At 36.2% G+C, this 60,948-nt stretch overlaps 10 protein-coding genes and 1 long non-coding RNA gene across 11 annotated transcripts; 6 read left to right on the forward strand and 5 right to left on the reverse strand.

Moving 5' to 3' along the window:
- Positions 1 to 7,490: 7,490 nt before the first annotated feature.
- Positions 7,491 to 8,526, forward strand: LOC117626708. Its single transcript, XM_034358523.1, has 2 exons — positions 7,491 to 7,741; positions 8,046 to 8,526. Exons 1-2 carry the CDS (start codon positions 7,493 to 7,495, stop codon positions 8,316 to 8,318), a joined length of 522 nt encoding a protein of 173 aa, XP_034214414.1. The 5' UTR covers positions 7,491 to 7,492; the 3' UTR covers positions 8,319 to 8,526.
- Positions 8,527 to 9,403: 877 nt separating this feature from the next.
- Positions 9,404 to 11,792, reverse strand: LOC117625445 (endoglucanase 11-like). Its single transcript, XM_034356998.1, has 5 exons — positions 11,577 to 11,792; positions 11,240 to 11,452; positions 10,911 to 11,111; positions 10,448 to 10,702; positions 9,404 to 10,113 (listed from the first exon to the last, which is right to left on the reverse strand). The coding sequence occupies exons 1-5, from the start codon at positions 11,790 to 11,792 to the stop codon at positions 9,457 to 9,459; spliced, it is 1,542 nt and encodes a 513-aa protein (XP_034212889.1). The 3' UTR covers positions 9,404 to 9,456.
- Positions 11,793 to 19,508: 7,716 nt separating this feature from the next.
- LOC117625049 (small ubiquitin-related modifier 1) lies at positions 19,509 to 20,974 on the reverse strand. Its single transcript, XM_034356615.1, has 3 exons — positions 20,723 to 20,974; positions 19,953 to 20,102; positions 19,509 to 19,796 (listed from the first exon to the last, which is right to left on the reverse strand). Exons 1-3 carry the CDS (start codon positions 20,801 to 20,803, stop codon positions 19,731 to 19,733), a joined length of 297 nt encoding a protein of 98 aa, XP_034212506.1. The 5' UTR covers positions 20,804 to 20,974; the 3' UTR covers positions 19,509 to 19,730.
- A 1,221-nt stretch (positions 20,975 to 22,195) lies between these two features.
- Positions 22,196 to 23,443, reverse strand: LOC117624934 (small ubiquitin-related modifier 1-like). The gene is made up of 3 exons (XM_034356467.1): positions 23,268 to 23,443; positions 22,619 to 22,768; positions 22,196 to 22,457 (listed from the first exon to the last, which is right to left on the reverse strand). The coding sequence occupies exons 1-3, from the start codon at positions 23,367 to 23,369 to the stop codon at positions 22,392 to 22,394; spliced, it is 318 nt and encodes a 105-aa protein (XP_034212358.1). The 5' UTR covers positions 23,370 to 23,443; the 3' UTR covers positions 22,196 to 22,391.
- A 1,186-nt stretch (positions 23,444 to 24,629) lies between these two features.
- LOC117624935 (small ubiquitin-related modifier 2-like) lies at positions 24,630 to 25,727 on the reverse strand. The gene is made up of 3 exons (XM_034356468.1): positions 25,541 to 25,727; positions 25,030 to 25,179; positions 24,630 to 24,878 (listed from the first exon to the last, which is right to left on the reverse strand). The coding sequence occupies exons 1-3, from the start codon at positions 25,634 to 25,636 to the stop codon at positions 24,825 to 24,827; spliced, it is 300 nt and encodes a 99-aa protein (XP_034212359.1). The 5' UTR covers positions 25,637 to 25,727; the 3' UTR covers positions 24,630 to 24,824.
- Positions 25,728 to 30,269: 4,542 nt separating this feature from the next.
- Positions 30,270 to 32,518, forward strand: LOC117626484 (glucan endo-1,3-beta-glucosidase 14-like). The gene is made up of 3 exons (XM_034358199.1): positions 30,270 to 30,441; positions 30,568 to 31,869; positions 32,230 to 32,518. Exons 1-3 carry the CDS (start codon positions 30,366 to 30,368, stop codon positions 32,262 to 32,264), a joined length of 1,413 nt encoding a protein of 470 aa, XP_034214090.1. The 5' UTR covers positions 30,270 to 30,365; the 3' UTR covers positions 32,265 to 32,518.
- Positions 32,519 to 33,364: 846 nt separating this feature from the next.
- Positions 33,365 to 33,947, reverse strand: LOC117626356. The gene is made up of 2 exons (XR_004585547.1): positions 33,590 to 33,947; positions 33,365 to 33,446 (listed from the first exon to the last, which is right to left on the reverse strand). It is a non-coding gene; the product is annotated as an uncharacterized LOC117626356 (long non-coding RNA).
- A 1,700-nt stretch (positions 33,948 to 35,647) lies between these two features.
- On the forward strand, positions 35,648 to 37,072 carry LOC117626296 (F-box/kelch-repeat protein At3g06240-like). Its single transcript, XM_034357968.1, has one exon. It carries the CDS (start codon positions 35,707 to 35,709, stop codon positions 36,979 to 36,981), a length of 1,275 nt encoding a protein of 424 aa, XP_034213859.1. The 5' UTR covers positions 35,648 to 35,706; the 3' UTR covers positions 36,982 to 37,072.
- Positions 37,073 to 42,943: 5,871 nt separating this feature from the next.
- LOC117626146 (ethylene-responsive transcription factor 3-like) lies at positions 42,944 to 44,453 on the forward strand. Its single transcript, XM_034357794.1, has one exon. It carries the CDS (start codon positions 43,331 to 43,333, stop codon positions 44,024 to 44,026), a length of 696 nt encoding a protein of 231 aa, XP_034213685.1. The 5' UTR covers positions 42,944 to 43,330; the 3' UTR covers positions 44,027 to 44,453.
- Positions 44,454 to 51,876: 7,423 nt separating this feature from the next.
- LOC117625446 lies at positions 51,877 to 53,910 on the forward strand. The gene is made up of 4 exons (XM_034356999.1): positions 51,877 to 52,290; positions 52,730 to 53,185; positions 53,256 to 53,562; positions 53,774 to 53,910. The coding sequence occupies exons 1-4, from the start codon at positions 51,877 to 51,879 to the stop codon at positions 53,908 to 53,910; spliced, it is 1,314 nt and encodes a 437-aa protein (XP_034212890.1).
- A 598-nt stretch (positions 53,911 to 54,508) lies between these two features.
- LOC117625919 lies at positions 54,509 to 57,330 on the forward strand. The gene is made up of 4 exons (XM_034357510.1): positions 54,509 to 55,016; positions 55,097 to 55,552; positions 56,347 to 56,665; positions 57,056 to 57,330. The coding sequence occupies exons 1-4, from the start codon at positions 54,615 to 54,617 to the stop codon at positions 57,187 to 57,189; spliced, it is 1,311 nt and encodes a 436-aa protein (XP_034213401.1). The 5' UTR covers positions 54,509 to 54,614; the 3' UTR covers positions 57,190 to 57,330.
- The last annotated feature ends 3,618 nt before the right edge of the window (positions 57,331 to 60,948 follow it).

Raw genomic sequence — 60,948 nt, forward strand, 5'->3', positions numbered from 1 at the left:
CATTAGACCTAAAAACCCTTCACAACAATAATGCTAGCCATACCACATTTTTAAACCACCTTGTGTGGCAGTCACATCTGTTCATGTAACAATGTCTTCTTAAATTGGTTATTAATTTTTCCTGGGGTTAATCGTTTTATTAGTCCATGAATTTAGATTCGATTTGCATTTGAGTCCCTCAATTTTCAAAATCATTCCCGCAGCCCTTTAACTTCACTTTCGTTAGGACAAATGGTCATGCCGTCAATTTTGTTAACTTTTTCTGTTAAATTCAAGGACAAAATGGTATTTTTATATTAAAACAAAAAAAAAATTAATAAAAAAATCATATCTTTAAAATAACAATAAAAGAAAATCAAATAAAAAATCAACCAAAAAAAAAAATATTTTTGGGGGAGTAGAAATTGGGATAGAGGGGGAGAGAGAGTTTAATTTTAATTTGGATTATTCATTTCATTAGTCCCTGAACTTAGACCCAATTTGTATTTGAGTCCCTCAATTTCCAAAATTGTTTCCGTGGTCTTTCAACTTCAGTTTCGTCAGGACAAATGGTTATACCGTCAATTTTGTTAATTTTTCTGTTAAATGCAGGGGTAAATGGTATTTTTATATATTTTTTAATTTTAAATTGATTTAAATATGAATAAAATGTTAAAACAAAAAAATAAAGAAAAAAAATTCAAGTTTTTAGGAATAAGAACTAATTTTTAATTTTTAGTTTGACTGAGGATAGGTATAAGATTTTTTAATTTTTAGTTTATAATTTATAATTTTATTTTTTGGGTTAAAGGAATATCTATAAATTGGAATTTAAAAATAATACAAAAATATCATTTTGCCCCTGCATTTAACAGAAAAAGTTAACAAAATTGACGGAAAGACCATTTGTCCTAATGAAACTAAAGTTGAAGAACTACGGGAACGTTTTGGAAATTGAGGGACTCAAATGCAAATCGGGTCAAAGTTTAGGGACTAATAAAACGACTAACACTTCTTTTATACATGCATCTTGTAAGGGTTTTTTTTAATTCTAGAAGCTACAAATGGGCATGGGCTACAGTAAATAGCAAATGGTTGGAGTTTCCCCTGTGTCTGAGTTCAAGAATCAAGCCCAAAAAGTGCTTCGAAAGGTTCGTGGAGCCTTATGAAGCACCTTGGTTTCACCAACGAAACCAACAATTGCTTTTAGATAAACATTTTTGCTGAGCTTGAGAAGCTTGTGGCATGAGAGCTGAGTATTCATGAGTTTAGTATTAGAGAGAGAAGACTTGGATTTACTATGAGAAACAGGGTTTCAAAGCAAGGGGAGATGGAATTTTGAGAGGATTTGTTGAGGGAAGAGAGGAAAAGATAAGGGTGGAAGAATAGGTGGCTTGAGAAAATCTTCCAGCGGCTTGACGAAAGCTTCGTCACTTTCTTGGGTGTTTTGCCAGAAGAGAAAAAGGAAAGAAATGGAAGAGCAGAGCTCAAAATTGAAGGGGTTCTAGTAGCGAGGGGGGATGCTTGCTCTATCTGAATATGGTTATGGGAGAGAGAGAGGAAGAAAATTAAAGAACATAGCAGGAAATTGAAGGGTTCCAGTTGTGAGCATGGATGCTTGCTCTCTCTGGATATGGTTATGGGAGAGAGAGGAAGAAGATGAAATAATAGAGCATGAAATTGATGCTTCCAGCAATGAGTAAGGATGTTACTCGCTCCAGAAGAGTTTTTTTGCTGGGTAGAAGGTGCCTCCTTTTATAGGCGCTGGAAGCCCTCAATTTTATCAAGTCTTCTTCTATATTTTTCTTCACTTTCTTCCATTCAATCCTTTTTGGTGAAATCTCCCCAACCCAAGCACATAGAAGCAGAGCTTTTTAGGGTTCCAAGACTTTCCTGCAACTGGACTCCTCCATCTGGGTGAGGCACCCCTTGCTTTTCCTTCTTGTTTTCCCACCAGAGCTTGCAGAGAAAAGAATGGGTAAGGGTGTTGGTCAAAAGGTTATTTACTTCCAGCAACCTGTGCATATGGGTTTGCCTTGGTTTTGACAAGGTGCTAGGAACAGCTTGTGTTCACTCAGGTTTGCCTTGGTTTTGACAAGGTGCTGGATATTTTGACTGATGTGGGATATTTCTAAGTGTTGTGGGCTATGGCTATTGGATATTTTCTAAGATGTTTGGGCCTTTTCTTAAGGTGATGGGCTATTGGGTTTTCTCTCTCAGGCTTACCTATATGTTTGGGCTCAAGAAAGGGGCTTGAGTTTTGGTGCTCTCAAACAGCCCAAAACTTCCACTCCTTGGACCATTAATGGGCCTCGTGAATACTCATAACCATCCATACAACAACCCGCTCAACAAGCCCTAAGCATTCGTGTGGCTTGGGCCTACTTAAGCTTGTAGTGTGGCTTGGTGCAAAAATAAGAATTTTTTGCTTGACATGGCGTGTTATTTGGCGTGCTTGTGCTCGAGCTTTGCCGTTTTGTAAGGGATGGCCGGGCCAAAATGGCTCTTGATGGGATAATAAGTATGGGTTTATAGAACCAGTGCATCTTATGGGCTTGTTACGACCTTTCTGCATGGCATGTTGCATATTTGCTTGGCGTGGCATGTATGCAAGCGCATATGATGAACTCTTGGGTACTCAAGTCGGGTTTCTTCCCAAGTTAGGTGTCGTACTTGGCTATAAATATATTTTGGCTCACCCTTGGATTTTTTTGGCCTCAACACATCTTTATTTGCTTGGTTATTGACCGAAATGGTCCCCCAACTTTTGCTCCAATCTCATGTTGGTCCACCAACTAAAATTTTCATTTCAATAGCCCTCCAACTCTCCATTTAGTATCAAATTGGTCATACCATGAAACTCTGTCAATTTTACTGTTAAGTTTAAGGGTAAAATCGTCTATCCAAAATAAACACTAATAAACATTTGAAAAATAACACGAATACTTCCCTAAAATAAATTTTTTTAATTCCAAATAACTTTTATAATAAAACCATTAATAATGATAGAGTTTTAAAAAAAAAAATACGGATAAATATATTTCATGATTAATGGACATTACACCATCCTAGCTGTGATCACCAACGCATAGTATAGCCACATGGCCATAGTCAGTTTTTCATTTTTAAAAACGTATAGCCGCACGGCTATACTATTTTGCATGTGAACGCCTAGGCGTTGTGCAGCTGCTCCTTATTTTTTTCTCTAGTAAATAGTAGCCGGGCGCGGTACAGGTTTTTTATTTATAAATTGTCTTTAATAAATAGTATAGGCGAGGGCTATAGTCTTTTACATATATATATATATATACACGTATTTTTCACTAATACATTCATGTTCTATACACATCTCATGTTTTTGAAAAAGCAAACATACAATAGTCGCATTGTACATGTACATATGTATTTCTAATGTTTTATACACGTATTTTTTACAAAATTTTCAATAAGACACAAAATTCACGTATTATACAAATAATTCTCACATATGATTGAATAAGAATAACATATGTTATAAAAATTATATTAAAATATCATATAGTGGAGGATTAATATATACTGTGGATGTGTTGAAACTAGCAAATTAATATTTATAAGGTAAAAACTAATGCAACTAGGAGGGTGTCCTTTTTTTTTTTCTTTTTTTTTCCCTAATTTTTTCCTAAAAATGGTATAGACACTTAGCTTTACTTTTTTGACACGTGGCGCCTAGGCGCAGTGCAGGTGCCCTTTTTTTAAATATATATAAATAATATAACCGGCCGGCTATACCCGGTTTTTAAAATTTTCCTTTAAAAAAAAATAGTATAGCCGCACGGCTTGACTTGTTTGACACGTGCGTGGCACCTAGGCGTTGGGAGGTCCTTTTGTGTATTATATAAAGTATAGCCGGGCGACTATATCCGGTTTTTAATTTTTTAAAAAAAGAAATAGTATAGCCGAGGCTATACTCTGCTAATCAGCAAAATTTGCTGGCATAGATCTGCTAATCAGCAAAACTCGTCGGGAGAGGTTTTTGTTTATTTGGTACTAATTTTGAATAAAATAAAATAAATTTGTTTCTTTACTTTTGTTTTTGGGGCCAACTTCTTTTATTTAATATATGTAATTAAATAATATCTTAGCCTTTTCTTTAGTGAATATTTAAATATGTTACTGATTTCACAAATGACTTAATAAATAGTAAGTACTTGAAGTTCAATGGACGTCAAAAAAATAAATTACTTATTTTGTTTGGTTGTCTTAATTAAATTTCCCTATAGCTCAAGAGTCCCAAAGCCTAAGGCCCAAGGCCCAAGTCTTTGATTAATATAATTATTATTAATAAAAGCCAAATCCAAAGCCGAGGCCATAGCCCAACTCTCAAATATTAACCACACTTACCAAACTATTATAGTGCTTTGTTTATAAACACCTTTATATGAGTGTGGATTTTCGATATGGGTTAATCCTATCACGCCCTTCAAGATCATCGACATAGTGTGAGGCAACATTCCCCTTGTTCATAAGTTTCCACCAAAACAGCAGGATGAACATGTGGATACAAATGGGCAGCTTCCCTTGCTCAAATGGGCAACATGATAAAAACTGCAAACTGCTATACGCTCTCATCCAATCTCCACCACTTTAAAGCAGGAATGAAGTTTGAAAGTTTTGCTACCAGATTGATTATAACAAACTCTTTCCTAATCGATTCACCAACACCAGGATGCCTGACCTTTACGGCAACTACTATGGGGTTTCGCATGTTGACCAGGGTAACTAAATCTTAAAGTAGCTCTCGATCGATGCATTTGAGCAATACTTCCAGATGCTACAGGTTTATCTTCAAAATTATCAAAAATCTCAAGGAGCTTGCGGCCAAACGCTGGTTCGATAGTTTTCTTGGTGTAGGCAAAGCTATGTTCAGGAGCTGTGGTTTGAAGCTCCGAGAGCTTGGTGCATGCATAAATATAATCTCTCGGGAAGAGATTTATGAAAATTTGATAATTCAATGGTTGAAAGATATGGAAATTTGATTCCATGGTTTTCAATGTGGGATTTTATAGTCCTAAGTTCTGACTGAAGGAGGAAGCACTGCGAAGCTGGTGGCTAAGTACCGATCAGGCATGCCAATTTTGTCTGTGCTAACTGGTGCCTGAGAAAACAACAGACTCTTTTGACTGGTCATGCAGTGATGCAGCTCCAGCAAGGCATAGCCTTATATACAAGGGTGTTTTCCCTCTTCCCAAAATCTCAGCTCTGGCTCCATAAGAGCTTCTCATGTTGAGTCCACATAAGAGATCATACACTTTGCCATTGAATTTGCAAAGTCCCTTTACTTTAAACATTATTAATTAATGTGGTTCTATTAACCATTATTAATTATGTCACTTGAAAATCAGGACAGCAGAGTCCCACATTGAAAAGCGATTAAATGATGCAAATACTTGTAAATACTTATATCATATCTTGTAATTACCAAGTCTTGTAACGTGGGCTTGTAACTAAGTAGAGTATTAAAGCGATTGTAATGTAACAAAGACTAAGTAAGTTGGACAACCCACCCACTATGAGTGGGTAGCAAATAATAACGAATCTTAGTGTTTAATAATTAATCTCAGTTTATTGTAGAAAACCAAAAAAAAAAAAAAAAAAAATCAGAGAGGAAACAAAAACAAAAAGAAAAATCCAGAAAGGTAAAAAAAGGAAACACGCCCTCAGTCCAGGCAATGGCTCAACTCCTCATCTCCCAATCACTTTTTTGTAATTTTTTTAAAAAAAAAAAATAAGCCAACTCAATATCAAAATAGCTTTTCTTTTTTAATTTCCACATCTTGAATATTCTTTTCACCCAAAAAATAAATAAATAACCTAAAAACTAAAAATCTTCTTCTTATTCTGGCCACAGTAGCCATAACCCCTTGACCATGTTTGACTGAGGATAGGAAGAAAGTGTTTTAGTTTTTAGTTTTTTTATTTTTTGGGTGAAAGGAATATTCAAAAGGTGGAAATTAAAAATAATACAAAAATGTCATTTTGCCCCAGCATTAAACAGAAGAAGTAAACAAAATTGACGGCAAAACCATTATTCCTAACGAAACTGAAATTGATGGACCATAGGAATGATTTTGGAAATTGAGGAACCAAAATGTGAATCGAATCAAAATTCAGATACCATTAGATCTGAAAACCCTTGTGGTGAAATAGGTACGAGAGAGAATATCTTAAGGGAAAAGTTGTTCAACCACGGAACAAACTCAAGGTATTATGATATTGTATTTTCATCTTCATTTTTTTTATTATAAATGTTTGTGAATGTAACACTTTGCTCTCACATATTGCATTTTTCGCAAAACACAATCAACATCTTTATATAGAGGAGATTTTCAACTTAAGAATAAGAAATCTTATCAAGTAAGTACGATTGGAAATCAAGAAAGCAACAAATAAAGTAAAGTTGGGAGTTTTAAGCCACTCCATATCCATCTTTGTCCTCGTCACAAGACAATGCAAGATGGTCTAAAGAATGAGTTAGTTCTCTATGTTTTTTTTAAAGGCTTATTATCACAAAACATCCCTGAGGTTTACGAAACTATCAGATTGCATCCTTAATGTTTTTTTGTGTCACTTATGGTCCTCAAGGTTAGTATGTGCAATCACAAATGGTCCCTGACGTTAGGGTCTGTCAAAAACTCTGTTAGTTTGCTATCGTGGCATACATATATATCACAAAACATCCCTTAGGTTTACACACTTATCACAAATGGTCCTTACGAATTTTTTTTAAAAAAATTTAAAATTCATAAAATTTTGGTTTTCTTTTTAAAATTATTTATAAATGAAAAAACAATTTATAGAAGGATTTTAATCTTGAGGACCATTTATGAACCCTAAACCTTTAGTTTTTTTTTTCATTTTTAAATTTTATGAATTTTAAATTATTTTTTAAAAACTTCATTAGTTTGTTGATGTGGCATATATATGGAGTCCACATCTACAATAATATAGTGTCACATGTATTTAAAATTTAATATATATTTTAAAATAATTATAATTCATAAAATTTTAAAAAGAAAACAAAAATTTTATGAATTTTAAATTAAAAAAATTTCGTAAGGACCATTTGTGATAGGTGTGTGAACCTTAAGGATGTTTTGTGATATACATATATGCCACGTCAACAAACTAACGGAGTTTTTGACGGAACCTAACGGCAGGGACCATTTGTGATCATACATGCTAACTTTGAGGACCACGAATGACAAAAAAAAACATTAAGGATGCAATCTGATAGTTTCGTAAACCTTAGGGACGTTTTGTGATAATAAGCCTTTTTTAAAATACGAATGATAGACAAAAACTACACGGAAACATAGGATATGTTTTTTTATTTTTTTTTTTTAAATAAATATTTTTTTTTAGACCAACTGTTGTTAATGATCTGCTCACTTTCCAGAAGATGGATATATACCACCAAAATAGTACACATTCCAAGAAAGAAAAGATGTACACACAAAAGCCATGCTCCAGAATGAAATGGCTTATCCACACAGTACCATGTTTGTGTAGCAGGAGACACGTGTACGCCAACATCTCAGCATTGTCATTTCTTCTGCTCTTCTTCATAATCCATATGCCTTGGAAACTTCCTTCATTTGTCTGTGTCTTAATGCAATCTGAGAGCTGGTGTTCGGCCATGAGAGGCCATCTTTTTCCTCTGCACACCTTCTCATCAAGGTCGTCCTCACTTTTGAGGTCCTTAACAGCATGCCACAACCAGGTAAGTTTCAAATCACCAATTAATTTACATCATAATCATGTTCATGATCATACCCTTCCTTAATCTGTAACTAATTAAGGTACCCTTAAGTCAAAATAGGATATATAACATTGATTTCTAACATGATTGGGTGAATCAATTGGGGCTTAATTGCTATAACATGAGGATATTTTTTTTATACAAGTGAAACTATTCTAAATTAGTCTAATTTGCGGGGAGAGGGACTTGAAATTGGTGCAAGGACGAGCTCATTATCCTGACCAACTGGCCTAATCCACGTTTGCTATTTGGAACTTTAATTCAGAGGTACCATAGCAGTCAAGTTAGCAAGGGAGAGCACAGCAGCCACATGAATATGGAAGAGAGAGCACCTTCAACAGCTGAGGAGTTCAAAAGAGTTGCTGAGGAGAAGCTGAAGAAGACAGAGCAAGGTGTAGCCAGTCAAACTGCTGACAAGACATGTGATGTGACAGAGGAGACTACCTTGGGTGACTCTAGCGTTGACTCTGTCAAGAACAGGTACAAGCAACATGAACCTGGTGCTGCTGATTACAGAAGGAGGTCACATGATGACTGAATAATTTTGATTCCCTAATCAATACTTTAGTTTTGATTTTCTGAGCAATAAAAGAAAATCTGGATATCATAAAGATTAAGAGCCAAGGGAAGCCAGATTGTGTAAATTATATATCCAAGAACTCAACTTCAACTTGGTTGAGGAGTGTTAATATAAACCTTCAATCTTTGAGCTCATTTATATGGTAGCAAGCAATTGCACTTGTGTACTTGGTAGCTTTAATTGAAAACTTGAAATATATGTACATAAAGCTGCTGCTGCTGCTGCTGCTGCTGCTGCTGCTGCTTATTTGGATCATGGTCTGCAACTGCAATTCATTAATAGGGCTGATACATGATCACGTTGTTTTCACCTTTGCAATATAATCATAAGTTACATCCTGCGTTGTAACTGATAGCATTCAAAGGTTGATGCATCAACGTACGTTTGCTCCAAGCAATTTGAATTTGACAACCATTTTTGGATGCTCTGCAAACTCATCGGCTGGGTCATATAATTCCATCATCAATAAAAATTAAATAAATAATCCCCAAAATGTCCGTGAATGTCATAACTCCTTCCTTCAGCATATTGGGTTTGTGTTTGTCTTATGCCAGATATGCACCTAATAGAAATATAAGCTATAACTTTTGTGTTGGTTGTAAAGCAGCAGACTCTGTGATTCAAATATATTATTATTATCAACCGCGGAATTCAGTTGCATTGACTTGCAGATCAGTGGTCTCAGATTTGAATCTCTATGGTACTATGGTAGTGAGAAATCTCTCTCTCTCTTCCATTGTAGTTTTATACTATCAGATCAGTGGTCTCAGATTTGAATCTCTATGGTACTATGGTAGTGAGAAATCTCTCTCTCTCTTCCATTGTAGTTTTATACTATCGCTTATATTCCACACAAAAAATTATATTACCAACCAATCAACAAGAACCATTCATCTTGCTAGAAGTCAAGTGCCAATAATAACAACTGCAAAATGAAAATTGGTAAACTTATTTATCTCTTTCTTTCAAATAATTAAACTTCCTTTATTCCCCCTTTGCATTTCTTTCTTTGTACATTGGGTTAGTAATGTATGGTGCTTTGCTTCACAAAATTATCAGACCCTTCAAAGACACTTTCATACATACATCCTATTAGCTAGCTAGAAGCTATTAATGGTTGATTATGAGACAGATAATCACCTTCTAATCTATCCAATTTAGCAAGAACCCCAATTAATGTTGCTGTATTGTAAGTACATGCCTCAGTCTGCATGTAATTCCACCTTTCATCCCTGAATCCATCATTGCCATCTGGCCCACCAACTAGGGCTCCAACAAGCACATTTGGGTTTGGACCACGCATCCGATACCAGCTATCATACCCCTGAGTGCACCCAATAAATCCCTTGTTCCGCTTGTAGGACTCTATAGATGCTCCTCTGTGGTGCAGCCTTTGGGGGTATTTTGGACCATAACCCACCAAGTAACTCATGGCCGTTGGATTAGACCCCAAAATGTAATCAACCTGTGACTTGGCAAAAGATAGGAGTTCTTGTGGGCCCACCTGCCCTTTATCACAAGTTAGATTCTGATGAGTGGCTTGGAGATAATCAGAGTATGTCGTGAGTAGAAATGCTGCGTTGGAAACATACTGCATGTTGTTCCACTGGCGGATGTACAATAAGCCTCCTGGGGTGCGTTGCACATTAGTGACATTGTTTTTGTCAAGGCAAGCACAAATGTAAAACTCTGCTTTTGAACGGTACTGTTCCAGTATGTGCATGTGTTGCTTATGCTTCTCCTCTTTTAGCAACTGAAAAAGAAAACGTATATGAGAGTTAAGGAATTAAAACCAATTAATTATATATTTGTTCAGTCATCACATGGTAAGTCAAATCCCCTATTATATATTAAAACCAATTAATTATATATTTGTTTAGTAATCACATGGTAAGCCACATCCCTATTATATATAGAGTTGTGAAAGGGCTTGATTTGCAGTCTCAGGTTCGAGCTCGCATTGCGCATTGATAGTGTATGCGCTGAGAAAACCACCCTCCGTCTTATAGTTTAGATTATCGTTTGTATTGTTAAAAAATGGGGATAAAAATAGAAGTGGAAAAGTGGTCAAGATTGAGTTTATGTACCATTGATGCAATGATCTGAACACCAGCATACTTAACATCCCAGCTAAACTCTTTGATGGCCCAAGTGGTGCCTCCAAAAGCCTGAGCATTGTTCAAAGCATACTTCAAATAATCTTCATTGTTTGTGGCCTTGTACAACCACAAAGCTGCCCACAGCAACTCATCCATGTACCCACTCCAAGATGTGTAGTGCCCCTTGACCACTTCAATGCTCTCATCATACTTCCCCCTATACTTGTCACCAAGCTCAAACAACTGCCAACAAATCCAAATCCCAAATTAATTATTATATGAATTTCATAATATAAGACCTTATAGTAAAATATCCGAGACTGCATATTGACCAAAGGTCCAAAAACCATTACATTTTGGTAACCAGTACACCCACTTTGCATATTTGTATATCAACCTTTTATATTTCTATACATGACAACATCACATTAATTAACTATAACTATGATACCTGTTGTGCATGGTGCAAAAGTAGGCCAGAGTAATGTGGGTTGGTTTTCCTAAACACAATGGCAGCTGCCGCCATTGCCGCCGCTGTCTCGCCGGCAATATCTGATCCGGGGTTGTTCTCATCGACCTTGTAGGCTTGACGAGACGTGGTCATGTCCTCAGGCCTTTGCCAACAGTAGTGATCCGTAAATCCATCACCCACCTAAAATCACAAACTTATAATGAATCAATTGAACCGACTCAACTTTTTAACAGTATGATATGTTATGTTACAAAACTACGAATATATATAGGGTAAAAATTCATCTGACATTATTATTGAATTATTACCTCACCCCACAAAACATTTGGGTGAGTATGGGCCTTGATGAAATAATCAGTCCCCCATTTGATGGCTTCCAAAGCATGCTTATACTCTCCAGCATCCTCCATTTCTCCGCCGTATTCAATCACACCCCAAGACAGCATTGTTATGGTAAATGCCATTGGCAGACCAAATTTCACATTGTCACCAGCATCATAGTACCCTCCCACCAAGTCCACCTGAAAATACACATGAAGGCCAAACAGAACAGCACAGCATTAAACACAAAAAGCACATTTATCATAGGAGTGGGCACGGTCCGGTTCGGTAAATTGAAGATTTGTAATGGAAAAATGGACTGACCCCTTGTTCAAGGCCATCGGTGAGGCCAGAATGGTGACGCCAAGTGATCCTTTGGTTGTAGGGTAGGCGCCCGGAACGCTGGGACTCAAAGTAGAGGAGGCTCTTGGAGAGGGCGTCGCCGTAGTCGAAGGACTGAGATGAGGAAATGAGAGCAAAGATGGAGAGTAGAGCACACCATTGTTGGAGGACAATACCTTGCTTCTTATTGTCCTCCATAATATGATTAAGATTTTTTGGTTTCTTCTCTCTTTTCTTCCTCCCACTAGGGGCCTCTATCTATTTATATTCCTGGTGTGATTTGTGTGAGGTCAAGACCACGTGAGCTTCATTGGGGGCGCCCATTTGATTGGCCAATCCCAGGAGTCTTTTGCTCTGCATTTTGACTTTGGCGAGTATGAATGCCACGTGATAGGAAAATATTGATATAATTCTTTCCCCAATTCTTGTACAAGTTATTTACACTAACACCCTCTCGATTTTCATTTTTTTTTATACAAAATTCCCTAAATTTTTGGAAATTACATGAATATCTCATGAGATTTTAAAATGCTTTCACAAAACCCTTTTTTGTTGATTTTTCATCAAAGATAGATGATTTTATAATTTTATATAAAAAAATAATTCTCCAAATGACAAAGCTAGCCTTTGATATTAGACAACACATACATTCACTGAGGTTGATTTTGCCATTTGCACAACTTTTTTTTATAATGAAATCATCAAATTTTAGACAAGCAATCAAAGAAAAGGGATTTTGTGAAAACTACAAAGTCTCAGGAAGTGTTTATGTCATTTCTAAAACCCCATGGAATTTTGTAAAGAAACCAAAAATATGAGAGTGTTAGTGCAAATAACTCTTCTTGTAGCCCCAAAAAGGATACATAATTTCATATTTTTAGAGTTAAAAAAAATTGGACACGGGGAATATCTGCGCAATAAGAATACTAATTACATAAATTTTAATTTAAAAGGGACACTATCACGCTAGAATTTTCTAATTGGGCGCATCACATTTGACCACACACACATAGGACGATTCTGAATCATATATTGGAACACGTGTAATACGCATTCATTAATGATTCACAATCGTGTCGTCCATTATATGCCTGGGTTTTTTTTGTTTTTTTTAATTTATTTATTTATAATTTACACGATTTTTGCTATATATATTCTTATTAGTAATTTTTAGTTTGAAAAAATTGGTGCTTTTTACTCGTCATTATGGGCTTGAAATTGGCTAGATACGGATATGAAGTGCTGTCCTTGAAATGAGATTGATCTAATTAAGGTTTTGATCAAAATCAGGGAATATTATCTGGACTAATTTAGCCCCCAATCATGTTAATTATGTTGAGCATGAAAAATAAGGTTGATTTGATGACTTGGAAAGAATAGACAACCCGTCGGATCAACCTTTGCAACTAATTAGTTACATGAGTTTCTTCGTATAGAATATTATCTGATAGCACCGCTGATTTATAAACATGTTGGTTGGGCATTCAAAATTTGAAAGCCGTCGAATCCAACAAATTTAATTAAGGTGGGAGTTATGCTAACTCATCATGTTTATCAACATTTTTAAGAGGGTTGTTGAAATTGATGCTTAGGTGACGAGGGGTAAAATTATACGATACTCAAATAAAATATAACAATCTTCACACACTTTTGACCTTGACCAAATATACTTATGACTAGTCAACTGCTAGTCATGAATAAACATAACCACACACAGAGCATACCAATCTGTACCTGTAAGTTTAAAAGATTTTTAGTGACAACCAAGGCACTCAGAATGACCCGTTAATTTAGGCATTTCATGTGCTAGCAACAACTATGGTGAAAATGTGTGAAGGCATCATAATCAAGTAAACACCAAACAACATACAATGATGACTAGTCAATCGCAAGAACACAAACCCAAAAATACATGAACATTATGCGATAACTAGTCAACGATTAAGAACACAAACCCAGAAAATTACAGATATGCAAACTAGAAATTGTTCACCCAGAAACCCATCACTGGGAAAAACTGGGGGTCATCAACTAACCAGGCAATCCACAAAGCAAAAAAGATTCTTACAAAGAAACACAAGCAAGCTCAAGAAATCCTAGATCTATTTAGGAAGATGAGCTATATCTCCTTTGTGCAATCTTCTTCTCTAACTTAGCAAAACCATCAGCTTAGTCATTCATGGCAATGGTAGCTCCTTCTGCAACTCTTTCATCCCATGGCACCAGCTAGCCAGAACTCAGACAGAAACCAAAATTTGGATTCAAAGGAAAAATGACCAATATCTTCAAGAAACCATACACTTGAAGAAATGAATCTTGAATCTGACCTAGAGATATATAAGAGAGTGTTTGACCTAGCTAAATGCAAATTTCATATTTTCAAAAGCAGTTTTCGAAATAATCAATTTGGAAGAAGAGGAGAAAGTTAGCAAGAAACTTTACAAAAACTTACATCTAAAAGAGATGGATGCCAAATGAGGAATTCTTTGGCTTTTACCCAAAAATTCCTAGATTAGAATAATACACATGGCAGCTTAGAAAATTCGCATAATAGGACAAAAACGTTTGTTAGGATCCAACTGGAAATCCTACTGATGCAAAAGTTGACTAGTCATACGAAAGCAGCTGAGAAAATGCGCAAAAGAGGACAAAAAATTTGGTTAGGATCCGGCTAGAAATCCTACTGATGCAAAGGTTGACTAGTCATACGAAAGCAGCTGAGAAAATTTGCAAAATATGACAAAAAAGTTCCAGTGAGCTGGAAATCCTACTGATCCAAAGGTTAACTAGTCATACGAAAGCAGCTGAGAAAATTTGCATAATATGACAAATGTTATAAAATGAACTGGAATATGTACGAATATTGAGCTGCACCTAAAGTAGATGAGACACAGTATTTAACGAGGTTCGGCTATGCCTACGTCCTCAGAGAGCAGCAGCAGTAACTTTTCACTATATAAAATAATAGGGCTACAACTTTAGTGTTTACAATATGTGTGGCTCACTGAATTTTCTTTCTAGGAGAATTTCTCTCTGCTCTCTTTTGTAATAACCCAAACCAAAATATCTAAAAGGAAAGAAAATATCTAAAAAGTAAGGAAAATATCTTTTAGCGAAAAGACAATTTTGCCCTTGCATTATTTAATGGGGAAAAATTTGACTTTTAAATCAAGAAAGAATTTGAGAATTTCGCTTGCGCTATTACGTAGAGCACGGCGAAAGGAGTCCGTAGACACGGAGTGAGCCCGAATCGGAGTTGTAACGAAAGAGTTATGGTCAAAAGAGTCTCAGTGGCATAACCGTAAATATTTCAAAGTTGCATCTATATAAACCCAGCAGCTCTTTCTCTCTCTCCGCGAAACGGGCCGCTGCCTTCCAGAGGCTGCTGGCGCCGCCTCCGAGCACCAATGGCCACGGGACCGGTGGCGTTGGAACCGCCATCGAGTCCCCTACCTTTTCCAACCGATCTCCACCCTTGGGCCGCCCTGAGTTGGCCGGAAAACCATGTTTTCCGACGAAGGTTCCTTCGAAGCCACCCGAACTTTCAGCTCAAAATTCTCCTTCGTTTCTCCACCAAATCGATCGAGTAAGGCACCAGGAGCCCGACAGGATTGCAAAAGAGACCTCCGAATGGTCAAAGTAGCTCGGACCATCTGTGAGTGGACTTTCTTTCATGAATTATTTTATATAAATGAGTTATATAGAGGTTTTCCATAAATAAGATTTTATAAGTGATTTTATATTGATTTTATATAAAATAGTTTTTATAAACGAGTTTATTTGACTAAATTCCTTATTTGATCTTGAGTAAGCTTTATTGTGTTTCCGAGCATGATTAATACAGAAATAGTTCTATAAGTTGTGTGCTGCTTACTTTTACATGCTTAAGAGTTATAGAAAACAGATTTTGAGGCTTATGACAGAAGAAATAGCAGCACAACTTGAGATTTCAGTTGTTATTCAGATTTTTCTAAAGGATTTTATTTTAAAACCACCTCGTACCCATTAATTTTTGGTGATTACCCAGAGTTGGATCGATGTTTACGGACATCCAGTCCGATTTCAGTTATGTCAGTGCACTTGACTTTGCCTCACGAGTTTCGGGGACGCTCGGACCGTGAGTGCCAGGATTTGTGGCTCGGCAGACTTGGTGTCCCAAGACCTGCCAGGATTGCGGCTCGGCTGACTCTGTGTCCCCGAGACCTGCCAGGATTGCGGATCAGGCTGACTACGGTCCCCTGCATCCTGCCAGAGCGACTCGAGATGACTTGGTGTCATCGAGGAATCTGCCGGCGGGACAGGCTGATCATAGTCCCCTGATTTCGCTAGTTTGCGGCTTGGGTAGCCTGCGTGACGCCCGAGACCTGCCAGGGAATTGACGGATAAGACAAGGGTACAATTATGTGGTAATTTTTAAAGAATTTTAAGCTCTTTTATACAGTTATGACTTTCAGCTATTTTATACTAGTTTCTCTGATTTTTCAGGCATTGATACATTTATATAGTTTTGTTCAGTTATACAAGGTTTGAGTACAGTACTTTTAGACAAGTTTGGGTTCAGTGTTTTATACAAGCTTTGATTTCAGTGCTTTTGAATAAAATTTATCAAGCTTGAATATGATTTACATAGAATACTTTGAGTTTAGTATGCTTTAAATGAAGAGTACGTATTCAGCTTATTTAACGATTTTTATAGTGGGGGTTATTATGATTGTTAAACTGTTTTCAAGAACTCTTATGTTTGGTCCACTCACATTTTCAAACTGTTCACCCCCAGGCCGTAGAAGCACGCGGGATCCACCACCGGGCCAATTATAGCTTCCGCACCAAGGTAGAGTTTGTAGAAGATCCTTGAAACCTTGAAAACTTTAAAGTATGCTCTGATATCTAGTATTAGTGGAAAAATGGAGTTGAGATCTGTTTCTTGAGATGTTCTGGCTCTTAGGATGATTTTACTGATTGTTTAACAGGTGAAAAATTTTGGGATTGGTCAAAATACATGGGAGACTCTGCCGAAATTTCGGCAGAAGTCTAAGGGAATTTTAAAGAAAATTTGAAGCAAGAAGGGTAAAAAGGTCTTTTGTGCCCGACATTCGCCAGGTGTCGGACATGCACCGGACTTGGCTCGAATTCCAAAGCCAAAATTGGGTCGGGTTCTGTCATCTTTCCTCTCCACTCACTCACCCTCTTTCTTCCTTCTCTTCCTCTTCTCTAAGCGCCCTCTTCTCCTGATGGAGGTATCTATTTATAGGCCAAAGACATTGGCTATTCACTTCACAAGTATTTGGCTTCACTCGAATAATTGGCAGACGAGCATCATTAATATTCTTCAATCAATTGGGTAGTGGGGCTTGCCATTTTGGGATCCACATTGTTGACTTTACAACAACAAAAAAGTTCCAATGAGCTAAAAATCCTGCTTTTGCAAAGGTTGACTAGTCATACAAAAGAAAGATGACTAGTCATGATCTTAAGAAATTTAGTGAATGCAATATGATGCAATGTAGAAATTACCTTTGTTAAACACATTGATTATCCATCAGATTGTAACCAGATAAGAACACCTAGAGAAATCATTCTTAATCTAAACTAGAGCTTGGGAAATTACAATGATTGTCCTATTACAATATTGTCAAGGGAAACCAAAAGAAAAACACAAAATGCATACACTTACAGTTGTTGACCCGCTTGACTAGGTGGGTCAACGTAACACTTTAACTATTTCATTTGGTAAAGATTAATATAATAAGCATCTCCAATAGTAGTAGTAAATTAAACTCTTCAAATTAAAGTTTGTTGATATATGTAGCAATTTTAAAATGTTTGTTTGCTACTTTAATAATTTGTGCTCTACCAGAACCGTCAAAGCACCTAGAAGAAAACAACCACCAATTAGCGAGCAATCATGAGACATAACCCAAAGCTAATTGAACGAACACCGAGAAACTTGAATGAGGTAGTGCAAGCACCCAAGCTATATCTCTATGCATATTACGATATGTATGCTAGAGATCACGTTTAGGATTTGTCGATGTAACCCAAGGGAGAAGGAGAATCTAAGTGATAGACAGACAAGTAATAGTCTGAACCAATTTGATCCAACGATTAACTAATTTGATCCAACGATTAAGAGATAATACATCACTTAATGGCCATATATAAGGCCTTCACTTAACTAATTCTTGTATAAAGCTAATTAAGCTTATTGAAGTTGCGGGCCTCCAGGGCACCATTCTATATAGCCCGCGCCGTACCACACATCCTCGTCGATGGTCATTGATTTCACCACATTGGCAATTTTGTAGTTTTTTGCAGCTAAAGCAACCAAACATGTTGCTGCTCGCCCCCCGAATTCCTATATGTGCAGCAAAATCAGCATTGTCTCCCTCCTCTTGTCCAATGCATCAAGGAAAATATGGATGATGCCTAGTCTCCTCTTTCTAGACACGGTGTCTTCGGGGCTTGAAGCTTTGCGTCTTCGCTATTGAGCAGGACTTCAGAAATGTCCAATTTGAAATTGTAGAGAGGAGATTCATGGGCTCTATGACAATATATCAAGAGGCAGGTGGGTACTCTACCCGAATTTGAGCAGAATTTGGGATAAGCTTGCACACCCCAATCTTATTAATGCTAACTGGTCTTTCTCCATTTTGGTCCCTTGTTCCACAATGGGTCAACTTCTCCTAACGGGTCTTGGATGTTGCATTTTCAATCCTTCAATTTCCTGGATGGTGGTTGACTGGCAAGTGCGCTAGAGACGTTTGCAAAGGCGGAGTTTGTGGAATATTCTTATAAGTTAATGCCAAACTCAAATCAACTATGCAAATGCAACAAATACGGGCAAAGCAAGAGAAATTATCAATGAAAACAACTTAGGAACAACAACTCACCTACTAGTAAGTAGGTGCTGCTGCTGACCCCAAAAATCATAAAAATATAAAAACAAGGAAGCATGTGAAAAGTACTATGATGACAACTGAAAAGGGAAGTTAACTAAAAAATACAATTAAAACATCCGAATAAAAATTATTCGAACTGACCACTAGAGGAGTGTAGGAAATACAGATGGATTCCTGAAGCACAGGTGCCAAAGATTTAATCTAGGGGCTGAGGGCAAATGTAAAGCAGCTGCCAAACACTGGCTCTAATCTAATGCAACATGCAAAGCCAAAAAAATAATAATGTTAGTGAAAACATATAAGAAGATTTCCCCTTAACATTCATAACAATAGGTAGGTGTTGGCTCCAAGTATCGTACTACAATCGAAGGGTACAGAATCATGCAAATAGTCCTATCACTGTTATTTGATAGGTGAAACAATTGGTTCAGTAACTTGACCAAAATAACTATTAAAACACTCAAATTTAAATTATCCTAAGCTAATCTGACAAAAACTCATAAATGCTAATGGCACTTGATCAATGTCAATGATGTCAAGGCTTCTTGTCAAAATGTCTTAATGTTTAATGTGATACATGCTCTTGTACGCAAAGTAACATGCAGATTTATCACCTAAACATTGGCTCCAATGACAGACAAGGCCCTTTAAACCAAACCTACTTGCCAGCAAGGATCATCCTCAAGATTCTCCTAAAGTATTTATTCTCCTCTCCAACCCCAATATCAGCAAAACTCTTCATGGAAAGCTATTGGTAACAAATAGTGAACATTATAAATCAGGTAGGAGAACACTACTAAAAACAAGTCACAGAACAATTTCATCTTGACAATTCAATTAACAGCCAAGCATTTGTTACACAGCCATCTCAAGATGCACCCATCCAATCCCTCATGATCAAATTCTAACCTTTTTTTAAGGGTAGCCAATCATTCACGACACACCAAAGAAATATAAGTCAGAGGAAGAGCAACAAGAACATAGCAGATTAGAGCCAAAAAGAATAAGCCACATGGAAAGTTACCAAGAAGAAACCATACCTCATATACTTAGAAACCATAAAACCATACTTCATACACACACAATTGCCATGTATTGACAATAAACATCTAGAAATAAAGCTTAGGCAAGACTAGTAGTGCTGATAGATACTAAAACTTCAGACATCGTTTTCCAGATAGTCAAAGTCTACATATACTTGGCTCCTAGTAGGAAAACAGCCATCCAAATTTATTGACTAGGCAAAAGCACCTCCAGTTTGGTGAAGCATTGCATCTATTTCATCCCCGTCTTCCATTTCCAACTGCAGAAGAAAATATATATATATATATATATATATATATATTTACAGTCAGAATTTGAGAATTTGAAAACTCAAAAGTAAAATCTGCATTCAAATTTATACATCGATATATCTGCATATCCTGGCATATGGGCAAAGAGAGATAAAGAAAGAAACCTCATCTGGAGTCTGCTCAGCTCTAAGACGACGACCATCAAACAAGAAAGCAATAGAATTAAACTCCACCGACTGTCGATCACAGTAGGCATTCATGAGCTTCTTCAGTTGGGTACTTCTCTTAATCCTGAAGAACACTTCATTCCCATCCTATATAACATAACCAAACCATTACCAGCATTAGCAGTAAGTAACATACAAACAGCACTAGAGAATCCATTTTCCGAAAAACTTTATGGTCAACTTGTGACTTTGCAAATATTTGAAAAGTAAAAAGAGAAAATATAAAGGCATTGCTCTTCCACCTCAAAGGTGAGATAAAAATCCTCTTTCATAACCAATTAGCAAGTTATGCACAAAGTACACCAACATAAGCAACCCATTATTCTCCAATATTAAGAAAATAAAATCCGGTTAGGTTATAACGAAAAGTTTTTTTTTTTTTTTTTCCTGAGAAAATACAGATTGATACCCAAACAGACAGAGCATCACAAAAACACAGGAGTTCTAAACTTCAAATCTCAACAGGAGTTCTAACAATTAGGCAAAATAGCAAACCCTAACTCATATAGAAAATTTAAAAATGGAACAAAATTATGAAACAGATAAAGTCAAACAAGTTAAATTAAACACGAAAATTCAAAAACAAAAATAAAAATACATATATATAAAAACCCAATATCGCAAACTTCTATCTGATTACGATCGGGACGAAATTTCCAATGAATAAAACCAAAACCCTAAGAGAGAGATAGGGAGAGAGGGAGGACCTGGCCCTTGACTTTGAGGTTGATGTGGGCGGACTGGTCGGTGGGCTTCTTGTCCTCCTCCTGATTTGTGACGCCTGACATTTTTTCTGTGTTTTTATGTGATCCGAGCGTGAGAGAGGGTCTTGATGAGACGAGACCTAGAACTCTAGACACCTACCACCACCACTTCCCAACTCTTCAATTCAACCAAATTTGCTTCTCTCTCCTTTTCTCTCTGTGTGTGTGTGTGTGTCTCTCTCTCTCTCTCTCTCTACCCCCCACGCTTTTTCAAGGATGGAAATAAATGTACGGCACCAAATATGACGTATTGTATATTATTCGGCCCATTAGATACGGCCTCATAGATTCGTTTGAGCTGGGCACCATTTTAGATTTATTTTAGCAAATCGGCCCATTTTGGAAGCCGGCGTCAATTGGCCTGTAATTTTTTTTCTTTTGATTATAAATATTGAGTGTTACTAAACGAACCCTAAAATTAATTGAGTATACCCTACTACCAAACTATTTATTGAATTACTAATTTACCCTAATATAAAATGACCAAAAAAGATATATTGAATTGTGAAACAAATATAATTTTAATAAGTACATCCTACTTGTCACATATTCAACCATAATCAAATAGCTAGCATTGGGGGAGGGGCAAGGAAGTGTAATTGAATGTTCGAAGGTCCTACGTTGAACTTGAATTGATTCTTGCGTTGAATTATTGTCTTGCCTTGAAACTTGTAAGAGGCTATTTCTCTGTTCTATTTATTTGCTAAACTTGAATTATTCTCTTGCTTCCGCGATTCCTTATTGTAGATGATGGTTGGAAACACATTGAAAATAATGACAAGGATACTAATGATGTTGTACAAGAAACATGAAGATGATTTTCTAGAGACATGGTTGTGGTTGCAATTGAGGTGATATTTTGTTTGGTTTAGTTAATTTTGTGGTTTTTGTGCAGGTAAGACTTTGGCGTTTAAGGTATACAATCTATTAGCTGAATGAAACACTTTGGCATTTGGTTTCTTTCACTTTGTGGTTGCGGGAGGAACCAACTATTGGTGGGATACGTTTCTCTTTTTTCTTTCCAAAGGCCTTCAATTTTGTTTCTTTACTTTGTGTGATAGAGTGTATTAGGGTCAAGGGTATTTTTACTAGTTATATAGGGTGTACTTAGTTAATTTTATATTTTTATTAAAATATTAAGGTGTACTTAAATCATAGAGTGTACTCAATTAATTTTAGAGTTTATTTAGCAGCACTCTAAATATTCTTAATCACTTGAACTTCAAGCCCTTGACGATAAGTCTTCTTTCTTTGTATAAAATGACAGCTTTCACACCACCTGTTTTGACCAATGATGGCTTAACTCCAAATCCAAATTTGGCTTTGGTCGAAGCTTGTTTTGTCAATATGATCAAAGAAGTCAAGTTTCAACGCAAAATAATAAGATTTTCCAACTCAAATGTACAGCCAATAATATTTGGTATTTGGCACGAATAAACTGATTGGTTTTTTTCATTCCAATTTGAAAAGTCATGACAAAAACATACAATTGTTTCATTGGTTTCAAAGCCTTAACAACAGATCAGACGCTCTGAACCAAAAACAAATAGCTTGCAACCACTATTATCTAGCCTTCATGTTTTTTTGCTACCACAGCTATCTACCCTTCACTTCACGGCGCTCCTCCTCCTCTTAGGACCGGAAATGCATCAATTACATCTCCATTCTCAAGATCATACTGCAGCAACAAATATTCAGTCAGATTCTGAAAACTCATCGGCCAAAAGTAAATCCTGCATTACACAAACTCGCACAAATAGATAGATATATGAACACGAGCAGAACATATACATATGTATGAATATGGAAGGAGTGAGACATCAAGGGTGGGGAGGGGACCTCATCTGGAGTCCGGCTGGATATAAGATGAACACCATAATACGCGAATCTCATACGGTAGACCTCTACCGACTTTCGATCACAGTAAGCAATCTTAAGCCTCCTCAGCTGAGTGCTTCTCTTCATCCTGAACACTAAATCATTTCCACTCTACAAAACATAAGCAAACAAATTTCCAGCATTGGAAAGTACATAAGAGATTAAAAGAAAACAAATTATATTTTACCAAAAAATAAAAGGCTTTGCTCTTGTGATTCAAAGGTAACAATCATCTTGCTTACCTTAAACATTCAGAAAATAAAAACTATGAACAAGTTTCTTTCTTTTTTTTAACCCTCATAAAAATAATGACTGATATCCAAGATGGCAGAAACAGTACAGGCAAATCCCACAGTGAAAATTTTGAAACAAATTCAAAAACCCCAACATCCACATGTGAGTTCTAAAAATTGGGCAAAATGGACAGACCCTAAACCCTAACATATACAGATAATATTCAATAGTTGAGAAAAAAATATCAAAAACACAAAAATACAAAGCATGCTCTTAGTAGATTGATCATTCAAAATCACATATATTAAAATAATTTTTTTTTTTAAATTTTAAAAAAAACCTAAACCCTAAGAGAGGGAGAGAGAAAGGGAAGGACCAGGTGGTCACGGACAAAGAGCGTAATGTAGGAGGGACGCTGTTTTGGTACGCCCAAAATGTTTCTCTGTGGTCCGACTGGAACTCTGCGACCGATCCCCATTTTCAAGCCTGCCTTCACGGAATTGGTTGGTTTCTATTTCCGTTTCCCTCTCTTTCTCACCCCCGACCTCAAAGTATCTTGCTAATTTTTTAAGCGAATTGGTTTCTATTTCCTGTTCACTCTCTCGGCTTGACAGACTCTGTTGGGCCAGGCCCATTTTAGAATTTCTTTTAGAGTAGGCCCATTTTCTGTTTGAGATACTTCTTCATAAATAAAAGGTCTCGAATCATTTTGACCTATAAAAAAAACCCAACAAGGTCTAATCAATGATAAAGGTCTTAACTTCCAAACAAGAGGTCTCATGTTCGAATTCTCATAGTGTGTGAGAGAAATCCCCACCCTTTATAGTTTAGACTGTCATTTGATTTTTTAAATAAAAAGAAAGTCTATAACCCAAAAACCCTTCTCCCAAATTGAATTCTCCTTGTCAATGACCATTTGCTTTAGCAAATTTTTATTTTTTAATACAAGCGCTATTGGGGGAAATCGAACTTAAGACCTCGGATGCAAAAGTAAATGCTTTAAAACCACTTGAAGTCCCTTGCGGCTTTTTTTTTTTTTAATTTATATTATTTTTTTATGATAAAGAATATTATTGATGTGAAAAAACTAATACAAGAAGCTTGAACTCGTATCAAGGAGGAAATTCCTTTATCACGAGTTAAAATCCTCGTACAATACATCAGAAATAAAATCAGGAGGTTCCTCAAACCAGTATAGAAAACCCCCGGTATGCAAGGCAAAATGCGCTAAACGATGAGCCACACCATTGGTAGTACGACAAATATGGGTAAAACATTCCCCAATGACCTTTGTCAGCAAGCTCTTGGTATCCTCCACCACTGGTCCAATGACGGACCTATCTATGGAGTTACTTCGAAGTGCTGTAACAATCTAGAGAGCATCACTTTCAAAGACAACATTTTGAGCAAAGATAATTTGTAATTTTTCAATAATTTGATTCAAACAACAATAAGGTGGATGGAGTTGAAGATAATAATGTTTTTAATCACTTGAGATTCAAGCCCCTCGCTATAATTTCTCTTTCATCATATCAAATGTCAACTTTCACACCTTCTATTCAAGGCATAATGAATGATGCTATCAACAGCCTCATTCATGAAGCATCTTTACCAATGATGGCTTTGGTCGAATCTTTTATGAATCTCTCAATTTATTATTCTATCACACGGCCTGTTTTGTCAATGCAATCAAAGAAGTCAAATTGAACACAAAATTACAAGATTTTCCACCCAAATGTTCAGCCAAATATATTTGGCATTTGGCACAAATAAACTGATTGGTTTTTCATTCCAATTTGAAAATTCATGACAAAAACATACAACTGTTTCATTGGGTCTCAAGCCTTAACAACAGATCGTACACTATGAACCAAAAACAAATAGCTTACAATTGCTACCACAAGTACCCTTCACTTCATCAGACTCCTCCTCGTCATCCTAATAGGACCGGAAATGCATAAATTACATCCCCACTTTCCATTTCATGCTGTGTCAACAAATACTCAGTCAGATTCTGTAAACTCAACGGCAAAAAGTAAAAAATGTGTCACACAAATTCACACGAATAGATAACTACGCACACGCACACGCACACACGCATATACAAATGTATGAATATGGAGATGGAGAGAGGGGACCTCATCTGGGGTCAGGTTGGGTCTAACAAGACGACCATTGTGCACGAATCTCATATTGTCCAACTCTACCGACTTCTTATCACAGTAGACAATCATAAGCTTCTTCAGTTGAGTGCTTCTCTTGATCCTGAACATTAAAAAATTTTCCCACTACACACACACAAGCAAACAAATTTCCAGCATTGGGAGTGAATTACAAATTGCATCATTACAACATCCATTGCCACCAAATTCCAATGCCAGATTATAACCCCTAATGTTTGAAAAGTACATAGAGATCATTTAAAAAAAAAAAATCAATAAAATTATATTTCGCCCAAACAAATATAATTTTGAAACAAATTCAAAACCACAAAAATAACATATGATATGAGTTGTAAAAATTGGGCAAAATGGACAAACCCTAAACCCTAACATAAAATGGATAATATTCACTAGTTGAGCAAAAATATTCAAAAACAATAAATAAATATATAAAAACCCTAAGAGAGAGAAAGAGAGAGGGAAGGACCGGGTCCTTCACTAAGAGCAGGATGCGGGTGGGCCGCTTTGGGACGCCCAACATATTTCTCTGTGCTCCGACTGGGACTCTGCGACCTACCCCCATTTTCAAGTCTCCCTTCACCAAATTGGTTTCAATTTGCTTTTCTTTTCCCTCTCTTTCTCACCCCTCACCCTTATCAACCTTTAAACAAGGGAAGGGAATGGACGAACGACAAGTGAACCGTTGAAAGACTAGTTGCTCATTTATTCTGCCAATTGAATGCAAATGGCTTGACAGACTGAGTTGGGCCAGACTCATTTTAGAATATTTTATAGAGTAAGCCCATTTTCTCTTTTGGGTTATTGGAATAATTTTTGCTGAGAACTAATCGACATTCAGTTGGGCCAGACTCATGTATGTATTTTTTAAATTTAGATTTACATTTCGGTCCCACAACGTCGTAGTTCTAGTTTCGCTTTCGCTCACATTCGTATAAATATATCTTTTTGTTTTAACATAAATTAGAGGATTATGCAATAATAGCTCTCTTATTGACATCAAAATACTTCATCGGCCAAAAGCGTTGATTGTTTGTGTTTACTTGAAGCTTTTATTAATTGTTTGGGCAGAATACCACCCCCCTATAACATAACATGGCTTGTTTTCTAGAAGATGTCAAATCCAACTAATCAAGTATAGTGTTAGTTGATATAATCCATCGTTAACCAGTGTAATTAACATGATATCAAATCTCTAGTTGAGAGCTAGTCTAGATAGGAAAGCCATCATTAGTAATTTGTCGATTGTATAATTTTTCTACACAAACCTAATGCACTTTGGTGTGCCATAAATAAATGGATTGCTATTGGTCTTTAGTTCCCATTGAAAATCCATGTCAAATCCAACTCATGTTTCATATCAAAGTCCACATCGCAAAATGCAAACAAAACCAAAAGTTTGCTGCCCAATGAATATTCTTAGTGGAGAAGGCAAGAATTGCCCCAAGGAAATATCCTGCTGCAGTGCAGACAAAATGTAATTGATAAATGTGGACAACTTGCCTACGCAACTTGCCATGTAAATATTAATCCCAATAACATGTTATGCTATGTATACCGACATGATCAACAAATCAAATTTTCTATATTATCATAATTTATACCACAAACCGATGCCATATTATAATTTAATATATAAACTCTGTTTTTTTTTTTTGGTTGTCAAAATTAAGAAATTGGAAGGCAGAAAAACTCAAATACGCGGGTATCACGCATGGGAGGAGCCAATTAAGGCCTACAAGGGTCACTTGACCCTTCTCACCCTTTGATAATTTATTTTTGTATGTGTTGCATTTGACTGGATTACTTTCTATATTACATGGCTGACCTTTCTCATCTTTTGAGTTTACTAACTTTCTCATTTTCTCATTTTCTTTGTTTACTATTTAAATCCTATAATAATTAAAGTACACTACAAAATCTCTCTTGGCTCTAGTAGTATCTTTTTTCTAACACATAAACACACCTCATAATTCCTAAGATTTATCGTGATTTCTTTAATCAAATGAGCCAGTTAATTAGGCAAAAATTCTCACTCTCGTTATTTAAGGTTGACCCTCTTTGATAAAATTTCTAGTTCCGCCATTGGTATCACGAGGACTTGATCCAAGACTACTAAAAACATGCCAAAGACCTGGACCAATCTAACGCCCATTGATTGATTCTAGTGCCAAGTTTTTAAGGAGTTGTTAATGTGAATGACACGCTTTCAGAAAACAAGTGAAAATGGAGCTACCCTTTTGTCTTCCCAGCTGCTGAATAAAGTCATTGAGCATGATTCAATTCCCATTTCTTCCCAACTAAACTACCAACTTCTAACCTTTTGGAATGAAAAGCAATTATATTTAATTTCACACACACAATTAAAAAATGCCATGAAGATTCGAATATAAGACTATTTGCAAGTTAAAATTTTCCACTCAACTAAACCCCCATTGGCCGCTTTTGTTTATCTTAATACAAGTATGAGACTCAAAAGATGCTCTAAAATTCACAAGCCGGTAATTATATACATAACGACTTTGAGAGACCGATTACACGTCAATTATTTCTTTTTCAAATTAGTGACGTTGTTGATTCAATAATATTTATATATAATATATTATAATAAACTGAGTAGGGTCTGTATATACCTAAAAAGACAAATGAGCTGATCATGCTATGATGCGAGATCAAGGAGGGAGGAGAGAGTAAAACAAAAGCAGGTTTGGCCACAAAAAAACTATGCTTGCTACATAAGAAGTGCTTATAATTAGACCAGTTAACTGCTCTCTCACAGTAATTTGGATTTCCAAATTAATGATCATATCCTTACAATATATTTGCATATTTTTTCATAATTGCATTTTTTTAATTGTAATTTCCCCAACCAAAGTTATGGCTTATCACCTAATCCTTATTAATATTATAGTTGATCGTCTCAAAATATACTTCCATGATGGAGAGAGAGAAGCTTTTCTCATTTAATAACACTTCTTGTTAAGTAAAGAAAAATATTTCAAAGGGGTGTTAAAATATAATTTTTTTTTTTTTTTATACAAGCAATATTTTATTTTAATTTAAATAAAATTATGATGATAGGGTTTCGAACTTTGATAAAGAGTGGGAAATACATCCGTTCTAGCCAACTTGGCTAAGTTCATATTTGCAAAACATGAAGTTATCGAAATAGCCCTATATTTAATTGGTGTTGTTAAAATGACCTAATTATATATCATTCTGACAGTGACATTTAGCCTCTCTCTCTTTATATATATATTTTTAATAATGTGTCTCTCCTGAGACATGATTAATGTGGTTAACTAATAGTTGACCAAGACAGTTTGGATTAATGTGTCCATTCAAAATAGCCAAACGACATTGTAGTGTACAAGTTTGTATAGGGTTACTAGATATATATATATATATATATCTTATTCGGATATATGCACGTTATTATCGTGTAAATGCTACTGTAAATAGACAAGAAAGTAAGGAGGGGTAATACAAAATACATAACTTTCGCACGATAATAAAGTTCGTCCGCATAGGAGAATTTTTGTATATATATATATATATATATATATATATATATATATATATATATAAAGCTTCAGATGAGGGATCCCTCAAATAAGTATTTGAGGGACACACTTGTAGGGCCCACTCCATATTATATTTCACTAATCCAAATGTCTATTTTGTTGATACTCATTCAAAGATCGTTTCTACAAAAAAAAAAAAAAAAACTCACTTGAATCCGATTTCATTTGACCACTCAATTGAATTATTGAAATTTTAATACTTTCTTGAAGTATTGTATTAATTGAATTTGTATGACACAATTGGATATCGAAACGATTTTCGATTTGTCTAATTTTTTACAAAGATGATCTATAAATGTAGACTTAAAAAATAGATAGTTTGGATCATTGAAAACAAATTCCTATGGGACCCTAAATGGTGTCCATCAAATAATTTTATTTGAGGAATTCCTCAATAAAAGAGAACTGTATATATATGTATAAAATATATACTTGGGGCTTAAGTGTTGCTCCATGATTAAACAATGTGAACAATGTTCTGCAAAACGGTAGCAACAACGGTAGCAACAAATAGTCATTACAAGAAGGCCAATAAATCTTCTTGCATGCTTATCTTGACAAAGAATAATGCACTATACGTACGGCGCCGGAAATTAAATATGGCTGATGAAGAAGATTGAGTGATGATAATATAATAAAATGTATTAACAGAGAGTTGCATCCATTGCCGACTTGAAATAATACTTATCAAGGAAATTATCGATTATCATTATTTATTATTATTAATGTTAAATGGGTTTTCCAAATAATAATAAATAAATAAAAACCGAAAGCGGCATATGCAAAATACAAAACCCTTGTTTCATTTTTTGTCACTTGAGGCATGTATGCTCTAAGCGGCTTTGTCTTGTAATTCTCTTTTCCGCATTAAAGCGGCATTAACTTTGCAGCAATTAATCAAATGGGTTTGGTTATGTTTTCTCAAAATCTTACCAAAAGCAAGGAAACAAGCGTACTGGACAAACCAACGTTCACATTTTGGGTCATAATTGTTGTTTTTCCACATTTTGAAGAAACGCTGTTCTTTTTCCACCAAAAACTTAAAACATTATGATTGTTGTTTGCCAAATGTAAGGTTAAAAAAAGAGAAAGCAGAAGAAAAATCGAACCCATGCAGGTACCTAACCAGCAACGGATCTGACTTGCATCTTGACACAGACTAAGTCGGTCACCAAACTACAGCACCAGCCCATCATATGTAAACTTCATCCGCACGTCCGATTCAATCATATGCCACGTGTACGCTCAAGAACAAAGGGGACCCACTGATGTAGATGAGGTTGGAGAACCACAGTAGAGTTTTTGAAAATCTAGACACCCCAACTCCACCAGCACCAACAAACAACACCATGATGATAATAAAAAAACGGTCGTGCAGATGTGGCCTTTCCGCCCGTTGCGCAATGTGTATGCCGCATAGCAATTTTATTTTTTATTTTTTGCTATTGGCAGATTTCACTCGCGTGGGCTCCACAAACTCATCCCTAACCCTCAACCCTCCCTCTGTTTTTCCCACTAACCTCCTCCACTCTCCCTCCTCCTCCTCCTCAATCTTAATCATCATCATCACCTTCATAATTCACTCTATAAATACACCAACCCATCACCTGAGAAACACCTCTCTCTCTCTCTCTCTCTCTCTCTCTCTCTCTCTCTCAGACGCTGCTCTGCTTTTATCAGAAACAGAGCAAACAGAGAAAACAAGTGAGCATGGCCACCTTCACGTTCCCGTTCTTTCTCTCACTCCTCCTCCTCCCGCTCTTCTCACTCTTGACTATTGCAGCTGGTAATTACATAAGCATGCATGGGTTTGGTTTATTTATACTAGCTACTAGCTAGCATTTGCATATATAAATTAAAATCACACATTTTCATTTTTAATTTGATGGGTTTGATTGTTTTTTATTTGCAGAAAACACAACAGGTACAATTGGAATCAACTACGGCAGAATAGCCAACAATTTACCTCCACCGGAAAAAGTAGTGGCGCTCCTCAAGTCCCAAGGCATCAACAAAGTCAAGCTCTATGACACTGACGCTGCCGTCCTCACCGCCCTTGCCAACTCCGGCATAAACGTCGTCGTCGCTCTCCCCAACGAGCTCCTCTCCTCCGCCGCCAACGACCCCTCCTTCGCCGACAAATGGGTCCAAGCCAACATCTCCCAATACCACCCGCAGACCCAAATCGAAGCCATCGCCGTCGGCAACGAAGTCTTCGCCGACCCAAACAACACCACCAAATTCCTCATCCCCGCCATTAACAACCTCCAATCTGCTCTCGTCAAGCACAATCTAAGCTCCTCAATCAAGCTCTCTTCCCCAATTGCCCTCAGCGCGCTCCAGAGTTCGTACCCGTCATCGTCCGGATCCTTCAAACCGGATCTAATCGAACCCGCGGTTAAACCTTTGCTGGACTTTTTAAGCAAAACGTCGTCGTATTTGATGATAAATGCGTACCCCTTTTTCGCGTACGAGGCCAACGCTGACGATATCTCTCTAGACTACGCCTTGTTTCGGACCAACCCGGGTAACGTGGATTCGGGTAACGGGTTGCGTTATAATAGTTTGATGGAGGCCCAACTTGACGCCGTTTTCGCTGCCATGTCAGCTCTCGGATACGATGACGTTAAGTTGGTGGTGACGGAGACCGGGTGGCCTTCCAATGGCGACGAGAACGAGATTGGCTCGGGGAAAGCTAACGCCGCGGCGTATAACGGAAACTTGGTGAAAAGAGTTTTGACAGGGGGTGGGACCCCCTTGAAGCCCAAGGACCCACTCAACGTGTATTTATTTGCTCTGTTTAATGAGAACCAGAAGCCCGGGCCCACATCGGAGAGGAATTACGGGCTGTTTTATCCGGATGAAGGGAAGGTGTACGACATACCCCTTACTCTCGCGGGCCTGAATGGGGCCCAGTCAAATCCGGTAAACGAAAGCAAGGCCCAGGTTCCAACGACGGCGCCGTCTAGTGGGAACACGTGGTGCGTGGCGAATGCGAATGCAGGGGAGGAGAAGCTTCAGTCTGGACTGGATTACGCATGCGGAGAGGGCGGGGCTGATTGCCGTTCGATTCAGGAAGGCTCCACGTGTTTCAATCCAAATACGCTTGAGGCGCACGCTTCGTACGCCTTTAATAGTTACTATCAGAAGAAGGCACGTGGAACTGGTACGTGCGATTTTGGTGGCGCCGCGCACGTTGTTGCTCAACCCCCAAGTACGTCCTCTATCACTCTACTATTTCATTTTAAATTCCTTTATTTAATTTCATTTTCTACTAGTAACATATTTAACTGGGGCATAATATAAGCAAGCGCTCGAATTTTATTAGAACAATTAAAAAAATAAGAAGAGAATCATTCTAATTAGCAGTATGACGAACATGAGTAATTATTTGCACTTGACTAAAATACGTTGTCAAGTGTAAATTGAAGAAAAAAAAAGGTCGGTAAAGACAACGATTGCGGCTCGCAAGTGAGTCCATGCGTGCACTTGACTTGTTTATTAAATTTTCTTGATTTTGACATTATGGATTATGATTTGATGCTAAAGAGGGCGGCTGTGTGTTGTTTTGCAGGGTATGGGACGTGCGAGTACCCAACAGGTTACTGAAGGAAGAAAAATGGGGTTGTTTTTGTTTAGTTGGGGTTAGCCTAATTATTCTTTGAATTTGGTGCTAGCTTTTAGAATTTAGAGAACATGGGACCTATTTTCATTGTATTTATTATTATTATTATTATTATTATTATTATTATTATTGTTATTATTTATTGTTATGCATATGGATTATATTAGTTGGTTTGACTTATTTGTCTGTAATTACGTCCCTATAGCTATTGATATTGATTTCTCAATGTCTTCTTCCATGCCTTTCTGTTTTTGGCTTCTATATAATCATATGGTTAAAATATTTATGCGGATGAGAGAGAGAGAGAGATCATGCTTCCCAATTGCTTCTTCTTGTCATTTATCGTTTTATTTGTTAAAATAATGCGTTTTGATGGAATGATCTGGGGTTAGGGTTTGCTACAAAGCTTTTGCTTATATCAGAAACTATATGGTGGGGTTTGATTTTGTTTCAACCGACCAAGTTGTATGAAAACAAAATACAGAATTCCCACTTGCCTGTATGAAAACAAAAGGACTTTCTCAATGCACCCAAAAATCTGATCAGTACACTTGAGATTCAATAAAATCTCAGGTGGTGGCATATGTATGTTTTATGTTTTCCAATCATCACACCGGGAGGAAATATGATAGAATTTTAGAATAATTCTTTCCGGGTTTATTGACTTTCTTTTTTCTCTTTCATTTTGCGCCTTTGGGTGCATAAAGCGGTGGCCTTTGGGTGCATAAAACGGCTTTTGCATCTTCGGATAAGGCTAAATTTTAAACTAGGGTCGATTTGGCTTAGATGTTGTCAGGGGTGGGCGCAGTCCAGTTCGTCCCATTTTCATCTGACTTAGTCCGATGAAAACCTGATAACAAAATTGAATCAGACTGGACCAGCTTAGATCCGATTCAATTTCCGGTTCTTCCAGTTTGGGCCAACACCAAAGCCCAATTGATTTTATTTTTTTGGATATTTCAAGCTTAAGGAACAAGTGAATTTTTAAAAAAGTTCGGGTTAAAAATCACAATTGGTCCGATTCCCATATTGAATCCAAAAAGCATTCTTTTGTTAAAAAATAAATAAAAAAATCCAGGCAAAATTAAGTTTAAACAAATTCAATTAAAAATTACAGCTCCATTTTTGGCTGATGCATCTCCAAAGCTCCAACGTTATGTTTCTTTCTACCAAGAACACACAAACCACCCATCACGAATCACATTAAAAATCCAATACAAAACCATCAAGAATTCCCTTTACAAATACAATTCGTTAACTGCAAACTGAGGATTTAAATCTAAAAAAGACTATAAATCAAGCATGTTACCTTGGACAGGGGCTCAATCGAAGGAAGGACGAGCGGAACAATCAAAACCCTTTCTGGTATAGACTGGTATAGAAAAATCTCTTTACGAACCAATTCTTGTAAAGGTTTTTGTATAAGCCATAATCAGCTGATTTCCGTCCATCAATTGTTACTCAGCTTCCTTGAAAAGAAAGTTGAGTATGGCTTATACAAAAACGTTTTACAAGAATTGGTTCAGTAAAAACGTTTGTGAGAGAGAGCGAGCTAACCGATTGGTTTCAACTTTGAACAGCCACCTCCAGCTTATATTATCGTGTATACATGTGCAACAAACAAACAAATAAAAACATGTGCAGAGTTTTTAGGATAAACTAGGTTGTTTTCGGCGGTTCAAAGGGCAGAAGTTGGAGACCAAGTGTTGTATTAGGGTTGGGGGTTCTAACGGTGATGGGTTTGGGCCAAAAATAATTTGGATGGTGGGCTTTTTTAGAGTTGAAAATCGAAAAAGACGTTGGCTCAAAATTAAAATTAGCAAAAGTTTGAAGGATTAAGTTTCGAACTTAAGACCTCCAACATAGCATGACAAGAGTAAAACATTACGTGCTGAATATGGGTAAACTTCTTCAATGACCAAATATAACAACATGTTGAATTTGAATTGATATGGAGAGAACCATGCACAACTCAAATAATGACTAAATCTCATATTCATCAATCAGAAGCATATGTACTCAGACCTACAATACAGATTCGTCGTGTAACGACAGAAACGACAAATCCATATTGAAAACCAAAAGGTAAAAATAATTAAAATTCCTAAATATAAAGAAATCAATAAAACTCTCATGGTAAATTAACAAGTAAGCAAAACCTTTTATTTATTTATAGTAAATTGATTGAAGTAGATTTTGGACCATTACTTGAGACTGGTCCATGGGTGTGCTTCGTAGCGTGCACGGTGGTGCATCACATCCCATCGTCTTTCTATAATCAAATCATTAAGAAATAAATCGGAGAAAGCAAAAGGCCCCAAAACGACACACGAATAGAGCGTTGCGTGAACTCCTCAGTAGTTTTGGCGTTTTGATTTGTTCTGCCACAAAAGCAAGAAAATAACAAAAGAAAAGACGTGTGTACGTAAGTCTATAGGACTGTGTGTTGGGTGTGGCCTCAAGAAAAAGGAAGGGTTGAGACAAAAAAAGGGTTCGTGGCTTACATTTAAGAAACTTCAACCAAACCAATTCACTTTCATTTTTTTCTTATATTTATTGTAAGGATAACTGATATCAATAATCAATCACTTGAATTACGAGTCACTAATTGTGTTTTATATTAATTATATTAATGACGGGGAAATACAATTATAATTATTTTTTTTTAACACAAATGATAATCTAAACTATAAGGGGACGAGATTTCTCTCACACACAGTATCAAGCTATCATGAAATGAAAACCCACTAATCTACAAGTGAATTGAAAGGCATTTTCATTGAGCAAGACGATGTTGATGTAACTGTTTTATTCAGTGAACTAAAACCCCTTTACGATGAAGTCTCATTTATTCCATTTATTTATTTTGGTTTGGAATTGAATTACCAATTTATATTAAATCTGTGATCAAACAGAAGCGAGTAAATGATAAAATTTCTCTTTCATCAATTAAAAAGAAAAAAGATAAACGTTATCCCTAATCATGTGCAGGGCAATCATGAATTCCAGGGATATCACATACGATGTTGAAATATATAAAATAAAAAATAATCTTAGAAGAAGTGAAAATAGATCACAACACAACAAAACAGAACATAAAATGATTTAGGACTTGCAACATGAACATGGTTCTAAGATTTTCTTCTTGATAAGAGGAACATAAACAAGTACACGAAAAGAGTTTCAATCAGAATCCTTATTAACTACTAAATCAGAATTCTTTATAAGGGGTCCTTGTTCAGTACGAAATCAAACACGAATCGAATTCGACTCCTTACCCTAATATAAGTTAAGTTCCAGGAGGCTGGAGCTTTAATATATAACACAAGTTAACCCACATCAGCTTTCGTACAAGAAAACGAGCAGATATATTTTTTCTGGTAGAAATTCTGGCTAGGCTAGCTAGTTTGCAAGAGAAATCATAAAATGGAAAAGCGGGGGCGGACCGGAAACTCAAACTCTAATGGCCAGCTTCCATCAATGATGATAGAGGAGATTCTATCAAGGCTACCAGTGAAGTCCTTATGCCGCTTCAAGTGTGTCTCAAAGTCATGGAGTTCCCTAATCTCCGACAACTCCAGTTTTGTTGCATCGCACTTGGACAAAGGCACTGGGGAGGATAAAGATGATCTACTCTTCCGAAGAAGAAGAAGAGTCATATTTACTGATGCCGCAGGTAATGGCCTCCACTCTATGCATCTTGACTACGATGATGAGTTTCTCAATCATAACAACGAAGAAGATGCATCATCCCATCACGATAATCGCAATCGTAACTGTTTCGATTTCGATGAGGAGGTTGGTGGTAGTAATTTATTAGTAACAACAGCCACGGAGCTCCAGTATGTTTATAGCGCGTTATCATGTATTTCGGTTTCCATGTTGGGTTGCTGCAACGGCTTGTTGTTATGCATGTTTTTATACGACCCGCAGTTATATTTGGTTAACCCAGCAACAAGGCAATCCAAGAAACTACCAGAAGTACCAACAGAATATCTAATTGATGACCTCTACTACTTTTGCGACGTATATGGGTTTGGATTTGATTCTTCAACTCATCAACACAAGGTCGTCAATGGTGTCGTCTACAGAACAAATACCCGTGATGATGATGAAGGAGGGGTTCAGTTTAATGTGTACACATTGGAAACTAATTCTTGGCGACAGATTCATGAGTACGTATTTCCCTACCACATCTTTCCATGTCGAAATAAAGGGACCCTGCTGAATGGAAATCTCCATTGGTTGGGAACAAGAGTCGGAGAAGATGATGATCATCATTCATCTTTGTTGATTGTCTCCCTGGTTTTAACACAAGATCAGGAGGAGGTTCGAGAAATTCCACTGCCGCGCGAAATCGACCCTTCTCGAACTCTTCGTAGTAAGCTCGGGGTCTTCAGAGAATGGTTATGTGTAACTTTTGAGGGTGATTATGGTAAAGCAACACCAACATGCAATGAGTTTTGGGTCATGAAGGAATATGGAGTGGGCGAATCTTGGACTAAAATGAGGGTCTCCATCCCATATTGGAACTTGTCACATTCTGGTTTCTGGACAAAGTCTCATGATTTGATGGTGTTTGAAGAAGAGTTGATTATGTACAATTTTAACGATCACAGCTTTCGGAATCTATGCGTTCGTGAAATCGGCAAAGTTGGTAGTGTTGAAACCTACTGGGAGAGCATTGTTTCACTTAAGTAGAGTGAGAAAAATAAAATAAGTAATTAGTACATTTTCTTAGTTGTTATTCTTTTGAAGCAAAATATGCTGAACAAGGTTACCATCGCTTCACACTAACTTGTTCAATAGGAGGAGGCATCAAACTTTTTTTGTTAGACTAGACAGAGGTCTCTGGGTAATAGATATAATTAAATTATTTAGTCTCATACTGGCTTTGTTGTAAAGAAAATCAAGGAGATAACAGATCAGCCTAATTGAGAGTTCCTAATACCTTTTCTTTTCTTTATTAATTAATATTTTCTTCATCTGTTGGTTTATTACTCGTTACCTGATTAACAAGAATATATATAAATGTGGATAATGTAGAAATAATTGAAATTCTAGAGCAGATTCCGAAGATCTTGCACAATTCTTTGAAAACATGTAGCACATTTGAAATTGATTAGAAATGACTATATGCATGAATTGTCCGAATCTTGTTACATATGAATTGTAATTGCCTAAACAAATAACTTTATCGTATATCTAAATTCACAATTTTGGAAATATAAAACAATTTCCCATTTCCTTAAATAAAAAAACCCAATCAAATAATCAAACAGTAGTTAACATAATCAACCAAATATACAAATAAACAATTAGATGAGTTTTCTAGTTGGGATTCTCTCTCTTTTCTCATATTTTTGTTTCGTTTGTCATTTCTGTGGCTGAATTCTGTTGGGGGGCAAGGCAACCGTGGGGCAGGACATAAAAAGTAACGACTACGACCACCGAGTTACTATTCTATACGGTATAGCGGAATGCGCGGGAAGGAATTCCCACATATGGGCCCACATTTATAGTTGACCACTAATGACACGCCACGTCATGTCGCATGGCAACAGTTGTCAAGATGCCGTCAAGTCTGCAGCACTATGCTGCTTAAACCATGGTTTTTTTGTCAACAAAATATATATGGAGGAGGCCGTTGTTTTTTCTTTCGGTGCTTAAACCATGGTTTTATTTATCATAATTTTTTTTTTACAGAGGCATCCATGGTTTCTGTATTTTCCCACGCTGGGATTCTAGAATGCAAGGATGGATCCAGAAATTTTTCAACAGGAGGATTGATTAAGGTTATTAACTTCAAATTTAATAATGATATTTTTTTTTTTGTATTTACCATTTTTATAGTTGTTTTATAAATAAAAGTATACATTAAATTATATAAATCACTCGACTTTATAGCTTCGTTGACAAATTTTCAATAATTTTAAACATGAAATAAATACATATTAAATGCAACCAAAAACAAATATTATCAAAATTATAATATGTTCAACAATAAAATTAAAAGTATACCTATTCACCCGACGGGGTCTAACTCAGTAAAAAAGGGTCTTGACTTGCAGATAAGTGGTCTCATGTTCAAACCCCCAATGGCGCCTTTGTAGTACTATGTGTGAGAAACTCTCCCTCCATCTTGTAGTTTAGACTATCACTTATATTTTTATTTTTTTTAAATGTAGCTATTCAAGTTTGTACATATTCTAAAATCCTTGAGAGAATTGAATTTTGTATATATAATCTGAGTCAATAAGCAATTTTTTTATTTTATTTTAAATGTAGACAATCATATAATCCACTAAAAACTCATTCTCCATCTTGTTAATAATAGTTGTTTTAACAAGTTGGAGAGTTAGGGTTAGGGACTTTTCCTTTTGGTCGAAGTGTTTTTGTTGGGATTGAAAAAACAAAGAGTCATTTACGGTTGTGGTTTGAGAAAAAATTTATACACTTGTATTTTTGTTTATTTGGCTTAAATATGGTAGTTCTATTAAATTAAAACAACAAAAGTACCATCAAAATGTTAATTTCTTAGATTTTGTGTAATTTAAAAATTATTATTATTTTCCATTCCATCTGTGAAAAAGACGACAATTGATTCTAACAAAGTAAAGAGTAATGACGCTCTACCATGATTAGCTTAAGGAATAATCAAATGCAATTAGGATAATTTTTTTCAAAAAGGGAACAGCAATTAGGACATTAATAATTTGTTATAAGTAGTCTTTAATTAGTCTTACTTTCAAATTATCCTAGTGCATGGAACCTGTTAATTTTGGGTCCTAGACTTTGTACAGGTGGTTTGGGGTGCTCACCGAAAAGAGGGAAACAACATTCAATTCCCATGTATTTGGGAGGCCATTCAGCAAGTCCTTTCGAAACAAAATTTGGTTCTTATTCAAGCAAAAACAAAAGGATAATATTTGCTTCATTATCAGTAAATAGATACTCCTTTTTTTTGTGAATCACAGTTTGACACATATGAAAAAATGATTTATCAAAAATATATAAAGAAATTTTTTTGCACACATGTTACACTTTTATTAACACGAATATATGAGCTCCTATTTACTTGGTAAGGAGAAAAGTATTTTTCAAAACAAAAACAAAAACAAAAATGGTTGGTTAAACTTGAAAACCCTAATTCATGCAGTATAATCATATACTTTGATGCAACATTAGCATCAAACAGCTGTAAAGTGCCCATTCACTTTTCTTTCTTTTTTTTTCATTTGCACCCAAAACAAAGTGTGCATTTTGAGCTATGATGGAGGTGGTTGAATTGAAACCCATCCAACTCTTTCAAGATTTTTTGTTTTTAAAAATCAACACTAGGGAATCAACAAAAACGGAAAATGTGCAACGTTTTCTGGTGATCCTCTATTTTATTAGTTTATATGTGCTTAGGTGGCCTAACAACATTATTCAATCACTTGAGATTTTGATTGTGCCGAACAATTCTCGGCATCTTCAACTCTTTGGCCGCAATCTCAACTTTCATGGCGTCTGCTTCCATTACTTTTTGCTGCATAAGTTATTTTATCTATGGGCTCTTTCGCCAATTTGCTTTTCAGATTTTTTGGTCACTGCCACTTGAATTCTTTAATTAAGGTGGAAAATCGAGATTTGAATGTTGTAATTGGCCAATCTATCCCCACCATGAGACTGTTGAAAAGAAGGGTAAAAACGTCAAATTTTGTTTCAAGTTGGCGTTGAAAAAACCAATTTGATGTTCTTTGATTCTTATTTATCAGCCTATTGTAGGAGGTGGAGAGGAAGTATGGTTGAAGTTGTGCTTTTACAATATATCACAATACATCTTTAAATTTCAACTAAAAATGTGGTTTATAGAGCTCATTGTAAATGGTCCTTGAGGGGACATAACAATAGATTGTCTCGAGGGAATATAAATTCAATAAACTTTACCACTTTAGTCATTTCTATATAAAAACGAAGAGCTCATTATAAATGCTCTTAAGAAGCAAACTGGATGGATTATGTATTATATTTGGAACCTCTAGTATAATTTGCTTTCATGGGGTTTATGCTCGCTTGAAGACTACTAAGGCGTGATTATTTTCAATACAATGAAATATCATGGCATACGTTTAACATGGAATCTGGTACAATAGTGTTTTTGTTTTCCGCCTACAAACCATCCTTAGATATGAGATTCAAATATGCATTTGTGAGCTTTGTAGGGTTATATAATGAATGTCCGGAAATGCTTGATGATTGTTGAAAACAATTTGATTACCATTTGTTCAATCGTTCGTTATCTTAAGGCTCTATTTGGTGGGCTGAGCTGGATAAGACTTTTTCAATTAAAATGAACATGGGTCTAGTTTGTTGTTTGGTGGGCTTAATTGCATCATACATTAGCTTGGACTTAAATTTTTGTTTAGGATATGAATCCAGCATATATTGGATATCAAAACCCAAAGTGAGATACGAGTTTCGAAACCGTTTTCTTCGTCTACTCGTCTTCTCCTCTTATTCGACCCTTCTCTAGAGTCACTACTTGCATTCTTTTTTTATTTGATTTAATATGGATATAATTGAAAATTTATACAAACTTCGTTTTCCATTCATACTCAAAACAAACATGGGAAATAAAATAAAGTGATATCTCTCTGTTACTTTTGCAGCATTACCAAACATGAGAAATGAATCTTCCGTTTCTCATCCCTTGGGAAATGACATGGGAAATAATTTCTCCTCAAATTTGTTCCGTGAACCAAACGGAACACCTTATTGTGTATCTAATCAATCCATATTATAACACATATAACAATCATTAATATGTATGCTGGACTATTATCTAATGTATTAAAAGTTAAACACATGTATGTCAACATATCAAAATAGCAAATATACACAAATAGTTTTACGGTAAAATGGGGAGAAACCAAGTCAAAATGTAGAGGAAATTCAAAGAAATTATTTGTGTTGTTTTGTGTAGAGAAATGGTTGGTTATATTTTAATTTTTGATAATTCATAGTTACGAGGACAGTCAGACTTACACGAAAAATGTTAACATAAACAATTTGTAGATTGTTTGCCTATTATTGGAACTGACTCGTTAGTATATAGATGTTAGTATCCTAAACAAATGTTATACAATGTTGTCATTGCTAATTTAGGGCTCGTTTGGGACGGCTCTCTAGAAAGCACTTTAACTCATAAGTGCTTCTAGGAAAAGCGTTTATGATAAAGATGTTGAAATTTTATAATAAAAATTCAAGTGCTTCTTAGAAAAGCACTTGTGAGTGCTTCTTGAAAAAGATAATCATGATCCATAAGCACTTCTAAACTTTTCAACCCAACTATGTCAGAAGCCCTTTTAATCATTTCAGAAACACTCCAACCATACAGGATAATATAAAACTCTTTTTCGACGAAATGGTGGGCCAAGGCCCAAATAGAAATCAAAAGGACTAATAAGGAACTTCATTCACTTGGCCCGTAGTGGTACTTCTGCATAACTTAGCTCATGGAGAATGAGTTGTTTGCATTTAATTGTCCTCCTATATAGTATTGCTAAGAATATCATGAATTTCATTTTTCAATTATGATTAATTGTGTTCCATTAGTTGGTGGTGTGGTGATATCTTTTTGTCCTTGTTTCTTAACTCTTAATTTGACTTAGGAATATTCCACAGTGTTGAAAATTTGAGTCCTACAATATATGGGTAAGCAAAAGAATGATGGATTCATAACATTTTTTGTTGACAATGTCACTCATATTTAAAGAAATGTTAGCTCGGTAAATATAGTTTACCGAGCTAACATAACTATTAAAACATTGCTTCATATTGAGCTAGTATGTAAGCGAAGCTCCAACCCTCTTTTAATTTTATTGTTATTTGCATAGAAGCAAGTTTAACAAATAAAAAAAGGTGTTCATCTTGAAGAAAACAAATAAAAACGTAGATAAGCATTGTTATAAAAATGGAGAAATGATCGAGCGTCTTGAATAGACCTTATGGGGCATTGAATCAACCCATATTATAATATGTATAACTCATATTCTAAATTAAACATCTAATGTGTTGAAAATTGAACACATGTTACAATACATGTAGAATACACTATATCGACATATCGAAATGTCAAGTATACACAAATGCTTTTTTGGTAAAATGGGGAGAAAGCGAGTAAAAAGGATAGAGGAAATACAAAGAATTTATTTGTAATACATTGTGAAGAGAAATGTGAGATCTGAATTTGTCACAAGAAGATAGAGGAAATACAAAGAAACTATCTTTGAAATGAATTGAAATGATAACTTGTTTGTACCAGAAAATAATTACCACAAATTATTATTCCATCCATGGAATCATTGCTTCCCTGCCTATTTCCATATGATACAACCTTCATTCATTGGCCCTCAATCCCTTCCATTTCAATTTCACCCAAAAACCCCAAATTCCCAACTCAAATCAGTGATTTGAATAGACTAAAAACCAACCAACAAAGAAAAAAAAGAAAAAAAAGAAGTGTGAATTATTCCATATTCCCAGAGGACATTCGGAATGAGACATTGTGGAAAAGCCAAGGGCCGTTTGGTCATTCTGGAAAAAAAAAAAAAAAAAAAAGGATTGGGGAGAGCGAGAATGATAAAGGAAGGAGCAAGCAATTGAGTCCGGGTCGGTTTGTGGGGGCAAGAGAAGGTAGAGAAATCGAGAAAGGAAGAAACAAAGAAGGAAGGCAAAAGAAGGAAAAAGAGCTTACCAAAAAGCCAATTTCATCTCAGCCAGAGAACCCGGAACCCCAAAAAAAATAAAAAAAAAAATAAAAAAATAAAAAAAAAACAATTATTTTTTATTTTTATCATTATCATTAAATATATTTTTGTGTAGAAGAGAAGGTGGTGCTGGTGCCATCCAGTTCTTCTCCCACCCATACCTCAAAAAAACTTCCCCATATCCTCTCTCTCTCAATCTCAATCTCCCCATCTCTCAATTTTCATCTTCCAAATCTCTCCCAGACCCAATTCTTTCTATGACCATCAGACCCTAAAAAAACCTTCGATTCTTGGCCATGAGGAGGGGCAGAGGAGCCGCCGCCAGAGCCGCAGCAGCGACGCCGGCAGAACCCGCCGGATCCAGGCCCAATATCGCCAACGAGGTCCGGTATCGGGGGGTCCGCAAAAGACCATGGGGACGGTTCGCGGCCGAGATCCGAGACCCGTGGAAGAAGACCCGGGTTTGGCTCGGCACCTTCGACTCGGCCGAAGACGCCGCACGAGCCTATGACGCTGCCGCTCACATCCTCCGCGGCCCCAAAGCCAAGACCAACTTCCCGATCTCATGTGCTTACCCTCCTCCCCTCTACAACAACCCGACCGACCAGGCCATTGAGACGAAGCTTTTCGGGTCGGGTTACGGGTTTCAGGACCACCCGGTTGTCGATCCGCAGAGGCCCACGTCCAGCAGCCTCAGCTCCACCGTCGAGTCGTTCAGTGGGCCCCGGCCGCCGCCTCAGTCTACGACGATTGCCGCCGAGTCGTCTCGGCGGAAACGACAGCCGAGGACCCCGCCGGTTGTTCCCGAGGACTGCCACAGCGACTGCGACTCGTCGTCTTCAGTTGTGGAGGACGACGGGGATTTTGCCGCGTCGTCGTCGTTTCGGAAGACCCTGCTGCCCTTCGATCTCAATTTCCCGCCGTTGGATGAGGAGGGGGAGTTGGGCGGTGGGGAGGGTCAGGATCTAAGATGTACGGCTCTATGCCTCTGATATTGTTTGTTGTTATTATGTGTTGATCTTCGTTTGATGAAGATGATGATCAATGATTCAAATTTTTTTTTTTTTTTTTTCCTCTTTTAAATTTTTATAGTCTCTTTTTTTTTTCTTTTTTTTTTTTTTCATTTCTATTATTATTGTGCGGAGGAAAATGAAAAGAAGATGGTTAGATCAGTAAGATTATGGTAAGATGATCTTATCTCTGTATTCTCGCATGGTGTTTGATGAGAATTACTTTTTATTTTATTTTTAATTTTCTCATTTTAGAAACAAAAGAAGAAATTATGAGGAGCTTCTTGTTGTTATGTGATATGTATTAGGGTTTCTGGACTGTGATGGGATCTGGAATTCTTCAGTTTTCATGTTCTTGTTTAAAAATGGGGTAAAGGGAAAGGCTTATCTAATTCATATTGGGTGGAAATCTATGATTGGGTTGGTAGTTTTGTTTATGTTTTTGGCAAGTTTACTCATTTGTAGTTTCTCTTGTTTGTATTCCGTTGTCATCTTTAGAATGGGATTCAATTTGCATGGGCAGATTTGGGGAATGCAAGAGAAAACAAGTTGGAATGTGTCATTCTATTTTGATATAGATGTAGTTATATACCATTTTTCAGAAGTCTCATTAACCATTTCAATTAGTTTTAAATTTTTATTTTTTATTTTTTGTGCTAGAGTATAAAATATGAGTGAGGATGAGATTGAGAGAGAATATGAGAGGAGAGGATGGGAGGGACGAAAAATAAAAATAAAAAGAAAACACTAAAATTGAAATGGTTCTCAAACGGGACGAAGAAAAAAGAAATTGAGAACTTGGGTTCAATTTTGTGAATAAATGTGAAAATTGGATGCTCAATTTTAGGTTTAATGTTGAATTCTTCATGTTGACTTTTCTTGAGTGAAGGCCATGTCTTTTTGTTTGGTAAGAGAGTGGGGGTCAACAATTGCATGTACAACAAGCGCAGTTTCTGAAATTGCATTCAAATACCTCCTCACCACTCACCTTATTATGCTGTCGTGTTGCTCATCTTCGAAAGTTGAAATTGGACTAGAATTAGAGGAAGCTCGCTGAGAAATAGCATGTTTTGCTATTCTCAATTAATCATATTTTATCACGTATTATAAGAATTTTATAAGTCAAAACGTGATTAGATGAAGATAACAAAATAATGTTATCTCCGTAATATATGCAAGCTCTTCTCCTAATAAGCCCCTCTACTTTCCAACCCCTACTTTTTTTTTTTTTTTTTTCATCTTTAACTTTGATTTTTAATTGTGTTGGGCATTGTGATGCTTCAGCTTCAAATTGAATTAGAGTCCCAAGAAAATATGCTTTTGTCCTTGTTGGGATGTAATGTAAGATTGCATATGGATTCTTTTTATAGAAGGCATTTTTGCATCTTCAAATCTGAGCTAGGCCAGCCAGCCAGCCAGGGTTACGTAGATTTCCTGGCAATAGGCAATAGGTATACAAAATGGTATACAAATATACAATACAATACAAGCAGTAGAAGACATTGTTTTTGTGGGCTCTGCAAACTTTGGGCCTCAGGTTTTCCGATGCATTCTTTTTCTGTTTTGTCTTTAAGTGATTGTGTCTTTATTATTATGTTTTTGTTACAATGAAGAGCATCGAACTCTGGCCTTAATCTAAATCGAACCTCGTCATTTAGGCGCCAACGGGGTTTAACTTAATGAAAAAGTGTTTGACTTTCAGACAAATGGTCTGAGGTTCGAACACAGTGTGTGTTTGAGTAACTCTTTCTCCTTGTAGTTTCGATTATCAGTTGTATAAAAAACTAAAAACAAAAACATCGTCATTTAGGCTAACCTCAATAACCTGAAGAGGTTGAACGCGTTTTCTCTTTTCGGGGTGGTGGGAAAAAAAAAGGGATTCGTATTGCATTCATCAATGAATGGGAGAATGGGAGCCATGGGAACGGCACCTAACATTATTACTCAATAAATACAGTAGTTATTGCTTTTTCTGCATTCTTTTTCCAAACACAAGACAGAAACAGAGCCCGACGAATAAATCACTACTGGGAATCTCGTGATTTAGGTTTACTCGAATCTACTGTTAAGAACAGGGATGGGTCCAATCCTTTTGGTTTCATCTTCACCTTCTTTATTACTCGCCTAATTTTCAAAACATTCTTTTGACCAAGTTAGTCTTCTTTTCTTTCTACACTTGGACTCTCAACTTTTATTTTTTCTTTTATATGTTACAGTACTATATTAGGGTTATGATATTGACGTGTGTTAAATTAATGTATCTTATGGTGGAGAGAGACTTTCATGTAACGGGACAACTTTTTCTTATTATACAAGATAACTTTTTCACATGTCATTGCATTATTAATCAAATATATCAAAATATTGATGTCCTCGTTACAACAAATTTTTTCTGCCTATGGTAGGTAGGTTACATAATGGAGATCCATTCATTTGAAAGGGAAAATATTAAAAGAAGAAGAAACATATAGGGGGGCCTTGCCTATCCAATGAGATCCATAACCTAACCTACCCTACCCTAACCCGCCCCACTAGTGTTCTACATAGCTAACACGTTTGACCCCTACCCTACTGGATTGCACAGCTTTACACATGCATTGATGTCGACTTGGAAAAATCATAATTGTGTTTGTGTTGTGGAAGAAGAAGAAAAAGAAGAAGAAGATGATGTCTTTAAAATGGTGATTCAAGCAAGTCTTAAAATGTGCACCACACCAACCCAACCAACCAAAAAGAGGAAGTTGGTTTCTTCAAATGAGCTCATTTAATCAAAAGCATTGTGGAAGAAAGAAAAGGGCTTAATTCTCTGCAAATGCTTCCACTGACACCTGCTTTGCACATGCCATGCATGACTTTATGTCCCCTCTTTGCTCAATACTTTGTAACACATTTCACAGTAACACTGCTTTCCATGGCCACGTCCTGGCTTCCTCCCTCCAAGATCATTTCCCGCCAAATCAAAAAACCAAAATAATAAATAACTATATATATTGCTTTAAAGAAAGAACTAATTTTTGGTTGAAAATGTTCATGGGGCTTCCTTCATGTGCGGCCCAATTTTAAGTTGACGCACTATTTTCCCTTGGTGGTGTCTCTGATGATATGATATTATTAGACTTAATTATAAATTTGCCTCTCAAACTTTTTAGGTTTTCCACTTTGGTCTTTTAAAAAAAATTTATCTTTAAACTTAAAATTTTTTTTTTTATAAATTGTTTTGTTTCTTGGATTGAGGAAGCACCTATACGGTTGCTATCTTCTCTTTCTGCAAATGTATCTCTTCTTGAGTTTTTTGAATGAAATCTTGATTCTCGGGAAAAAAAAAAAGTATGCAGGGGCTTGTATACAGCTCAAGTGTTAAACAACATTTACTACTTGGGTAATGCTAGGGAGACCATTTATTTGTACCATATTTATGTACCATCTGATGTGGCTGTTGAGTTGGCTATCCCACACTATTAAATGAGTTTTTAACATTTTTAATTTTTAATTACTTTTTTCCCCCAAACAGAAACGTAAGAGCCGTTTAGTTTTTCACATCGTTGCTTAGACCTCCTCCCCTACCCCTACCTCCTGCCAATCTGCCAGCGACAATAAATCTTACCGGATGTCTCCCTGAGGCCGACGATTGCTCCCCTTCTCCCAGTTTTTCATGCTTCTATTTTTATTTTAAACGTTTTTTTTTCCCTTTTCTTCTCAAGGGAATGAAAATAGATTCGGCAATTAGTTGTTCAACGTTGGTGGTTCAATTGGGTAGATATTATATTTGGGTTTGATTGAGTGGCAGTGATGTCAATACTGGCAACGTTTGACGGCGGTAGTGTTTAACAGTGTTGGTCGTGGTTAGGTGGTGGTTGTGGTTTGATCAGGTGTAGTTGTCTGTGTTGGTGGTGATGGTTTGACTGGTGGAGGTTATGTTTGAAGATGTTGAATCTGTATTTTCATAAATATAACTAGACTTTTGAATTCGTTTTCAGAAATCAAATTTCAAAAATTGGGACATGGCAGGTGGTTTGTGCAATGGTGGAGTGTTCTTATAGGTAGGCAAAGTAATAGAAAATAGTGGTTAATTTTTTTGTCGTTGGCAGATTGAAAAACTCTGGTTTATTGTGATAGATTAGGGAGAAGATAAGGGAGGAGGAAGAAGAGGAGTTAGGCGAAGAACCAGTTGAAGATATGGGAAACCAAAATTCTCACGTGCTTGGGTTTCTGTAAAGTGAAGGGTAAAAAAAAAAATAATAAAATAATAAAAATAATAAAAGCTCATTTAATGATGTGGCATAGCCAACTCAATAGTCACATCAGATGGTACACAAATATGGTACAAATAGATGGTCTCCCTAGCATTTTACAGTCAAAGTCCTAGTTCGATTCTCTCCCTTCCAATATTGCTTTATCAAGGAAATAAAAAAGTATGTTAAAATGGGGATTAACTTGGGCTAAAGCCCAGGCAACTTGTTTTTTCAAAGACTAAATTAATACTTTAGCCTAGGTCATCCAAATAAAATATTATTAATTAATTCCATTAGGACTAGGTTGACTACCTAAATAAAATATTATTAACTAATCCCACCTGACCAACAAATAAATAAAAAGAACTAAACCCCACAATTATTAACTAAACTATTCCAAAATTACTACACTAGGCACATACATTCCTTCTCTCCTTTACCAAAAAAGAAAAGAAAAAAGAAATCCCTCTATCTCTTGCGCAATAGCAGACCATTCGCTAGGGGCTAACTCCTGCTCTTTGACAAAAAGGAAAATTATGCATGTCCTGAAACTTAATTAAAGCAAACTAAGGTAATCTTCCATTCTTCATCTTATTTTCTTTTGAAAATTTGGGGATTATTTAGGGTTTATGAAGTATCAATTAGGGATTTACAATTAAGGTTTATCAATTAGACTTTTTGATTTTGGTGTTCTTGCTTGCTTGTATGAATTGTCATTCAGGGATTTTAATTAGATATTGAACCAATAATTAGTGATTTTAATGCTGTGAAGACTCGAAGAGTGCAACTTATATAAGTGTTATTTGAGAGGTAAGGCTCATTATGTCCCCCTTGTGTATTTTTTTGTTATCAATGAAATCTACTCGCACCGTTAGATTTTCAATAGGTTTTGTTAGGACCCATCACTAGTTTATCACCTATCTATTTCCATTAAGAATAAAGGCTAGCAGTGTTCCTTATTTGTAGGGAATTAGTTGTCATCTAGCTCGTTTGTAGCCATCTGGCATTCGAGAGTTCGTATATATCCTTTTCGTTGTTTCTGAGAAAGACATGAAATGAAAAAGTTGTTTTCTTCCTTTATCCCCAATTGCTATTTCCTTACCTTTTCCAAATTAGGTTTTGGGTCCCAACATTTGGTATCAGAGTCAGGTTACGTCTTATGGGCAAGAAACATCAGGCGAGTACCTTAATAGAGGTCGCTGCCATAGCGGAGGTAGAGCTTGATGTCCACGAGGTGCAGAATTCAGTGTCCACCATGACCTTTAGACAAGAGGAATTTCATACAAATATGACAGAAGTTTTGAAGACGCTATCGTCTTTGACCACCCAACAGGCTCAACAAGTCGCCTTTCAGCAAAACGATAATAGACGAGCTACGTAATTTACAAACACGAGCTTCGTAGCCATCGCCCATATGAGTGGACACTAGCGCAACATAGTCTGATATCCTCACCAGGTCCAACTGTTTTTGGGAACTCTTCTTATTCCATAATTTCTTACATACATGGAACTTCTGCTGTGGATGCTGTTGATACAACACTGAGAGAGCGTCATTCCATACTTCACCAACTTAGCCAGACCTTGTTGACGGCTCAAGAAAGGATGAAGTATTTTGCAGATAAACACAAGATTGAGCGTGAATTTTAGATAGGTGACTGGGTGTATTTGCATCTCCAACCGTATTGCCAACCCACTCTCCACGACTCTCAGTCTCCTAAACTCGCTCCTCGCTATTACGGTCCTTTCCAGATCACTTATCGTGTAGGGACTGTAGCGTATAAACTAGCGTTGCCAGTCACTGCCAAAATCTCATTGCTTAAAAAGAAACTTGGCTCTTCTGTGGTTCCTAATCCCACTTTACCACCCATTTCTGATGGTGCAGTCAGTTGGACACCCGCAAAAATCTTTGATCGAGGTATTTTCAAGCGTCAAAACAAGCCTATAACTCAATGGCTGATACAATTGGCAGGCTTACCCACTGAGGATGCTACATGGGAGGATGCATTGGACATTGAAACCCATTTTCTTTCCTTCCAAACTTGAGGACAGGTTTATTCTTAGGGGACAGGATTGTTAAGACCTTATCACTAGTTTATCACCTATCTATTTCCATTAAAAATTAAGGCTAGCATACGTTTCCTTAATTGTAGGGAATTAGTTGTCATCTAGCTGGCCTCTGGCCATTTGGCATTTGAGAGTTTGTATATACCCTTCTCGTTGTTTATAAGAAAGGCATGAAATGAAAAAAGTTGTTTTCTTCCTTCTATTTCCAATTGCGATTTCCTTACCTTTTCCAAATTAGGTTTTGGGTCCCAAAAGTTTGTATGTAGGGTAAATTTAGCTCACGCCATTTTGAAATCCTGGGTTCGTCCTTGAGTTGGCAAAACTACTTTTCAAAGTATATATCAAGCAAAGATATGGGTTAACCCTTCACCTTATGTCTAGGAGAGGGTCATGGTTTACTTGATCAACTTTCCAATCTACTGCAAATATATATTTGTAATATTGGTGTACACATTGGAGTGATGGCTATGGAAAGCTTGTTACTAGAGGTAGTGATAGTGGTGACGAGGTAGTACATGCATATTTTCTTAATTAACTGGTAATTTTTTACTTTCCATCCAACACTTTAAGCCCTTTTTTTTTTTTTTTTCAAACAAGATATCAATTTAGAAATTTCTACTTGGATCGAAGTTTTAAACTTATTTTCTCCGTCAAAGGTCAAGTTTTTCTTTGTTGTCTCAACTCTTTTTCTATGATGCAATATGCATGAATCCGTTTTCTTATTGGTTGAAACATTGACTGGCAGTGGCGGAGCCACTTCTAGGCTTGGAGTGGCATTGGCCCTCCCAAATTTTTATCTCTCCTTTATTATATTATATATAACATATAGAATATGTAATAAACAACTTATAATCTAAGTTAAAATTTCCTCTAAAATAAAATAGACAAGACTCAATTAGAAATATTTAACTCTAAACATGTAATTATTTTCTACTTCGACTCTCTAACTTTACAATTCTAACTCCACCCCTATTGACTGGTAAATTCGGTGGATGAGTTGGTGAGTATTTTTGGGTATTTTATGTGGAGCAGTAGGTTTTGGTCAAGCTCAAATGGACATGTACATAAACTGCCAAGAAGTTGAAAGCCAAGTACGAATCCATGTAAATGAAACCAAATGTTTGTCTCACACGTACCCACCTCACACACCTTCTTATTCGACCAAACCAATCACATTATTTTTTCCCTTCCAATTAAAATGTGTTTGTTATTAAAATCAAAGAAAAGGAAAGGAACAAAGTTTTATTTTTTATATTTTAGGTGCTGAAAGGAACAAAAGTATCGATCTTTCTAGTATATAAATCTGGCACACGCAAGAAGAAGTCCATATGGTCAGTTTCTACATTCCTCTGCAACACTTCTTCTAGTTTCTATTTTTATAACTTACAGCTTAAATTTAACACGAAACCAACTAACAAAACAACATGCATGAAATAAGTGTTCTGTCAAACCCTCCTTTCATGTCCTCTCCCCTCCTCCTTCCTCAAACTCCCCCAGAAATAAATCCAAACCCCAAAAACAAACCAAACCCAGAGCATGGCAGACGACATCGTGGTCGACGAGGCCTTGTTAAACCGATCCAAGAACAAGTTCAAACGCTGCGTTTCGCACACACAAGATGAGCTGAAGAGCTTTAGGTCATATCTGCGATGGATGTGCGTGGACCAATCGAATGCACGGAGTGCATGCCTCTCTTGGTTCGTGTTCTTTTTGTTTGGGATTTTTGTGCCAGCCATGTCCCATTTCGTGTTCGGTTGCGGCACTTGTGACAGCAAGCACAAGAGGCCCTACGACAGTGTCGTGCAGTTGTCGCTGAGCAGCGTTGCGAGCTTGTCGTTTGTTTGCTTGTCAAGGTTTGTGAAGAAGTTTGGGCTGCGGAGGTTCTTGTTTCTTGATAAGCTTTATGATGAGAGCGAGACGGTGAGGAGGGGATACACAGCTCAGCTCGATGTGAGTTTTCTCTAGCTCCATCTTCTTCTGACATTATAATTCATACAGTTGATCGTCTAAATTATTCCAAAATAATTTAACTTATGAGAAATGAAATTCGAACTTAGATACAAAATAGCAGACTCTCTACATTAATAATTAGGTTTTGATCATTAGGAAGTCATGGTTATGATGTTTTTGAATTATATGTTTGCCAATTAAGTCGTGTACATGTATTTTAAAACTTTACTATTACTCCAACGTGGTGGAACTTGGTAGAAAGTTATCTGGGCGTACACGCTCAAAAGTGTAATAAAAAGTAGTGAATCATTTCCCTGTGGCACAAGAAATTTCCAGAAAAAAGTAGAGTAACTTGGTTTAAGCTTTAGTGATTATAAAATAGATTTTCAATTTCATTTGTGTGGCTCATATATATCTAGACATGGTAATTTTCTTGTAGAGATCATTGAAGCTTCTATGCATCTTTGTTATACCATGCTTTGTTGCCGATAGTGCATATAAGATATGGTGGTACGCATCCGAAGCCAGGCAAATCCCTTTCGTGGGTAACGTTTACGCGAGTGCTGCAGTAGCATGTATAATGGAGTTGTGCTCGTGGCTCTATCGTACAACCGTGATCTTCCTCGTGTGCGTTCTATTCCGTCTGATCTGCTACCTCCAAATCCTACGGCTACAAGACTTCGCCACAATGTTTGAAGTTGACTCTGATGTTGGGTCAGTGTTGTCTGAGCACCTTAGGATCAGGAGGCAGCTCACCATCATAAGCCACAGGTGCCGTGCCTTCATATTATGGTCCCTCATTTTGGTCACAGTTAGCCAATTTGCTTTGCTGCTCATCACAACCAAGTCCAGCACCATGGTCAATCTTGATGTTTACAGAGCTGGTGAACTTGTGGTAAGTCAATTAAAACTATTTTTTATCATATTTAATTGATCACGACACTGATCATCTGTTTTTGTTACAGCTATGCTCCATAACTTTGGTGACTGGGTTGTTCATCCTACTTCGCAGTGCAACCAAAATCACTCACAAGGCGCAAGCAGTGACATGTCTTGCTGCCAAGTGGCATGTTTGCGCAACGTTGGACTCTTTTGATGCAGCAACGGCTCAGAATGGCAGTGGGCGATCGTTGCCTGTGGTGGTGGGCAGCGAAGAGCATGGAGAATCAGACAATGAAGAGGTTGATGTTGAAGAAGATGAATTGGACAACACCAAGTTGATCCCATCATATGCTTACAGTACCATCTCTTTCCAAAAGAGACATGCTCTTGGTAAGCCAACTTTAAACACCATCTCTTTTATTTTATTTTATTTTTCACTAAAACAATAGCTCTTTTCATGATTAATTTTTCAACATAAGGAAGAGGAGTAAAAAGAAAATGCTAAATGATATTTTATATTTCATAAAAGGCTTTATTTATTATTGGAGATGTTTTTGGTGAAGAGGTTGAAGTGATGAATATCTAATATTTCTTGTTGCAGTTAAATATTTCGAGAATAATAGAGCCGGTATTACCATATTCGGATTTACACTGGATAGGACTACACTCCACACCATCTTTATGCTTGAGCTCTCTCTAGTTCTCTGGTTGTTGGGGAAGACAGTGGGGATTTCATAACTAAATAATCCTACATTATATTTAGGATTGTTCTTTTCTTTTTTTAGTCCTTTTTTTCTTCACATTCCATATTTAGAGGGCTTGGATGCTTTCGTTTCTCTGTAATTGAATATGGTTATCAATCAATTTTCAGCTTTTTCGTGAAAAAAAAAAATCATATATATTAATTGTATAAGTGAATGTAAAAAATATCTCATATGTATGGTTCATATATACAACTAGTATATGACAACAAACAACTCTTTGAAACTTACGTGTTTCATTCCTCTCTTCTTTATTGAAAGAAGGGATATGGAGATATCATAAACTCTACGTCGTTCCGTCACTCAATATAGTGAGGTTGAACTTATAAATGTGGTCGCTCGACCATATGCATACAAGAATCATTAATCTTTTGGTCAGTCATAAGGTAATGACATTGGATGTTGTGATCTAAAATTTTAAGATTTGTTTTGGTGTCTATTGGATTACTCAACACTTTTTGAGTGAGATTCAAAATTTCCAAATTCCTGACCATAAATATTTTTGCAATATATACTTCATGTTGTCAATACACTACAAGTCACAAAACACAAGCTGTTGCAAGTTTCCACATTTCTCTACAAACCCTTTCTATTTATAACACGAAACTCCCAAACCAAACATGTTCTTCTCAAACAAGAACACAAATTCAACCCCAAACCCAAAATCAACCAAAACCCGCCATGAGAAACGATGGCAGGGAGGCCTTGTTAAACCGAAACAAGTTAGGACGCTGCGTTTCCCACAAACAAGACGAGCTAAAGAGCTTTAGATCCTACATATGGTGGATGTGCGTGGACCAATCTAATGCATGGAAAGCATGTATTTCATGGACCATTTTCATTTTGTTTGGGATCGTTGTTCCAGCCATATCCCATTTTGTGTTCGCCTGTGCCATTTGCGATGGAAAGCACAAGAGGCCTTACGATTGTGTGGTGCAATTGTCCTTGAGCAGTGTTGCGACGGTGTCCTTTTTGTGCCTCTCGTGGTTCGTCCGGAAGTTTGGGCTCCGGAGGTTCTTGTTTTTTGATAAGCTTTATAATGAGAGCGAGACGGTGAGGAGGGAATACACAGAACAGCTCAATGTGAGTTTAAACCAATTCCTCCATCCCTCTAAATAATAAATATTTTGGTTTTGGTTTTAATTTTTTTTTTTCCTGTGTAGAGATCATTGAAGCTTCTCTGCATCTTTGTCATGCCATGCTTTGCTGCGGAGAGTGCATATAAGATATGGTGGTACGCATCCGAAGCCACACAGATCCCTTTTCTAGGTAATGTTTACATGAGTGCTGCAATAGCATGCTCACTGGAGCTGTGCTCCTGGCTCTATCGTACGACCGTGTTTTTCCTCGTTTGCGTACTGTTCCGTCTCATCTGCTACCTCCAGATCCTGCGGCTACAAGACTTTGCCACCGTGTTCCAAGTGGAATCTGATGTGGGGTCAGTGTTGTCTGAGCATCTTAGGATCAGGAGGCACCTCACCATCATAAGCCACAGATACCGTGGGTTCATATTGTGGTCGCTGATTCTGGTCACAGGGAGCCAATTTGCTTTGCTGCTCATCACAACCAGGTCCGGTGCCACTGCCAATCTTGATGTCTACAGATCTGGTGAACTTGCGGTATGCCTTCTTTTGCATTCTGTCACGGTTTACATTTAAGGTCGGAATCATAAATTTTTTAATGGGTGGGCTAGCTAAAGTTATTAGCTTAAAATCTAATTATAATTTTTTTTTTTAAACTAACAGTTTCTATAGTTTTTTCTAGAAATAAAAATATATGTTAAATCATATAAATCATGCTAGTTCTAAACACAAGAAAAAAAGGAACTAGAGCTATATTATTCACGAAAGGGTGAATTTTATTTAGAAAAATGCTTCACTTTTGGAGATACGTTAATGGAAAAGGATTAAAATTTATGTTTGGGATAAACTTTGACACCAAATACAAATGTGAAAGACCTTTGACTATGCCTATTGGTGTGGTAAGATATGCAATTGTATATTTTTTATTTACTTTTAGTTTAAAATATTAGGCTCTATATGTTTAATTATGTTTTTCCCGAAAACCTTCCTTAGGCTACAGCCTAGGACAACCCTTGGGTTAGTTCCGCCCCGGTTACATTACTTGTTCAAAGTTGTTGGATTGAACTTTCAACGCAAAGCAATTTTTTGTTGTTGTTGTTGTTATATTTGAGGAAAGAAACTCTACTAGGATTCGATTCTGGGTGGGATTGGGAGGGGGTGGTGGGTTACAATGAACCACGGTATATCATGCATGTTCTTGGTGCAATATGTCATTTTTATAGTATTGTAGTTGAGCTATATTTAGACATCAACAGTTTTTTAGGCAAAAAAACTCATCATATTCAGTAAAATTTATAACCTGAATAATGATGTTTCATCTTTTGGTACAGTTATGCTCCATAACTTTAGTCACAGGGGTCCTCATCTTACTGCGTAGTGCAACTAAAATCACACACAAGGCCCAAGCAGTCACATGTCTCGCTACCAAGTGGCATGTTTGCGCCACTCTAGACTCGTTTGATGCAAACGAAGGAGATTCTCCAACGACTAATCCGATCGCCGCCAATGGGAGAGTGTTTCCGGTTGCCAGTAGTAGCGGAGATTCAGACAGCGATCTGGCAAGTGATGATCAAGATGAATTGGAAAATGCTAAGTTGGACCTATCATATTCATATAGTACTATCTCCTATCAAAAAAGACAAGCTCTAGGTAACTCAACCTAATTTTAGTTAGAACATACATATATCATCACCAACTCTTACCATTCATGATAAATTTTTTGCTAGTAGTTTTATAGTCAGTCGCTCACAAGTGGAAAATTCCTAATCATGACTATTGATGATATGTTGCAATTCTTGACAATTGATTTGCACCAAAATACATTAATGGACATTCGTGAGTGACTGACCTTAACATCATCCTTGATATAACGTAATCAACAATAGAGTCACTATTAGCTCTTATAACTAGCCCAAGTAATAAAAGTAATAACAAAGTCTTACTATATAATTACAACAACATATTATATTTTGCACATTGGTATTTGTGTCACTTAATTTGATGATATTATTATTAAATATTAGTTGTTGCAACTTGCAGTGACGTATCTTGAGAATAATAGAGCTGGTATTACAATATACGGATTTACATTCGACAGGACTACACTCCACACTATCTTTATGCTTGAGCTATCACTCATTCTTTGGTTGCTGGGAAAAACAGTTGGAATTTAAGTTCATACTAAGATACATTGAGAGAGATAGTTATATAATTTTGAAAGTTGCATTTAGGAGATGTATAATTGATCACAATTTTCCATTACTTTTCAGTGTATGGATTCCCCCTTACTTAAAGTGATTTTGTAAATTTTTGTAATTAAGCTGGGCATTTTGATTGATTAGTTTGGTTTGATTCAATTATATATACATTAAAAAAATGAGCAAAAATAGATTCCAAACTTGAATCAACTCGTAACACTCAATTTGAAATATTCTAAATCACTAATATTTAGAATATTTCGAATCAAGTATTTCAAGCTTAATATTGAAAATGCTTATGAGAAGTCAATAGCTTGAAGATACTCTCTAGTTATAGATATTTATCGTACAACCAATGCAGTTGCAATGATTTATATACTTCAGTTATATATATATATATATATATATATATATATATATATATTCCTTCTTAACTAATATGTGATAGGCAGTGAATCATAAACATTATTCATAATTGTAGCCCATGTGTAGTTTATGTTTTATATAAATTGGATAGTTTGTGATATTGGCAGTGAATCACCCCACTACTACAAAAAATGAAATACACAACGGTAATCCACCGTCGTTATGATGCCTTTGAAAATCATCGTTAAATCGACCGTCATCTTTTGGTGTATCAAACTATGATGGCTTTTCACCGTCGTTGTATATTTGTTGTGATGATCTTTCTTTTCTCTTTTTTATGGTCTCAACTCAAATGCCAATATTCTGTTGCGTGCTTTGGTATCACAGAATTTTTCTTGTTTTGGTAGCTCACTTTTTTTTTGTTTTTTGTTTTTGTTACCCACTGATAAAAGTGACAAAATGCTCTCCTTGACAAACAAAAAATTTCAAAGTCGAGAATACCTCATTGAAGCTGCTCGTAAGATTGCATTTGTGCAAGGGTATACGAAATTGGTACTTAAGTGAAGGGGGTAAATCAAAACCCCAATGGATAGATCTAAGACAACAATGATTAATTGTTCCTAGTAACAATATGATTGGTCAATTACTAGTCATAGACCTATAAACAAACAAGTTCAGCACAGATTCATCACAAATCAAATATAAGAACCTGCAAGCCTAAAAGGTAACTACGTGACAACCTAGGCACTCAGAAGGATCCATCAATCTAGGCATCCCTTATACTAGCAACAACTAGAGTGAAAGGTGTGTCAACATTCATCAACATTTTCAGAGATAATATGGCTAGTCATAAAATCAAGAACAACACACCATAAATGTTCACCCAAAAACCCACAACTGGGAAAAACTATGGGTCATCACTCCAACCAGGCAAATCAAGAAGATTCTTACAGAAAAGTAATCACAAGCTCAAACAATCCTAAGTCTATTTAGGAAATGAGCACTACCTCCCTGTGCAACCTTCTTCTCCAAACTTAGTTGAGGTAGTAGCTTGTCCTCTGTGGAAATGGTAGCTAGTCTATCAACTTCTTCACCCCATGGCACTGCAACTCAGCTTCGGATTGTCACCAAAGATTCTGAGACGAAAGAGTCAATTCCTTCAAGAAACCATACTCTTAAAGAAATCAACCAAGAATCTGATCTAGACTAAAGAAGATGACTAGTCATGATAACCCAGATGTAGACTCAAGAAGATGACTACACTAGTAAAACAAACCCCTTGCGCGACCAAATTTTGCGCGACGAAAAACTATTCGTCGCGCAAAGTCACTTTGCGCGACGAAAAATAATTCGTCGCCCAAAGTCACTTCGCGCGACAAACTTTTGCGCGACGACAACAATACATCGTTCGCGCAAAGTCTTGCGCGACCAAATTTTGCGCGACGAAAAATAATTCGTCGCTCAAAGTGACTTTGCGCGACGAAAAGTAAACTTCGTCGCGCAAAGTCCTTATAAAAATAAATAAAATATTTTTTAAAAATTTTTCCATGACGTAATCCAAACATTTTGTCACCTAAACCAATTTATTTTTGTTTTTTATTTTGTATGCATAACACTTAAGAAATTAAACGGTATATATATTTATTAAGTAACTTTAAATTTATTATTTTAGATCGGATCGGATTTTTATTAGAAAAATATATTCTTGTTGTTCGGATTGGGTTTTTGTTAGAAAATATATATTTTAAATTGACGATCGAATTATTTCATTGTATTCATATCGGGTCAAGGAGTGTAGCAGTAAAAAATCATCAAAATCGGAGTTAAAATAACCGTTAAATCTTGATTTTTCATTATAACCGTCGAAAAGTTTTATCCTCTTACTTGATCTCTGAATGTTTATTTTTTCCGATTTCTGGCTATATGATCTCGAAGTATAAACAAACAAGTTTGATGGTTGGATCGTTGAAACTAGTTTTTTTGAATGCATATGCCATCAAAACAATATATTCACTAACAATTAAGAGTTTATTTATACTTTCGTTAAATATAACATAAGATTTTGTGGTATCCACTAGTGTAAATATTTTAAATTGAAGATCAAATTCAGTCATTGTATTCATATAGGGTCAAGGAGTGTAGCTGTAAAAAATCATCAAAATCGGAGTTAAAATAACCATTAAATCTTGATTTTTCATTTATAACCATCGAAAAGTTTTGTCCCATTACTTGATCAATGAATGTTTATTTTTTCCGATTTTTGGCGTATATGATCTCGAAGTATAAACAAACAAGTTTGACGGTTGGATCGTTGAAACTAGTTTCGTAGAATGTGTATGCCATCAAAACAATATATTCACTAACAATTAAGAGTTTATTTATATTTTCGTTAAATATAACATAAGATTTTGTGGTATCCACTAGTGTAAATATTTTAAATTGAAGATCAAATTCTGTCATTGTATTCATACAGGGTCAAGGAGTGTAACTGTAAAAAATCATCAAAATCGGAGTTAAAATAACCGTTAAATCATGATTTTTCATTTATAACCGTCGAAGAGTTTTGTCCCGTTACTTGATCTATGAATGTTTATTTTTTCCGATTTTTGGCATATATGATCTCGAAGTATAAAAAAACAAGTTTGACGGTTGGATCGTTGAAACTAGTTTCGTAGAATGCATATGCCATCAAAACAATATATTCACTAACAATTAAGAGTTTATTTATACTTTCGTTAAATATAACATAAGATTTTGTGGTATCCACTAGTGCAAATGTTTTAAATTGAAGATCAAATTCAGTCATTGTATTCATATAGGGTCAAGGAGTGTAGCTGTAAAAAAATCATCAAAATCGGAGTTAAAATAACCGTTAAATCGTGATTTTTCATTTATAACTATCGAAAAGTTTTGTCCCGTTACTAGATCTCTGAATGTTTGTTTTTTGTGATTTTTGGGGTATACGATCTTGAAGTATATACAAACAAGTCTTATGGTTAGATCGTTGAAGTGTGTGTGTGTGTGTGTGTGTGTGTGTGTGTGTGTGTATATATATATATATTTATTTATTAAGTAGCTTTAAATTTATTTATTTTGTACATATAATACTTAAGAAATTGAATAGTATATACATTTATTAAGTAGCTTTCACCTTAATTATATTTTAAATCATAAAATAAAATATTTTTATTTTTTATTATTCATAACAATTATTTTTATAAATATTGTGCTACGAACCAATTTTTCGTCTCTCAAAAGTTTGCGCGACCAACAGTTCGTCGTGCAAAACTCAAAAAATTTGGGCGAGTACCAAAAATGGGACGCGGGTTTTTAAAATTAAAAAAAAAAACTTTAGACTTTGCGCGACCA

Source organism: Prunus dulcis, chromosome 4 (assembly GCF_902201215.1).
Source record: "Prunus dulcis chromosome 4, ALMONDv2, whole genome shotgun sequence".
Lineage (NCBI taxonomy): Eukaryota > Viridiplantae > Streptophyta > Magnoliopsida > Rosales > Rosaceae > Prunus > Prunus dulcis.

Coding starts and splice junctions, on each gene's coding strand:
- LOC117625919 (XM_034357510.1), top strand. CDS start 54,615: ATGAGAAACGATGGCAGGGAGGCCTTGTTAAACCGAAACAAGTTAGGA. Junction 55,553..56,346: donor ACAGATCTGGTGAACTTGCG/GTATGCCTTCTT, acceptor CTTTTGGTACAG/TTATGCTCCATAACTTTAGT. Junction 56,666..57,055: donor TCAAAAAAGACAAGCTCTAG/GTAACTCAACCT, acceptor TGCAACTTGCAG/TGACGTATCTTGAGAATAAT.
- LOC117625049 (XM_034356615.1), bottom strand. CDS start 20,803: ATGTCAGGCGTCACAAATCAGGAGGAGGACAAGAAGCCCACCGACCAG. Junction 20,103..20,722: donor ACCTCAAAGTCAAGGGCCAG/GTCCTCCCTCTC, acceptor TATGTTATATAG/GATGGGAATGAAGTGTTCTT. Junction 19,797..19,952: donor CTGAGCAGACTCCAGATGAG/GTTTCTTTCTTT, acceptor TTTCTTCTGCAG/TTGGAAATGGAAGACGGGGA.
- LOC117626484 (XM_034358199.1), top strand. CDS start 30,366: ATGGCCACCTTCACGTTCCCGTTCTTTCTCTCACTCCTCCTCCTCCCG. Junction 30,442..30,567: donor ACTCTTGACTATTGCAGCTG/GTAATTACATAA, acceptor TTTTATTTGCAG/AAAACACAACAGGTACAATT. Junction 31,870..32,229: donor CGTTGTTGCTCAACCCCCAA/GTACGTCCTCTA, acceptor GTTGTTTTGCAG/GGTATGGGACGTGCGAGTAC.
- LOC117624935 (XM_034356468.1), bottom strand. CDS start 25,636: ATGGGGGTAGGTCGCAGAGTCCCAGTCGGAGCACAGAGAAATATGTTG. Junction 25,180..25,540: donor TGCTCTTAGTGAAGGACCCG/GTCCTTCCCTCT, acceptor GTGTGTGTGTAG/TGGGAAAATTTTTTAATGTT. Junction 24,879..25,029: donor CCAACCTGACCCCAGATGAG/GTCCCCTCTCTC, acceptor TTGTTGACACAG/CATGAAATGGAAAGTGGGGA.
- LOC117625446 (XM_034356999.1), top strand. CDS start 51,877: ATGGCAGACGACATCGTGGTCGACGAGGCCTTGTTAAACCGATCCAAG. Junction 52,291..52,729: donor GATACACAGCTCAGCTCGAT/GTGAGTTTTCTC, acceptor ATTTTCTTGTAG/AGATCATTGAAGCTTCTATG. Junction 53,186..53,255: donor ACAGAGCTGGTGAACTTGTG/GTAAGTCAATTA, acceptor TTTTTGTTACAG/CTATGCTCCATAACTTTGGT.
- LOC117625445 (XM_034356998.1), bottom strand. CDS start 11,792: ATGGAGGACAATAAGAAGCAAGGTATTGTCCTCCAACAATGGTGTGCT. Junction 10,703..10,910: donor TTTTGCACCATGCACAACAG/GTATCATAGTTA, acceptor ATTTGTTGGCAG/TTGTTTGAGCTTGGTGACAA. Junction 10,114..10,447: donor TTCAGATCATTGCATCAATG/GTACATAAACTC, acceptor TTTCTTTTTCAG/TTGCTAAAAGAGGAGAAGCA.
- LOC117626296 (XM_034357968.1), top strand. CDS start 35,707: ATGGAAAAGCGGGGGCGGACCGGAAACTCAAACTCTAATGGCCAGCTT.
- LOC117626146 (XM_034357794.1), top strand. CDS start 43,331: ATGAGGAGGGGCAGAGGAGCCGCCGCCAGAGCCGCAGCAGCGACGCCG.
- LOC117624934 (XM_034356467.1), bottom strand. CDS start 23,369: ATGGGGATCGGTCGCAGAGTTCCAGTCGGACCACAGAGAAACATTTTG. Junction 22,769..23,267: donor TCTTTGTCCGTGACCACCTG/GTCCTTCCCTTT, acceptor TATGTTTTGTAG/AGTGGAAATGATTTAGTGTT. Junction 22,458..22,618: donor CCAGCCGGACTCCAGATGAG/GTCCCCTCCCCA, acceptor TTGTTGCTGCAG/TATGATCTTGAGAATGGAGA.
- LOC117626708 (XM_034358523.1), top strand. CDS start 7,493: ATGAAATGGCTTATCCACACAGTACCATGTTTGTGTAGCAGGAGACAC. Junction 7,742..8,045: donor TAACAGCATGCCACAACCAG/GTAAGTTTCAAA, acceptor ACTTTAATTCAG/AGGTACCATAGCAGTCAAGT.